The sequence below is a fragment of the Mytilus trossulus genome, chromosome 10 (genome assembly GCF_036588685.1).
Source record: "Mytilus trossulus isolate FHL-02 chromosome 10, PNRI_Mtr1.1.1.hap1, whole genome shotgun sequence".
Lineage (NCBI taxonomy): Eukaryota > Metazoa > Mollusca > Bivalvia > Mytilida > Mytilidae > Mytilus > Mytilus trossulus.
This window is the reverse complement of record NC_086382.1, coordinates 3579189-3651277: the sequence shown is the minus strand read 5'-3', so window position 1 is coordinate 3651277 and position 72089 is coordinate 3579189. Positions and strand designations below refer to the sequence as shown.

The 72089-nt window shown below is 33.9% G+C and overlaps 3 protein-coding genes across 8 annotated transcripts in view; 2 read left to right on the top strand and 1 right to left on the bottom strand.

Annotated features, from left to right (window-relative positions):
- Positions 1 to 1447, bottom strand: part of LOC134686602 (uncharacterized) — a 3205-nt gene extending 1758 nt beyond the window's left edge. The window contains exon 1 of the mRNA XM_063546275.1: positions 835 to 1447. Coding sequence (XP_063402345.1) covers positions 835 to 1447 — 613 coding nt within the window. The remainder of the gene's footprint in view (positions 1 to 834) is intronic.
- A 4120-nt stretch (positions 1448 to 5567) lies between these two features.
- On the top strand, positions 5568 to 6962 carry LOC134686599 (uncharacterized). Its single transcript, XM_063546271.1, has one exon. The coding sequence runs from the start codon at positions 5568 to 5570 to the stop codon at positions 6960 to 6962; it is 1395 nt and encodes a 464-aa protein (XP_063402341.1).
- A 5516-nt stretch (positions 6963 to 12478) lies between these two features.
- On the top strand, positions 12479 to 42043 carry LOC134686740 (uncharacterized). 6 transcript variants are annotated; one of them, XM_063546457.1, is made up of 4 exons: positions 12479 to 12645; positions 34963 to 35292; positions 39887 to 39991; positions 41257 to 42043. In XM_063546457.1, exons 2-4 carry the CDS (start codon positions 35178 to 35180, stop codon positions 41874 to 41876), a joined length of 840 nt encoding a protein of 279 aa, XP_063402527.1. In that variant the 5' UTR covers positions 12479 to 12645; positions 34963 to 35177; the 3' UTR covers positions 41877 to 42043. The 6 variants fall into 6 exon arrangements, with proteins under 6 accessions (XP_063402527.1, XP_063402522.1, XP_063402526.1 ...); XM_063546452.1 differs by having other exon boundaries at positions 34921 to 35292; XM_063546456.1 differs by lacking the exon at positions 12479 to 12645 and adding an exon at positions 32312 to 32418.
- The last annotated feature ends 30046 nt before the right edge of the window (positions 42044 to 72089 follow it).

Here is a 72089-nt window from a genome sequence, read left to right as displayed (position 1 = left end):
ACCCTCGTTAATACCACTACAAAGATAATTAACAAAATTTATATCTGGATGCGTTTGCAATAAATCACGTAACAAGTTAACATTGATAGGTGAATTTTGATAACAGGAATTGTTACTAGTCATTTTGTATTTTCGTTGATTGTAGTCGACCCTCTAGAAGATTTGTTCCTTTTAGTATCTTTGTTGCAGTTAAAGGCGGAATGAAAAGCAAAACAAGAACTGCAAATATGAGTTAAAGAACAACCCGGTCTGGCACACCCCCTTGCCGTGTTATAGTTATTGCAGACCTCTTTCCCATCGTGCAAAACTCGTGTTCTGCCCCTCCTATCGACGCGATCGGAAGATGGTCTATTCCTCGGATAAGTACTACGTTCTACTGATTGAGAAGAAAGAGGGCAAAAATTTCTTCCGTGATCAATAGCGTAACAAAGTCTACAAACTTCTGGCCTTGCATGAGGTGCTAAAAGCGTAAGAATGTCATTGTCTTTAACTCCCCAGTCAAATTTAACTTTGAAATCGCGAAGTGCAGTTGCAGCTTTGGCAGCAAAAAGCTTATGATATTCGTAAAATTTTTCACCGTAGCTAGATTCAATTTGTAAAATGTTAGCTAAGTAACAATCTAATTCTTCATTGCGTTGATGAAAAACCCTACACATGACGCGTTTATATTTGCCAAAAGCGCAAACGAACTCTTTAATAGTGAGTGTTCTATGTAGCCGGATATCCTTTTACCTGGCAAATTAATTTCAAGACCACTGCTAGTAAGTAAAGTACTAGCTGCCTGAACGGATTCGTAATCTTTCATAAGTAATCCGGCTAAATTAACGTCCCTACCTTCAATAATTTGCTTTTTAAGCGCTGGTGAAATTATATCCAAAAAAGGAACAGATGATGACGGCACTCCGTTAATAGTAGCTGTAGATGTGTTAAGGGTGGGATTTATCCCGCAATCGCTTTCACTAGGAGAAACACCGTACCATTTGTATAATGAAAACACATGCTCATCTGCTGTGTGCACTTGTTGAAATCTATTTCGTCTTGTATCTTGTATATTCCCGGAAAAATCCGCTGATAAAGAAGTATTAGAATTATTCCTATTGGTGTTAGAATTCATTGAATCCCTTAATCCTATAACAACTTCTGTTAAATTTCCGATCAAAAGTGGAAGCTCATTAGACGAATTACTGGTCACATTAGGTAAAGTTGGCGAGACTTCCTGGTCTTCATTTGACAATTGTTCAGGTTCGGAAACTGATTTGAGATTATCAAAATAAATTTGTTGTAACACTGTTTTACTTAATTTTGAAGTAATGTTTATTCCAATATGTGTCAGTTCTTCCTTGAACTTCTTAACTGTCCAAGACGAACAGTCACTTTCTTGTCTGCTGATTTCAATTGAATCCGGAGAAAACCGACTTGTAGATTTCCTTTTTCTCCGAGAAGCCATAATGTTAAGTGATCCGTAAAAACATTCAAGAGTTAAAAACTAAACTTTGCATATATTTTTGGTAAGACAAGAACTGCTAACGAAACTGATCAAAAGAAGAAGACAGCGTTATCTATCAAAATAATTTCAATAATGATTATTTTAACGCCTATGGTCTGACCGCTATCTGACTGCTAGGCTATAAAATCTCGACGAGACACAGAAACAAAAACAATCACCCGAAAGTCGTTATGGATCATTAAGAGAAGAACTTCTCAAACAAGCAATAAAATGCAGCTGTCGAAACAATTATAAACCAAATTATATGCTATATATTCAAATAATTTAACAATTAATTTCATAAAAAAAGAGCTATTTGCCAAAGTAATAAAAAGAATAACTAATCAAAGAATTCAAATATCGAAAAATATTCAACTCGTGACCGAAGAACACTGATAAATAACTCATGCGCTACGCGCATTCGTGAATTAATGTGTTGTTCGGTCGCTCGTTGAATATTTTTCTCTATTCAAATTCTTCGATTAGTTATTCTATAACTAATACCAATGCCACCAAGTTCAAATCTGTATTTCATTTGATTTGGGTAAAAATCTGATGAAGTTTAGGTGCGTTTTTTTTATGTGTCTTATAAAAGAAAACACACATTCAAGTCGTACGATAACTAAAAACCAACCAAAACTTAAATAGGACACTTACATGACTTAATTTCAGATATCAATATGAAAACAATTTAGAATAGTGGACAATGGCATTAAGATAATACATTACCACAAAACAACACATAAAATATTTGTAGAAATTAAGGCATTCAGAGAATACGAAAAAAAAAAGTTCTAGAATATTTATTGTTTCCATGGAAACGACTTCTTTTACATATAAATATTCATCAAAACACTAGTTTTTTTGTCATCAATTTAGATATTCAGTTCCGGAAGAACAAAATAGAATACAATATTGTGGTGGAACACATTTACAACATTCCTATTGCCAATGAAAACAATTAGAATGTTGGTTGATTTTCCATATTTTTCTGATTTTGCATAATTTACGATAATACATGCCGAATTTAAACATGCTGTATTTTGGAAACCAGTTGAGATATCATCATAAAATTTTGTATTCATGGTTAGCACATTAGTAGCATTGCAAAAATGCAAAAAACTGAAAATGTATATAAATCTCATCTGGACCCATTTTCTCAGTCACCAATGGTCACGGTCACATTTTTGTATGATTAGAATTTTTGAACTTACCAAACACAAGTTGTTTCCTTTTTCCTTTTTCAATATTCAAATTTTTAAATTTCCACAGATTTTTTTTTCCCCTTAAATTTTTGTTTCCCAAATTTTTTTTCCCCTCAAAATCTTTTTCCTCAAAATTTTTTTTCTCAAATTTTTTTTTTCACAAATTTTTTTTTCCTCAAAATTTTTTTCCTAATTTTTTTTTTTTTCGTTTTCTTTTTCTTTTTCTATTTCCTTATTTGATTTTCATTTCCTTATTTGGTTTCTTTTTCCTTATTCGATTTTCATTTCCTTATTCGGTTTCTTTTTCCTTATTAGGTTTCTTTTTCCGTATTCGATTTATTTTTCCTTATTCGGTTTCTTTTTCCTTATTCGATTTTCATTTCCATATTCAGTTTCTTTTTCCTTATTCGATTTATTTTTTCGTATTCGATTTCTTTTTCCCTATTTGGTTTCTTTTTCCTTTTACAATTTTCATTTCCCTATTCGATTTTCATTTCCGTATTCGATTTTCATTTCCTTATTAGGTTTCTTTTTCCTTATTCGATTTTCATTTTCATTTCCATATTCAGGTTCTTTTTCCTTTTTCGGTTTCTTTTTCCTTATTCTGTTTCTATTTCCTTATTCGATTTTCATTTCCCTAATCGATTTTCATTTCCTTATTCGATTTTCATTACCTTATTCGATTTTCATTTCCTTATTCTGTTTCTTTTTCCTGATTCTGTTTCTTTTTCCATTTCGATTTTCATTCCTTATTCGATTTTCATTTTCTTATTCAGTTTTTCCTGATTCGGTTTCTATTTTTTATTCGATTTTCATTTCCTTATTCGGCTTCCTTTTCCTTATTCAGTTTCTATTTTCTTATTCGGCTTCTATTTCCTCATTCGATTTTCATTTCCTTGTCCGGTTTCTATTTCCTTATTCAGTTTCTATTTCCTTATAAAATTTTCATTTCCTTATTCGGTTCCTTTTTCAATATTCGTTTTCTTTTTCCTTCTTCAGTTTCTATTTCCTAAATCGAAAAAGGAAATGAAAATCGAATAAGGAAATAGAAATTGGATAAGGGAAAAGAAACCGAATAAGGAATGAAAATCGAAATAAGGAAAAAGACACTGAATAAGGAAATGAAAATCGAATAAGAAAATGGAAACGGAATAAGGAAATGAAAATCAAATAACTAAAAAGAAAACGAATAAGGAAATGAAAATCAAATAAGGAAATGAAAATCGAATAAGGAATTCGAAATAGAAACCGAATGAGGAAAAAGAAACTGAAAAAGGAAATGAAATCGAATTTGGAAGAGGAAACCGAATTAGGAAATGAAAATCGAATAAGGAAATAGAAAACGAATAAAGAAAAAGAAACTGAATGAGGAAATGAAAATTGAATAAGGAAAAAGAAACCGGATAAGGAAACAAAAATCGAATAAGGAAATAGAAACCGAATAAAGAAAAAGAAACCAAATAAGGAAACGAAAAAAATTATTTGAGGAAAAAAATATGAGGAAAAAATTTTGAGGAAAAACTTTTTGTGACAAAACTTTAAGAATTGTGAAAAAAAAATTGGAGGGGAAAAAAATCAGTTTGGACTAAGGAAACCGAATAAGGAAATGAAAATCAAATAAGGAAATAGAAACCGAAAAAGGAAAAGAAAATCGAAAAAGGAAATGAAAATATAATAAGGAAACGAAAATCAAATAAGAGAACAGAAACCGAATAAGGAAACAAAAAAAGGAATAAGGAAATGAAAATCGAATATTGAAAAAGGAATCGAATAAGGAAAAAGAAACCGAATAAGGAAATGCAAATCGAATAAGGAAATGCAAATCGAATAAGGAAATAGAAACCAAATAAGGAAAAAGAAACTGAATAAGGAAATGAAAATCGAATAAGGAAAAAGAAACCGAATAAGGAAATGAAAATCGAATAAGGAAATAGAAAATAAATAAGAAACGAAAAAAAATTAGGAAAAAAATTTTGAGAAAAAAAAATTGTGAAAAAAAATTTTGAGGGGAAAAAAATATTCAGTTTGGACGTAATATTTTTCAAAATTCGAATATCGAAAAAGAAAAAAGGAAAAAGGAAACAACTTGTGTCTGGTGTACAATTTACTGAATCTTGTATCAGTTTAAACACTATCAAAATAATCTAATTTGGGGAAACTACCTGTTTTTTGGGGTTTAGGAATTTTCGAGAACACCCTCTGTAGTACATTTAATGGCACCGTTTCGAAACTTTCGTATGTTTTAAATGCAATGAGTAAAACATAGACACATTACAAACATTATGCTGATCACATGTTTCAATAGTTATTAAAGGTACCAGAACTATAATTTAATATGCAAGACGCGCGTCTCGTCTACATAAGACTCATCAGTTACATTCAGATCAAAATAGTTATAAAGCCAAACAAGTACAGAGTTGACGAGCATTGAAGGCTCAAAATTCCAAAAGTTTTGACAAATACGGCTAAGGTAATCTATTCCTTGGATAAAAAATCTTGTGTTTTTTTTTCATTAAATTCAAAGTTTTGTATCAATATCTGTTTTGACATATTCATTACTTTTTCAGATGGCTGTTTCAAATGTTATACTATGTGGGATTTGTGATGCTCAACATGTTTCAAACGTTGCCAATTACTGGTGTCCTGAATGTGACGAAGGACTGTGCACGACTTGCAAAACTTATCACAGTTTGTCGAAAGCTTCCAGACAACATGGGATCATTTCCATGGACGACTATAAGAAACTTCCAGCTGAAATTTGTAAAATTGAACAGAATTGCAGAGCGCATGACCGGAAATTCCAAATGTTTTGTCCACGTCATGATCAACTTTGTTGTCTAATTTGCATATCCGAAAACCACAAAGAGTGCACCGGAATGTTTCCTATTGACGAATCCATCAAGTCTTCGAGAACTTCCACTTTGTTTGACAGCTTGGAGATGTCTCTTAAAGATATTCAGGACAACATTGAAAGAGTAGTTAAGGACCGGGAAGACAATCTTGTTGAATTAAAGCAACAGCATTTAAAAAGCTTAAATGATATAAAAGACACAAGACAAAAAATAAACTCCCGCTTAGATGAATTAGAGAAACACATGATAGACAACTTGAAAACAACTGAAACACAACTTAAACTCAAAATTGAAACCCTCCTAAAAAAGCTATCCGAAAAAAAGAACGAGATCGAGATTTTGAAGACAAATCTAATGTCCGTAAAACAACATGGATCCGATCTTCAGGCTTTCATTGGTAGTAGAATGTTAGAAAGGGACGTCGCTGAGGAGATAAAATACGTAAAAAACATATCAATAGATGATGGATTTAGCCAATTAGGTCTGAAATGCCAGATAGACGATAAGATTATAGACATACTATCAAAAATTACTGGCTTTGGATCAATAAAAATTGAAAAAAGTAAATCGCCAATCGTCATTGGCGACGTTCATCAAAAGCAGGCTCAGATTTTCAAGGCAGTTCAACCACGTAGTAAATCTATTGATGACATTACTGCATCATTAATAGGAGATGTCAAGGTTCCAGCAGGACATAAGTTAACATGTATAACAGGATTGTCAGTCTTTCCTGATGGAAGGATAATATTTGCGGACTGTCAGTACAATAAGAGATTAATTATTGTACAAAGTGATGGAAATTTAGATACTGAAATACCTCTCCATCCTCTAAAACCGTTTGATGTTACATGCATTGATGACAAAACGGTAGCTGTTACAATTTTTAACTTCAATAAAATACAAATCATAGACACAATGACCAAACAAGTTACCAAAACATTCAACACAGGCTCTGGTCGAGGTATTACATACAGACAGGGACAGATTATATACTGTGAAAAAGGGAAAGGGATCGTATGGATCCAACTGTCAAACTATAAAATACGTAAACTTGCATTTGTCAAGGATTGCACCATACAAAACGAGTGTAGTTACATAGCAACCTCAAGTGAGATTCTTTACTATACGGAAAATGATTCTACGGTAAAATGCTACAGTGTAAGTGGAGACAAACTTTGGGAATACAAGAACGAATCAATTATGAGTGGTCCTACTGGAATAGCTGTTGATCAACACGGCATCGTTTACGTGATTTCGAATAACAAACGTGTCGTGGTGATATCAGCAGATGGTGAAAACAGCAGAACATTACTCACTGCAAAAGATGGAATTCAGGAATCATTCGGAATTTATTTTCATACTAACAAACTGTATGTCGTGTCCAGCAATGGGGTCCTCCTCAAATTTGACATGGCATAATAAATATCCAAGTTCATCTTAAAAAGTGAAAATTGTCTTCTTTATGGGGAAAAAATAGAATTGTTTATATGGTATACAGAAAATGAATGGTAAATACCTATATTATTAATTGATATACGAGATTAACGTTTATATTCCCTCTATTTGAACTATCGAACATGGACCCCAAAATAGTTGTGATTAAATTAATATATTTTGCCTTCCAAAGTGTTTTTTTAAGTCAATTGACAATGTTCAAAGCTTTTTTTTTATTAATAAAATTTGATTGTACTTACAATATTAGTTGGAAATATCCTTCCGGAAAATACTCCTGAAGTAGATGGTACTGATCTATTGAAATGTTTAAGGTTGTCTGAAGGATGTTTGCTGCTCAGTTTCAAAATAAATAACTTTCCATAAAACTAGTATATATTGATAGGGATGCATTGAGGATTAAAAAAATCCAAAATAATATACGGGTCAATGTGCTTGTTTTCGAGATATTAGCCATTGAAATTTTGGCGGGAAAATATTCTCTCGTGATTTTTCATAGCTTTATCATTGACCAGTTAAAGTTCTCAAAAACTATAGAGAAATAAATAAAATTTTATAAAACTTTTACAAACAGCTTATAATCATACATGTAAAAGATTTTGAAAAGAAAAATGGGGGTTCATGGGCAAATTTTTTTAAGGCATTCCTATGGATAAAACCAGGGGATTTCGAAAATCTGACAAAAATTCCAAAACATGACAAGCAAACATCCTTAACAACCAACTGAAGCATAAACATATCAAACAGAGGGATTATTAAAAATATCATTCGTTGAAAATAAGGGATTCCTCTTGTGTTTAATATGGTTATACTGGTTAGAGCAGTTTAAAAACAACAAACATAAAATATTTCCTGTCTGCATGATTTTTCAGCTGTGAAACAAACTTTGTCTTAATAAAGGAAATAGAAAATTCAAAGGGCCTCAATTTACTCGTATAGCATTTATCATGGATGGTTTTAAATAAAAAATATATAATAAGTCAAACATTTCACCCTTTCATTGTTAATTTCTTCTTACATTGAAGGGATACTAGCTTTCAAATTCATGTTCACCGACTCACTCATCCCCTGACCTTGGACAGTGATGTAACAGTACACCATTTTTAACAAGAGTGCACACGCTGAAATGTCTCGCATTCTTTTTTAACCATTGTTATTAGGTTGATAGTCCTAAATATAAAGCTTTACTACAACTATCACATAAACTTTTCAATAAAATGAGGTCAAGATCATAAAAACAGACAAGAAATAGATGTACACCTTATATTCATTCAACACACTAAATATTGTTGACCTATAGCTTATAGACTTAATCAAGAAAGCTAAACATTCATTTGACTAATGAACCATGCAAATGAGGTCAAGGTCAAAATTTAAGGAACCTTGCTAGATAGACATGTAAAGCTTATAATCCTTCCATACAACAAATTTAGTTGACCTATTGCTTATAGTTTAAGAAAAACAGTCCAAAACACAAAATTTTTAAACTGAACAGTGAAAATGATGTCACGGTAAAAAAACAACCTGCGAGACTGAAATGTACATCATAAAATATTATGATACACCAAATTTAGTTGACCTTTTGCATATCGTATTAAAAAAAAAACCAAAACTCAAAAACTTAACTTTGACCACTGAGTCATGAAAATGAGATCAAGGTAAGATGACACCTGCCAGTTGGACATGTACACCATACAATCATCCCATACACCAAATATATAACTATTGCATACAGTATAAGAAAAACAGACCAAAACACAAAAACCTAACTATAACCACTAAACCTTGAAAATGAGGTCAAGGTCAGATGACACCTGCCAGTTGGACATGTACATCTTGCAATCCTTCCATACACCAAATAGACTATGTCTATTGTTTATAGTATCCAAGATATGGATTTGACCACCAAAACTTAACCATGTTCACTGATCCGTGAAATGTGGTCGAGGTCAAGTGAAAACTGTCTGGCGGGGATAAAGACCTAATTGCAAGGTACACATATACCAACTATACTTATCCTGTTACTCATAATAAGAAAGAAATTAACATTACAAAAATTCTTAACATTTTTTTCAAGTCGTCACTGAACCATGAAAATGAGGTCAAGGACAATGGATATGTGACAGACGGAAACTTCGTAATATAAGGCATCTATATACAATGTATGAAGCATCCAGGTCTTCCTCATTCAAAAATATAAAGCTTTTAAGAAGTTAGTTAACGCTGCCGCCGCTGGATCACTATCCCTATGTCGAGCTTTCTGCAACTAAAGTCACGGGCAGACAAAAACTGTACTAGTGATTTCGAATCCAGCACGTCTGCAACGATATAAACTGACAGTGCTGAAAGTTGCAGTATACAGCAACAACCACCCAATTAAACGATTCTGTCGTTTGCATTTTAAATAGCCGGTATTTTATTTCAGTAAAAATGAGTTTTGGAATTTTTGAAAATACTGCGCGATATTTTTTTCATCTTCCAATATACGACTTGCATATTCACAGAATAGCATTAAGTTTTGTGTTTTCTACTCGTATGGCGAAAAATACATTGCGTTTATATCTATTGTCCATAAGGCTAGAGGCTTATGACATGAATCACTTATTTTTCGTAATGCTTTTGGTCGATACCAATTGTGACTCCAAGGGAAGTTCTTAGAAAGCAATGAAGTCATAAAATCGCCAATAGCTATGTGCTATCATATTGCCATTTTGTGCTTGGGTGATAGACACTCAATCTTGAATATTTTGTTTGTATTGATTTAAACATGTACTAATAGTTATAAAAGGTACCAAGCTTATAATTTGATACACCAGACGCGTGTTTCGTCTAAATAAGACGCTCAGATCAAAATAGTTTGAAATCCAATCAAGTCAATATGACATTTGTTGTCCATTCGTTTGATATGTATGAGCTTTTGATTTTGCCATTTGATTAGGGACTTTCTGCTTTGAATTTTCCTTAGCTCAGTATTTTTGTGATTTTTTTTTATAGAAAACATACATGTCTTTACTGAATGATATCAATATGTCGACATTTAGTAAGCTAGTCAGTGGATTCAGCTACATATGTCATTGGTATCCCCCTTTCACTTCAAATGCTTGACATATCTTGTAATATAAACGTTAAAACACAGTTTAATGTGGAATCATTTATTTTCGTGGATTAAGGAAAACTTGCATTTTCATGGACATATAATTTCGTGGTTTTGGCAAAGTCTGCGTAATACTATATTCCTTAAGGAAATTTGTAATTCGTTGAACATTTAAATTCGTGATTCCCCTGTACCCACAAAGTCCACAAAAATTGGTATACAACGACTCAATAATGAATTCACAGTATATCGTAGTGATAGATATATTTCCTTTTTTACAGATCGTTGTTTCATTATTTCCCATATACCACATTATAATTCTTTGACAAGTTGATTCTTGTAAAAAAGAAAGCGACGGGTAGGTTTCGCAAAATAAGAACTCACATTTGTATACAACCTTTCCTGAGATTGCTATAATACATCTGCGCAAAATTTTCTCAATTTGTAGAAATTGAAAAATTATTTAAATGGAGATTATCAGTAAAATATTTCTGGTCGACAAATATTGATATATCTATACATCAACTATGGTATCCTTCTGATACCATTTGGTAATACAACCTATCACTATTTGTCCGCCATTACAGGACATCACAAAAGTTCCCGGAAAAGTTTGACGTCATAATAGAAAATATCTGACGCCACAATGGAAAAATGATTGTTGTATGACATCAAAAATTCAAGCGGGACAGATGATTGGGCCAAACGGGACAGATTCCCTAATAGCGATAAGGTGTATACCGAATAACTTTTCAAACTGAAATGTAGCATTCATGATGACACGAGCTTCCGCGATAAAGTTCACATGTAGATAAATAAAAACTTTCATGATCCTAACAAAAACAAAACAAACACAAAAACATACAAAATGTACTTCGGTCAACGCCTTTACCACCCTATAAATTTACCAAACGAAACATTCAATCTTGATTATAAAAAATAGTACAATTCAAACATAAAGATGTGCAAAAAGACAACCACCGATGAGGTTGCTGCTCACAAGCAAGATATTAAACCAAGAGTTCCAAATGGTCAAGTTGAAATCATCCCTTCGTAAATCTTATGGACGCAATCACGAGTTGGTTGATCGTTATAGAATATCCGTTTCACTGATGATATCGGATATGTTCACGAATGTGACCCACCGAATTAGACTTTTTAACTGGTTTGTAATAGCATGAGCAACACAACGGATGTTACATGTGGAGCAGGCATACCCAACTATATCAGTCCTATTCAGGACCGATAACTCTGTCGATAGATATTATCGGGTATACAATATTGTTAAAAACAGATCAATCGTATTATACGTCTCTGATGGAATGTATACAATAACTCTTTCTTTTTTTTACACAAGTTAAACTTTATATCGATTTATTGCCTGGATTTAGCTTTGACCGAATCTAATCAAAAATTAAACTGTTAGGACCAACATTGTTTGATAGAAATATGTTTGAATATCAAGGATTGATTTGCAAAAGTAAGAAAACGGATCAGGTTTATGAGAAAATTAAACTTTATTGAAGCATATATGCATTTTATATGGGGAAATATAATACAAAATGGCGGCTATTATACGTCACAAAAGTCACGTGATGTCTAACTTAGTTGGATATGATCTTGTTAACTCTTCTGGAGCACCTGAGATCATGCACCCCCACCTTATACAGGGGTTCGTGTTGCATATTTTTCTATGTTGCGTCTTGTGTACTAATATTTGTCTGTTTATTTTTTTCTCTTTTAGCCATGGCGTTGTCAGTTTATTTTCGATCTATGGGTTTGAACGTTCCTCTTGTATTTTTCGCCCCTCTTTTATGACTGTCAGATTAAACTATCAGCATAACACTGTGTTGCATGGTTCAGTTTGATACATGTATCATGAATTTCATTATCTAATTATAATTTAATTTTATTCAATTTGTCTACGGTGACTCAGAAATTAACCAATTAAAATCATGGAATGGCGTTTCGATCACATAAGTAGTGTTTGGACATAAAATTGAAATGTGGAAATGAGGAATGCATAGAAGAGACAATATCCATATCAAAGAGCAGAAAACAAGCCAAGGACAACAATGGGTCTCCAACACAGCAAGAAAATCCCGCACCCAAACTTCAAATAGTTTAAATACCATTGTATAATGATAAAACTGTGTTTAATGTCGAATAGTTCATACGAATTGATCGCAAGTTACAAGTTAACTGAACAATTTATCCTCTATTCACTAAATTTATAAAGCCCAATTTCATTTACAACACGCGTGTGATGTGACGTTAGTTCACACATAAACATTTTACCGGTCGACATAAATTTCAAGTCACCCCGGACTGGACCTGACTTTTGACGTGTTATTCTTTTGATGTCATTGTGTGTATTGGATTATCAGGTATTCCGTTACACAATACATTTATATTTACGAAACGAATTGACGTGCAGTTAGATTGGTTTTGTATGAATGCCAGTCAAATCAACAGAGATTAAATGAAAAAGTTGATAAAAATCAAAAATACAGGTGTGACTGAAGGCATTTCAGGTGAAAAAGTCTTCGAATAAAGGTAGGCAAATTGACATTTTGTATTTTATGCGAAAAAACCTGTTTTCAATACTAATAATATAAATTGAATGCAAAAAAAAGTTTGTTTTTTTACATCCATTCATTAGAACGTGCGATAATTCTTATTATTAGAATACTTAATTAAATATCTGCTTTCTCGGCAACTGTAATTAAGTATATTTTCACATATAATACTCTGTACCAGTAACACTTAATTTTTCACAAAATAATCATAAACGGTACTAGAACACACCCGTGATATCGCGGGTCCGTGATTGAATTAAAGTATATAACTATGCGCAAGCCTTATTTTAGTATTAGTTGTGTCATCTGATAAAGTCATGCCGATTATAAGATACACAGTTTTCTCTGCTTTCAAATCTTTCTGTTTGAACCCGTCGAACTGGAACTTATCAATTATTGGTAATATTAATTATTTGGAAAACAAAAGGTCCTGGAATGGAGTATTTTTTAATCAACAGCATTGTCCTATATAAGTTATAAATAAAGTTGAATTCTTTGATTTGCTGTTTTACGTCATGCCCGCTAACAAATTGAAAACTGTACCTATGCGCCTTATTTTCAGTACAGATTTTTAGTATTCATGTTGTTATCTTAGAAAGTCTTACTGATTAAAACACTACAATAGGTAACAATTTGACAATTTAGTAGGGTCAACGTTACCATGTGATTATGACCCGTGTATATAGCATATATTCATATTGTTATCTTAGAAAGTCTTACTGATTAAAACACTACAATAGGTAACAATTTGACAATTTAGTAGGGTCAACGTTACCATGTGATTATGACCCGTGTATATAGCATATTAATCCTGAATACACCGTTTGGTGGTGCGCCTGTCAGATGCGGAACGTACAGATAAGGTAATAGGTAACAGGCCCAAGACCACAATTAATGACCCCACTTTTCGTTGTTCACGAATATAGTTCCCTTTAATTTAAGTGTATTTCTTCTTAAATTTTTTTCTTTCCTTTTCTCAAACATTTCTTAGCTTTTATAAGGTGGAAATGAAAGAAGAGAGGTGAAATAAATTTTTAGATGTTTTATTTTAACTGATTTTGATATGGAAAGAGTGATTAGGCCAGGTGCAAAAAGGTGATATTTACAGTTTTCGGAACATCTCTTGACTTGTCCATAGGGGTATGGATGTGTATTGGCTAAATTTGTAAGTTGTAAACATGCAATTTTTCTGAAACTTGGACATATTTTTGGACTTGTACTGTACATTACACAAACAAAAGATCTGCCAAAAAGAATAGTTCAAATTTTTTTAATGAGACAAAACGTTATAAAGAACTAATAGAGGAATTAATTGTGGTCTCGGGCCTAAGAGGCTGATTCCCAAAATCTTGAAAATAAAGAATGGACCAACTTTATTGGTAGAAAGTCACTTCAAATGATAAATACTAGTTGTTTAATGTATTTTTAACTTTTATATATCATGATTCTGGGATATTGGGCACTTTAGGGGTATTTTTGGCCATTTTGATGCACTGAAAGACCTTTGACCCCTGTTTCAGCCCTTTCTGTCAATTCTGTTGGACCCCTTTTTATTTTTTGAATATATTACTACTCTTATGTCTTTCTAAAACAATATCTTCAAAATGGATGCATTTTTTCAAAAATATAGACAAAAACTGAATGATAGCTCTGCACCTGGCTATAATGGGCAGTGTCAAATTTGGACAGGTTTATGTACACCTAATGGCAAATATGGGGTTTTAAATTGTAAATTTCCAGATGCCAGAGGGTGGAGACAAATGCATGTGCACAGGCTTGCCTACATGGTGCATCATCAGAATATTTTTATTGATAAATCTTATGATGTTTCGCACCTGTGCCACAATTCCAAATGTATTACTGTCGGGCATCTGTCGTTGGAACCTCATGGTTTCAACAACAGCCGACAGTCATGCGTTTCAACCTGTTCCTGCTTGGGCCACCCAGAACCCCTCCCTCCCTGTAGAGTGGAGTTGAAAATGGATAATAATAATTTGGGTAAAATATTAATTGGGTACATTTATTTTAATATTCCAAGGGAAGGGCTGGCAAAAAATTGAAATGAGGGAGAAAAAGAAAAGAAATTTCAAGACTGATGTACAACAAATTCAGATTCTTTTTTTAATATTTGTGTGGCCCTTAAAAGGACCTTTTATGATTCTGTTTGCTGTTGGTCTTTAGGTGGATCAGCTGGTATCTCTGTCAGCAGCAGGTCTTGCATTGAGCTTTGGTTTGCAGTAGCTGTCATGGTCCTGGAACTGTAAGGCAGGCTGTGGATCTAATTGGTCTTTACAGTAATAATCATGCTTTTTATTCATTTCCCTCCATGTTTTGTGCTCGGCTAACTTTTCTGCATTCTGCTTTAATCTCCTTTCTTGAACTGCTGGTCTCAGTTCATAATCCTGACTGTATTTGAAGTTAGTGTCCATTTTCTTCAGGTAAAGTTGACTTCTAGTTGAAAGGTCTACTCCTAGATTCTTACATTTCAGTTGGGTTGAAGTTCCTGGCATGTTGTTATTTCGATGTACACCTGAGGCAAGTCGTCCTTCCATGTTTTTGGAGTAAATTACATTTTTTGGCAAATTTACACTCATTGCTCTGTGAACTCCTTCATTTTTGTTTGTATTGTCATACAGTCTCATACTTTCAACAGCTGCTTTTGTTAGTTTCATTTTTAGGATTTCTTGTAGTAAAAATTTGTCTGTTTTATCCATTTGCAGGGCAGTGATTTGGTATGTGGACAAGTAATGGGAACGACTCCACCAGTTAAGTGCAGCATCACCTTTGCAGACAATGGAATGTTCCTGACACAGGGTGCAGTCACCATCATAGCAGCGAAGAGTTGCATCTAGAACTTTTGGTAAGTCTTTACTCATATCATCAATGTTTTTGTCGTACTTTTCCATCAGTTTATTAATTATCATGGAGCATCTGCACTTAATATCTTTGCTAAACACTGTCTTTAGTTGTCTATTTTCTTCTTTTGTTTTACCATGGAACATTCCCGCACTGTATTGAGCACGATTAGAGGCCCTGAATTGAGACTGCCCCAAATGTACTGGATCTGCGAGTCTTTCTACCTCCCACATTGGTTCCAGAGCTTTAATAGCATCTTCAATACCTCTAGCTGAACGTCCATCTCCATCTGTAGTCACATACCGTACAAGAAATTTCTGTAGTCCTAGCTGGTTTCCCATCTCTTTTCCCAGCTCATACTCTGACAGGGCAGCAGCTCTGTATAAATTTGAAGTACATTCTTCATGGCCAGGACATTCTATTGGAAAGCCTTTCCCTCTAAGCCAAGCCCCTTTCCAGCACATCTTATTCTGCACAACTGCAGCTACAATAAACTTTCTGTCTGTCATTGTTTCAATACCAAGTGCGAATGCTTGAGTGGCATTCTGACCGGGCTTCTTTTTACTAACAATTGTATTGCTGTTGTATCTAGCATCCACAGTTATATTGATTTCATTTTCTGGTACACCTCTCTTTCTGTTCACTTCTTTTACTTGTTCAAGTTTCTGTGCCATGTCTGTTTTGTTAAGTTTGACCATTTCAGCTGCTACTCTGTTAGATGTGCGTTGCATACTGCTTCGGCATGGTGGTGGTGTGTCAACTCCTGCAAGTAGTTGCTGCACCGTGGTATTTCCAATTGGGCAATCCTGCAAAGCAGATGCAAGGGCTACATTTGGTTGTCCTGGGTTGGGTCCTGGTTTACCATTAGCTATTTCTTTATACATCTTCGTTCTGTCTCCAATAAAACCACAGGTTAGGCATTTTAGGGTATACTGCCAGCAAGTTCCCCACTTTTTCTGTTCATGATAGTCCACATTCAACCTAGGACAGGATGGTGACTCCATTTTATGTTTATCATAAGTAGTGTTGATCAAGCTGGTTGTCAGTTGACTGTCTATCCATCTCATACCACAATGTAATGCGTTGTTTTCTTCTATTTTCAGGTTAGCATTCGCTTGCGGTCGAAGAGTACAGATGTGACCAGTAGCATTTTCACAGTCAGGAGATTGTAAAGTTTGCCGCACATAGGAAGTACTTGCACTAGCTGAATCAGGGATCTGTATTGGCGTCCGGCGTCTGCTTCTACCACTTGTGCCTACAGGGAACCATCCAGGATTTCTTGGAGAGTTGTCTTTCTTTGACCTCTTCTTGCCTTTGCTATATGGGGTATAACCTTTAGTGAACATTTTAAAAATTTTAACTGGATCCGTAATATCACAACTTGGACTGATAGCATAAACTTTGGACATCCTTATATTTATAATCAAGCACTGTATGATATCTGCTTTGATGTACATTTTTTCTTTTGATGCAGTCTGTGACATGGATTTCAAGAGACCACCTTCAGAGGCAACTCTGAATTAACAGAGTTTTCTTAGCAGTATCCAACTAAGCCAATTAATGTACTATTAGGGGTTCAGATAAAGATTGTTTTATCCAAATCTATTGAAATAGGTTACTTAATCATTTATTAAGAGATTAATTGAACAAAGAAGCATATTTTTTTTTTTATTAATTTTTTAGATAATTTATTTTTCAAAATGCAGTATAATTTTTAATAACTGTTTTTTTTACAAAAATCTGTTCAAAAATTTAATTCTATTTATCTATAAGGATAAACTAAACAGAAAACTTCACTAAAAAGTTTATTTTAGAGGAATATTTCAAGAAATAAAGAAATTACACTAGTTTGAAATTTTCTATACATGTAATCTGACCTGATGATACACTTGAATATTGGTACCTCAGGTAAACAGGCCAAGTACCTGTGAAATTTGACTAATTAGTGTTTATGTTATATTTTACTTATTACAGATAAGATAAGCAATTTTTTAAGATAAGTTTTGGAAGTAAATTTTCTTTTTAAATATTTTAAATGGATTTTTTTTATATCTAGTGTTGGTATATTAACCAAATTAAAAAATAATTAAAGAAAAAATTTAATTTCAATTAGAAAAACATATTTTTTTATAAATTTTCTTTCAGATTCTAGAAATGTAACCATTTAGCTACTATAGACATTTTACTTTTATAAGATATCATGTTTAACAAGAAAGTTATTAAACTTTTACTTTTCCTAGTAGTTTTATGTTTTTATAATTTCATGCCAGAAAATACCTAGAATTATCAACCTGAGGGTAGTGTTATTAAAACTATCAGAACTGCCATAAAACTTGTCGGATTGATTTGATATTTGGTATGCTAGTTGGATATAGAATAAGCTTAATGCGTGCCATTTTTTGGGGCATTATATTGAAGAAAAAGGGTCTAAGAGGCTGATTCCCAAAATCTTGAAAATAAAGAATGGACCAACTTTATTGGTAGAAAGTCACTTCAAATGATAAATACTAGTTGTTTAATGTATTTTTAACTTTTATATATCATGATTCTGGGATATTGGGCACTTTAGGGGTATTTTTGGCCATTTTGATGCACTGAAAGACCTTTGACCCCTGTTTCAGCCCTTTCTGTCAATTCTGTTGGACCCCTTTTTATTTTTTGAATATATTACTACTCTTATGTCTTTCTAAAACAATATCTTCAAAATGGATGCATTTTTTCAAAAATATAGACAAAAACTGAATGATAGCTCTGCACCTGGCTATAATGGGCAGTGTCAAATTTGGACAGGTTTATGTACACCTAATGGCAAATATGGGGTTTTAAATTGTAAATTTCCAGATGCCAGAGGGTGGAGACAAATGCATGTGCACAGGCTTGCCTACATGGTGCATCATCAGAATATTTTTATTGATAAATCTTATGATGTTTCGCACCTGTGCCACAATTCCAAATGTATTACTGTCGGGCATCTGTCGTTGGAACCTCATGGTTTCAACAACAGCCGACAGTCATGCGTTTCAACCTGTTCCTGCTTGGGCCACCCAGAACCCCTCCCTCCCTGTAGAGTGGAGTTGAAAATGGATAATAATAATTTGGGTAAAATATTAATTGGGTACATTTATTTTAATATTCCAAGGGAAGGGCTGGCAAAAAATTGAAATGAGGGAGAAAAAGAAAAGAAATTTCAAGACTGATGTACAACAAATTCAGATTCTTTTTTTAATATTTGTGTGGCCCTTAAAAGGACCTTTTATGATTCTGTTTGCTGTTGGTCTTTAGGTGGATCAGCTGGTATCTCTGTCAGCAGCAGGTCTTGCATTGAGCTTTGGTTTGCAGTAGCTGTCATGGTCCTGGAACTGTAAGGCAGGCTGTGGATCTAATTGGTCTTTACAGTAATAATCATGCTTTTTATTCATTTCCCTCCATGTTTTGTGCTCGGCTAACTTTTCTGCATTCTGCTTTAATCTCCTTTCTTGAACTGCTGGTCTCAGTTCATAATCCTGACTGTATTTGAAGTTAGTGTCCATTTTCTTCAGGTAAAGTTGACTTCTAGTTGAAAGGTCTACTCCTAGATTCTTACATTTCAGTTGGGTTGAAGTTCCTGGCATGTTGTTATTTCGATGTACACCTGAGGCAAGTCGTCCTTCCATGTTTTTGGAGTAAATTACATTTTTTGGCAAATTTACACTCATTGCTCTGTGAACTCCTTCATTTTTGTTTGTATTGTCATACAGTCTCATACTTTCAACAGCTGCTTTTGTTAGTTTCATTTTTAGGATTTCTTGTAGTAAAAATTTGTCTGTTTTATCCATTTGCAGGGCAGTGATTTGGTATGTGGACAAGTAATGGGAACGACTCCACCAGTTAAGTGCAGCATCACCTTTGCAGACAATGGAATGTTCCTGACACAGGGTGCAGTCACCATCATAGCAGCGAAGAGTTGCATCTAGAACTTTTGGTAAGTCTTTACTCATATCATCAATGTTTTTGTCGTACTTTTCCATCAGTTTATTAATTATCATGGAGCATCTGCACTTAATATCTTTGCTAAACACTGTCTTTAGTTGTCTATTTTCTTCTTTTGTTTTACCATGGAACATTCCCGCACTGTATTGAGCACGATTAGAGGCCCTGAATTGAGACTGCCCCAAATGTACTGGATCTGCGAGTCTTTCTACCTCCCACATTGGTTCCAGAGCTTTAATAGCATCTTCAATACCTCTAGCTGAACGTCCATCTCCATCTGTAGTCACATACCGTACAAGAAATTTCTGTAGTCCTAGCTGGTTTCCCATCTCTTTTCCCAGCTCATACTCTGACAGGGCAGCAGCTCTGTATAAATTTGAAGTACATTCTTCATGGCCAGGACATTCTATTGGAAAGCCTTTCCCTCTAAGCCAAGCCCCTTTCCAGCACATCTTATTCTGCACAACTGCAGCTACAATAAACTTTCTGTCTGTCATTGTTTCAATACCAAGTGCGAATGCTTGAGTGGCATTCTGACCGGGCTTCTTTTTACTAACAATTGTATTGCTGTTGTATCTAGCATCCACAGTTATATTGATTTCATTTTCTGGTACACCTCTCTTTCTGTTCACTTCTTTTACTTGTTCAAGTTTCTGTGCCATGTCTGTTTTGTTAAGTTTGACCATTTCAGCTGCTACTCTGTTAGATGTGCGTTGCATACTGCTTCGGCATGGTGGTGGTGTGTCAACTCCTGCAAGTAGTTGCTGCACCGTGGTATTTCCAATTGGGCAATCCTGCAAAGCAGATGCAAGGGCTACATTTGGTTGTCCTGGGTTGGGTCCTGGTTTACCATTAGCTATTTCTTTATACATCTTCGTTCTGTCTCCAATAAAACCACAGGTTAGGCATTTTAGGGTATACTGCCAGCAAGTTCCCCACTTTTTCTGTTCATGATAGTCCACATTCAACCTAGGACAGGATGGTGACTCCATTTTATGTTTATCATAAGTAGTGTTGATCAAGCTGGTTGTCAGTTGACTGTCTATCCATCTCATACCACAATGTAATGCGTTGTTTTCTTCTATTTTCAGGTTAGCATTCGCTTGCGGTCGAAGAGTACAGATGTGACCAGTAGCATTTTCACAGTCAGGAGATTGTAAAGTTTGCCGCACATAGGAAGTACTTGCACTAGCTGAATCAGGGATCTGTATTGGCGTCCGGCGTCTGCTTCTACCACTTGTGCCTACAGGGAACCATCCAGGATTTCTTGGAGAGTTGTCTTTCTTTGACCTCTTCTTGCCTTTGCTATATGGGGTATAACCTTTAGTGAACATTTTAAAAATTTTAACTGGATCCGTAATATCACAACTTGGACTGATAGCATAAACTTTGGACATCCTTATATTTATAATCAAGCACTGTATGATATCTGCTTTGATGTACATTTTTTCTTTTGATGCAGTCTGTGACATGGATTTCAAGAGACCACCTTCAGAGGCAACTCTGAATTAACAGAGTTTTCTTAGCAGTATCCAACTAAGCCAATTAATGTACTATTAGGGGTTCAGATAAAGATTGTTTTATCCAAATCTATTGAAATAGGTTACTTAATCATTTATTAAGAGATTAATTGAACAAAGAAGCATATTTTTTTTTTTATTAATTTTTTAGATAATTTATTTTTCAAAATGCAGTATAATTTTTAATAACTGTTTTTTTTACAAAAATCTGTTCAAAAATTTAATTCTATTTATCTATAAGGATAAACTAAACAGAAAACTTCACTAAAAAGTTTATTTTAGAGGAATATTTCAAGAAATAAAGAAATTACACTAGTTTGAAATTTTCTATACATGTAATCTGACCTGATGATACACTTGAATATTGGTACCTCAGGTAAACAGGCCAAGTACCTGTGAAATTTGACTAATTAGTGTTTATGTTATATTTTACTTATTACAGATAAGATAAGCAATTTTTTAAGATAAGTTTTGGAAGTAAATTTTCTTTTTAAATATTTTAAATGGATTTTTTTTATATCTAGTGTTGGTATATTAACCAAATTAAAAAATAATTAAAGAAAAAATTTAATTTCAATTAGAAAAACATATTTTTTTATAAATTTTCTTTCAGATTCTAGAAATGTAACCATTTAGCTACTATAGACATTTTACTTTTATAAGATATCATGTTTAACAAGAAAGTTATTAAACTTTTACTTTTCCTAGTAGTTTTATGTTTTTATAATTTCATGCCAGAAAATACCTAGAATTATCAACCTGAGGGTAGTGTTATTAAAACTATCAGAACTGCCATAAAACTTGTCGGATTGATTTGATATTTGGTATGCTAGTTGGATATAGAATAAGCTTAATGCGTGCCATTTTTTGGGGCATTATATTGAAGAAAAAGGGTCTAATAGGCCCAAGACCACAATTAATGACCCCACTTTTCGTTGTTCACGAATATAGTTCCCTTTAATTTAAGTGTATTTCTTCTTAAATTTTTTTCTTTCCTTTTCTCAAACATTTCTTAGCTTTTATAAGGTGGAAATGAAAGAAGAGAGGTGAAATAAATTTTTAGATGTTTTATTTTAACTGATTTTGATATGGAAAGAGTGATTAGGCCAGGTGCAAAAAGGTGATATTTACAGTTTTCGGAACATCTCTTGACTTGTCCATAGGGGTATGGATGTGTATTGGCTAAATTTGTAAGTTGTAAACATGCAATTTTTCTGAAACTTGGACATATTTTTGGACTTGTACTGTACATTACACAAACAAAAGATCTGCCAAAAAGAATAGTTCAAATTTTTTTAATGAGACAAAACGTTATAAAGAACTAATAGAGGAATTAATTGTGGTCTCGGGCCTAAGAGGCTGATTCCCAAAATCTTGAAAATAAAGAATGGACCAACTTTATTGGTAGAAAGTCACTTCAAATGATAAATACTAGTTGTTTAATGTATTTTTAACTTTTATATATCATGATTCTGGGATATTGGGCACTTTAGGGGTATTTTTGGCCATTTTGATGCACTGAAAGACCTTTGACCCCTGTTTCAGCCCTTTCTGTCAATTCTGTTGGACCCCTTTTTATTTTTTGAATATATTACTACTCTTATGTCTTTCTAAAACAATATCTTCAAAATGGATGCATTTTTTCAAAAATATAGACAAAAACTGAATGATAGCTCTGCACCTGGCTATAATGGGCAGTGTCAAATTTGGACAGGTTTATGTACACCTAATGGCAAATATGGGGTTTTAAATTGTAAATTTCCAGATGCCAGAGGGTGGAGACAAATGCATGTGCACAGGCTTGCCTACATGGTGCATCATCAGAATATTTTTATTGATAAATCTTATGATGTTTCGCACCTGTGCCACAATTCCAAATGTATTACTGTCGGGCATCTGTCGTTGGAACCTCATGGTTTCAACAACAGCCGACAGTCATGCGTTTCAACCTGTTCCTGCTTGGGCCACCCAGAACCCCTCCCTCCCTGTAGAGTGGAGTTGAAAATGGATAATAATAATTTGGGTAAAATATTAATTGGGTACATTTATTTTAATATTCCAAGGGAAGGGCTGGCAAAAAATTGAAATGAGGGAGAAAAAGAAAAGAAATTTCAAGACTGATGTACAACAAATTCAGATTCTTTTTTTAATATTTGTGTGGCCCTTAAAAGGACCTTTTATGATTCTGTTTGCTGTTGGTCTTTAGGTGGATCAGCTGGTATCTCTGTCAGCAGCAGGTCTTGCATTGAGCTTTGGTTTGCAGTAGCTGTCATGGTCCTGGAACTGTAAGGCAGGCTGTGGATCTAATTGGTCTTTACAGTAATAATCATGCTTTTTATTCATTTCCCTCCATGTTTTGTGCTCGGCTAACTTTTCTGCATTCTGCTTTAATCTCCTTTCTTGAACTGCTGGTCTCAGTTCATAATCCTGACTGTATTTGAAGTTAGTGTCCATTTTCTTCAGGTAAAGTTGACTTCTAGTTGAAAGGTCTACTCCTAGATTCTTACATTTCAGTTGGGTTGAAGTTCCTGGCATGTTGTTATTTCGATGTACACCTGAGGCAAGTCGTCCTTCCATGTTTTTGGAGTAAATTACATTTTTTGGCAAATTTACACTCATTGCTCTGTGAACTCCTTCATTTTTGTTTGTATTGTCATACAGTCTCATACTTTCAACAGCTGCTTTTGTTAGTTTCATTTTTAGGATTTCTTGTAGTAAAAATTTGTCTGTTTTATCCATTTGCAGGGCAGTGATTTGGTATGTGGACAAGTAATGGGAACGACTCCACCAGTTAAGTGCAGCATCACCTTTGCAGACAATGGAATGTTCCTGACACAGGGTGCAGTCACCATCATAGCAGCGAAGAGTTGCATCTAGAACTTTTGGTAAGTCTTTACTCATATCATCAATGTTTTTGTCGTACTTTTCCATCAGTTTATTAATTATCATGGAGCATCTGCACTTAATATCTTTGCTAAACACTGTCTTTAGTTGTCTATTTTCTTCTTTTGTTTTACCATGGAACATTCCCGCACTGTATTGAGCACGATTAGAGGCCCTGAATTGAGACTGCCCCAAATGTACTGGATCTGCGAGTCTTTCTACCTCCCACATTGGTTCCAGAGCTTTAATAGCATCTTCAATACCTCTAGCTGAACGTCCATCTCCATCTGTAGTCACATACCGTACAAGAAATTTCTGTAGTCCTAGCTGGTTTCCCATCTCTTTTCCCAGCTCATACTCTGACAGGGCAGCAGCTCTGTATAAATTTGAAGTACATTCTTCATGGCCAGGACATTCTATTGGAAAGCCTTTCCCTCTAAGCCAAGCCCCTTTCCAGCACATCTTATTCTGCACAACTGCAGCTACAATAAACTTTCTGTCTGTCATTGTTTCAATACCAAGTGCGAATGCTTGAGTGGCATTCTGACCGGGCTTCTTTTTACTAACAATTGTATTGCTGTTGTATCTAGCATCCACAGTTATATTGATTTCATTTTCTGGTACACCTCTCTTTCTGTTCACTTCTTTTACTTGTTCAAGTTTCTGTGCCATGTCTGTTTTGTTAAGTTTGACCATTTCAGCTGCTACTCTGTTAGATGTGCGTTGCATACTGCTTCGGCATGGTGGTGGTGTGTCAACTCCTGCAAGTAGTTGCTGCACCGTGGTATTTCCAATTGGGCAATCCTGCAAAGCAGATGCAAGGGCTACATTTGGTTGTCCTGGGTTGGGTCCTGGTTTACCATTAGCTATTTCTTTATACATCTTCGTTCTGTCTCCAATAAAACCACAGGTTAGGCATTTTAGGGTATACTGCCAGCAAGTTCCCCACTTTTTCTGTTCATGATAGTCCACATTCAACCTAGGACAGGATGGTGACTCCATTTTATGTTTATCATAAGTAGTGTTGATCAAGCTGGTTGTCAGTTGACTGTCTATCCATCTCATACCACAATGTAATGCGTTGTTTTCTTCTATTTTCAGGTTAGCATTCGCTTGCGGTCGAAGAGTACAGATGTGACCAGTAGCATTTTCACAGTCAGGAGATTGTAAAGTTTGCCGCACATAGGAAGTACTTGCACTAGCTGAATCAGGGATCTGTATTGGCGTCCGGCGTCTGCTTCTACCACTTGTGCCTACAGGGAACCATCCAGGATTTCTTGGAGAGTTGTCTTTCTTTGACCTCTTCTTGCCTTTGCTATATGGGGTATAACCTTTAGTGAACATTTTAAAAATTTTAACTGGATCCGTAATATCACAACTTGGACTGATAGCATAAACTTTGGACATCCTTATATTTATAATCAAGCACTGTATGATATCTGCTTTGATGTACATTTTTTCTTTTGATGCAGTCTGTGACATGGATTTCAAGAGACCACCTTCAGAGGCAACTCTGAATTAACAGAGTTTTCTTAGCAGTATCCAACTAAGCCAATTAATGTACTATTAGGGGTTCAGATAAAGATTGTTTTATCCAAATCTATTGAAATAGGTTACTTAATCATTTATTAAGAGATTAATTGAACAAAGAAGCATATTTTTTTTTTTATTAATTTTTTAGATAATTTATTTTTCAAAATGCAGTATAATTTTTAATAACTGTTTTTTTTACAAAAATCTGTTCAAAAATTTAATTCTATTTATCTATAAGGATAAACTAAACAGAAAACTTCACTAAAAAGTTTATTTTAGAGGAATATTTCAAGAAATAAAGAAATTACACTAGTTTGAAATTTTCTATACATGTAATCTGACCTGATGATACACTTGAATATTGGTACCTCAGGTAAACAGGCCAAGTACCTGTGAAATTTGACTAATTAGTGTTTATGTTATATTTTACTTATTACAGATAAGATAAGCAATTTTTTAAGATAAGTTTTGGAAGTAAATTTTCTTTTTAAATATTTTAAATGGATTTTTTTTATATCTAGTGTTGGTATATTAACCAAATTAAAAAATAATTAAAGAAAAAATTTAATTTCAATTAGAAAAACATATTTTTTTATAAATTTTCTTTCAGATTCTAGAAATGTAACCATTTAGCTACTATAGACATTTTACTTTTATAAGATATCATGTTTAACAAGAAAGTTATTAAACTTTTACTTTTCCTAGTAGTTTTATGTTTTTATAATTTCATGCCAGAAAATACCTAGAATTATCAACCTGAGGGTAGTGTTATTAAAACTATCAGAACTGCCATAAAACTTGTCGGATTGATTTGATATTTGGTATGCTAGTTGGATATAGAATAAGCTTAATGCGTGCCATTTTTTGGGGCATTATATTGAAGAAAAAGGGTCTAAGAGGCTGATTCCCAAAATCTTGAAAATAAAGAATGGACCAACTTTATTGGTAGAAAGTCACTTCAAATGATAAATACTAGTTGTTTAATGTATTTTTAACTTTTATATATCATGATTCTGGGATATTGGGCACTTTAGGGGTATTTTTGGCCATTTTGATGCACTGAAAGACCTTTGACCCCTGTTTCAGCCCTTTCTGTCAATTCTGTTGGACCCCTTTTTATTTTTTGAATATATTACTACTCTTATGTCTTTCTAAAACAATATCTTCAAAATGGATGCATTTTTTCAAAAATATAGACAAAAACTGAATGATAGCTCTGCACCTGGCTATAATGGGCAGTGTCAAATTTGGACAGGTTTATGTACACCTAATGGCAAATATGGGGTTTTAAATTGTAAATTTCCAGATGCCAGAGGGTGGAGACAAATGCATGTGCACAGGCTTGCCTACATGGTGCATCATCAGAATATTTTTATTGATAAATCTTATGATGTTTCGCACCTGTGCCACAATTCCAAATGTATTACTGTCGGGCATCTGTCGTTGGAACCTCATGGTTTCAACAACAGCCGACAGTCATGCGTTTCAACCTGTTCCTGCTTGGGCCACCCAGAACCCCTCCCTCCCTGTAGAGTGGAGTTGAAAATGGATAATAATAATTTGGGTAAAATATTAATTGGGTACATTTATTTTAATATTCCAAGGGAAGGGCTGGCAAAAAATTGAAATGAGGGAGAAAAAGAAAAGAAATTTCAAGACTGATGTACAACAAATTCAGATTCTTTTTTTAATATTTGTGTGGCCCTTAAAAGGACCTTTTATGATTCTGTTTGCTGTTGGTCTTTAGGTGGATCAGCTGGTATCTCTGTCAGCAGCAGGTCTTGCATTGAGCTTTGGTTTGCAGTAGCTGTCATGGTCCTGGAACTGTAAGGCAGGCTGTGGATCTAATTGGTCTTTACAGTAATAATCATGCTTTTTATTCATTTCCCTCCATGTTTTGTGCTCGGCTAACTTTTCTGCATTCTGCTTTAATCTCCTTTCTTGAACTGCTGGTCTCAGTTCATAATCCTGACTGTATTTGAAGTTAGTGTCCATTTTCTTCAGGTAAAGTTGACTTCTAGTTGAAAGGTCTACTCCTAGATTCTTACATTTCAGTTGGGTTGAAGTTCCTGGCATGTTGTTATTTCGATGTACACCTGAGGCAAGTCGTCCTTCCATGTTTTTGGAGTAAATTACATTTTTTGGCAAATTTACACTCATTGCTCTGTGAACTCCTTCATTTTTGTTTGTATTGTCATACAGTCTCATACTTTCAACAGCTGCTTTTGTTAGTTTCATTTTTAGGATTTCTTGTAGTAAAAATTTGTCTGTTTTATCCATTTGCAGGGCAGTGATTTGGTATGTGGACAAGTAATGGGAACGACTCCACCAGTTAAGTGCAGCATCACCTTTGCAGACAATGGAATGTTCCTGACACAGGGTGCAGTCACCATCATAGCAGCGAAGAGTTGCATCTAGAACTTTTGGTAAGTCTTTACTCATATCATCAATGTTTTTGTCGTACTTTTCCATCAGTTTATTAATTATCATGGAGCATCTGCACTTAATATCTTTGCTAAACACTGTCTTTAGTTGTCTATTTTCTTCTTTTGTTTTACCATGGAACATTCCCGCACTGTATTGAGCACGATTAGAGGCCCTGAATTGAGACTGCCCCAAATGTACTGGATCTGCGAGTCTTTCTACCTCCCACATTGGTTCCAGAGCTTTAATAGCATCTTCAATACCTCTAGCTGAACGTCCATCTCCATCTGTAGTCACATACCGTACAAGAAATTTCTGTAGTCCTAGCTGGTTTCCCATCTCTTTTCCCAGCTCATACTCTGACAGGGCAGCAGCTCTGTATAAATTTGAAGTACATTCTTCATGGCCAGGACATTCTATTGGAAAGCCTTTCCCTCTAAGCCAAGCCCCTTTCCAGCACATCTTATTCTGCACAACTGCAGCTACAATAAACTTTCTGTCTGTCATTGTTTCAATACCAAGTGCGAATGCTTGAGTGGCATTCTGACCGGGCTTCTTTTTACTAACAATTGTATTGCTGTTGTATCTAGCATCCACAGTTATATTGATTTCATTTTCTGGTACACCTCTCTTTCTGTTCACTTCTTTTACTTGTTCAAGTTTCTGTGCCATGTCTGTTTTGTTAAGTTTGACCATTTCAGCTGCTACTCTGTTAGATGTGCGTTGCATACTGCTTCGGCATGGTGGTGGTGTGTCAACTCCTGCAAGTAGTTGCTGCACCGTGGTATTTCCAATTGGGCAATCCTGCAAAGCAGATGCAAGGGCTACATTTGGTTGTCCTGGGTTGGGTCCTGGTTTACCATTAGCTATTTCTTTATACATCTTCGTTCTGTCTCCAATAAAACCACAGGTTAGGCATTTTAGGGTATACTGCCAGCAAGTTCCCCACTTTTTCTGTTCATGATAGTCCACATTCAACCTAGGACAGGATGGTGACTCCATTTTATGTTTATCATAAGTAGTGTTGATCAAGCTGGTTGTCAGTTGACTGTCTATCCATCTCATACCACAATGTAATGCGTTGTTTTCTTCTATTTTCAGGTTAGCATTCGCTTGCGGTCGAAGAGTACAGATGTGACCAGTAGCATTTTCACAGTCAGGAGATTGTAAAGTTTGCCGCACATAGGAAGTACTTGCACTAGCTGAATCAGGGATCTGTATTGGCGTCCGGCGTCTGCTTCTACCACTTGTGCCTACAGGGAACCATCCAGGATTTCTTGGAGAGTTGTCTTTCTTTGACCTCTTCTTGCCTTTGCTATATGGGGTATAACCTTTAGTGAACATTTTAAAAATTTTAACTGGATCCGTAATATCACAACTTGGACTGATAGCATAAACTTTGGACATCCTTATATTTATAATCAAGCACTGTATGATATCTGCTTTGATGTACATTTTTTCTTTTGATGCAGTCTGTGACATGGATTTCAAGAGACCACCTTCAGAGGCAACTCTGAATTAACAGAGTTTTCTTAGCAGTATCCAACTAAGCCAATTAATGTACTATTAGGGGTTCAGATAAAGATTGTTTTATCCAAATCTATTGAAATAGGTTACTTAATCATTTATTAAGAGATTAATTGAACAAAGAAGCATATTTTTTTTTTTATTAATTTTTTAGATAATTTATTTTTCAAAATGCAGTATAATTTTTAATAACTGTTTTTTTTACAAAAATCTGTTCAAAAATTTAATTCTATTTATCTATAAGGATAAACTAAACAGAAAACTTCACTAAAAAGTTTATTTTAGAGGAATATTTCAAGAAATAAAGAAATTACACTAGTTTGAAATTTTCTATACATGTAATCTGACCTGATGATACACTTGAATATTGGTACCTCAGGTAAACAGGCCAAGTACCTGTGAAATTTGACTAATTAGTGTTTATGTTATATTTTACTTATTACAGATAAGATAAGCAATTTTTTAAGATAAGTTTTGGAAGTAAATTTTCTTTTTAAATATTTTAAATGGATTTTTTTTATATCTAGTGTTGGTATATTAACCAAATTAAAAAATAATTAAAGAAAAAATTTAATTTCAATTAGAAAAACATATTTTTTTATAAATTTTCTTTCAGATTCTAGAAATGTAACCATTTAGCTACTATAGACATTTTACTTTTATAAGATATCATGTTTAACAAGAAAGTTATTAAACTTTTACTTTTCCTAGTAGTTTTATGTTTTTATAATTTCATGCCAGAAAATACCTAGAATTATCAACCTGAGGGTAGTGTTATTAAAACTATCAGAACTGCCATAAAACTTGTCGGATTGATTTGATATTTGGTATGCTAGTTGGATATAGAATAAGCTTAATGCGTGCCATTTTTTGGGGCATTATATTGAAGAAAAAGGGTCTAATAGGCCCAAGACCACAATTAATGACCCCACTTTTCGTTGTTCACGAATATAGTTCCCTTTAATTTAAGTGTATTTCTTCTTAAATTTTTTTCTTTCCTTTTCTCAAACATTTCTTAGCTTTTATAAGGTGGAAATGAAAGAAGAGAGGTGAAATAAATTTTTAGATGTTTTATTTTAACTGATTTTGATATGGAAAGAGTGATTAGGCCAGGTGCAAAAAGGTGATATTTACAGTTTTCGGAACATCTCTTGACTTGTCCATAGGGGTATGGATGTGTATTGGCTAAATTTGTAAGTTGTAAACATGCAATTTTTCTGAAACTTGGACATATTTTTGGACTTGTACTGTACATTACACAAACAAAAGATCTGCCAAAAAGAATAGTTCAAATTTTTTTAATGAGACAAAACGTTATAAAGAACTAATAGAGGAATTAATTGTGGTCTCGGGCCAACAGGTAAATATACGATTGGTATCGGTATCGGACTCGACCCGGAACTTCTTAATTATTGGCAATATTAATTACGTGGAAAACAAAAGGGCCTGGAGTGGTGTAATTTTTAATCTATACCTTCGTACTATATTAGTTATATATAAAGTTGAATTCTTTGATTCGTCGTTTTAACGTGATGACGGCTGACAAATTGGACCTCGTAATTTTAGTATTATAGATACTTATCTTGTTATTACTAAGAGAGTATGACAACAGATGCATACCTCATTAATTACGTTGAAACATGTAAATTTACTGATAGTCGTTTGCCTAACGTTCAGTGGCATATATTTCATGCACATTAACGACGACAATAATTCAGCAGTTGGATCAATGGGGAAAATGGACTGTCACTGCATCGAAAACATTATGAGGTGGATGGGGATAGACTTTTCCCCTAGAAACAGGCCTCCGAGGACCCCTGAAATAGTTGTGGCAAGGGTGCTTTAACTTGCATAGAGCGTGGTACTATTCAAAGTCCAATTCAAAACTTTTATCTAAAGCCAATGTGCATAATTTACAAATAACATCAGCTAAGATCTGAAGAGCATTTGACAACACGAAGCAGTAGATTAAACGTCAGCCTTCTAACCGGACGTAGCCGCGTTTTTAAAAATCCCGCACAACCAAATGAACGTACCATATACCACTTGGTAATGGTTTAAAATGTACTCTCACTCGAAACTCGACATCCCTATACACCAGTCAGGATTCATGGATACATGGCACAATAATAAAAAAACCGATTAAAGTTAAAAATAGAAAACTACATGTTTAATTAGCCGAACTATTTCATAAAAAAATCTCAGAACAAAGAAAATGGGAGGAAACGCAGTCATGTTTATGAATTCATTTAGTACATACTACAAATGTAGTATACAAATATCTGCGAAACACTAACAACACATTTGAAAGTTATGAGCTATTTAGTTCAAACCCCATATTGTATTATGGGTGCTTTAGATGGTCCAATAAGAATATCAAATTGTCAAAAGTATTGGAATCATATTTGGCATTCGATTTATCTGTTAGTACAAATATAAAAAAAGAAGGTGAGATATCATTGCCAATGAGACAACTACCCACAAGGGACCAAATGACACAAAAAGTATCTACTATATATGATAGTATAGCAAGTCGATTTCTACACGATAGTTTCGAACCACAGACGATTCTTAAAAATAACCATGAGAAGTAAACTAGACAATTCAATATGTCTGTCTTTAACTGCTCGTTACATTAAGCTATTATCAGCATCATCGTCTTCAGAATTACTATAAATAAATTTTACAGATTTTCTTATTAGATGTGTAAGTCATTACCACCATTGTAAAACCTGACACTTTCAATAGTTCTAATTAGAATTAAATCTTTGTTCCTCCACTTTAAACTGAATGATTGTGATTATACTTTGTCATCTACAAAGGACTTTAAAGAAGTGTGAGATTATTGCACTTATCATAAGAATAATCAAGGGATAATAAGATAAATATACCAAACAAGCTAATCTTCTGGTATCTCAAGGTTTAATATATTATACATGAAATTGTAAAGAATTTGATTACCAAATAAGCGGAGAAATACACAAGGGAAGATAACTGTTGTTTTAGAAGTGTAACTTACGGTAACTGTTAGGAATCGAGTAAGTGACTATTTATGTTTTTTTCGCTTTTTTAGTTCTGTTATTTATACACTTTCAATTTATGGCAGTCTGTATGAAACTTGTTGTTTTGAAACGGAGTAGCGAACAAAAAATACTGTCATCCTCGAAACAATTTGACGATGCCGGTTATTTCTATGGATTGTTTACATCAGACGCGGATCCAGAGGGGGGGGGGGTCCGAGGGTTGAAACCCCCTTTTTTGGACGATCAATGCATTTGAATGGGGACATGTAATTTGAACCCTCCCTTTGTCCTGGGTTAGGACCCCCCCCTTTTTTTTCAAATGGCTGGATCTGCCCCTGTACATAATGAATTATACCGTATACCGTATACCGGTATATGTTTTGAAAAATTAATAAATTCCTCAAATGGCGCAATCTACGTGATCTAATTGTTACAGTTAATTTGCACGAAATTAATAAACAGTACAAGTGAACTCCATTTGTTTTTGAAATCACACCGCTGTAATGGCCTAGTGACATAAACCCATTTATTTTGTAAACAAGAAGTAGAAAGTAAACACAATCTGCATAATGAGGTTTGACGTACGGGGTTAACTATAGCACACAAAAAGAAATTTGATACATATATTGTTTGTAACAAAGTTAAGTATTGATCGATTCTGATTACATAGTACGCGCGGATTCAATAAAAATCAATAAAATAGTTATACAATGTCATTTAGTATTCAATTGAACCCCCCTTTTTTAAACTACTAGTATGTCGATATAAGTATGTAATTATATAAATCTAAAATGAATACTTCATTTCAATCGACTGTTATACAGATTTTTATTTTTAATTACCATTTAACTTCTCCTTTCTGTCATTTTGAATTGCCTATTGTTAATAATCATACTTTTTCTAAAATTATATAAATGTAAACATTCAATTATAATGATAGCCGAAATTGATGATGGGAACTGACTATCCTTGTTTTACATGAATGTACAATCTTGCTTTTTTGGGGGAGGATTTTTTTTTTAATTTGTGTTTTTTTTCTTCATTTTTTTATACTTTTATTTGGGTTTTATATTATTTTTAAATGACACAAATGGCTTCCTTATCCCCGGGGAATCGGCTCGTGCTGATTTTTTTTAGCAATAATCGTCACGAGTTATATTTTCAAGATACTTTCTCAAACTGATAAGTTGTTAAATTTGAAGGACTAAATGTTGAATTATTTACTTAAAATGTTTTGCCATGCATGGGTTTCAAAGTTATGGAAAAAACAACGGAATCTATAAACGGGACATTTTAAAAATGCTTTTATTTGAAGAAGTGTATTTTTGTCACAAAATATCAAGGGCAAAGTAAACGCATTTACTCTAAACTAAGTTTCTCATGTTCCTGAACATGAAGGAAAAAAAATCTATTTTTTTGGAAAATTTCGGTATTTGACCATATTATTTATGCTATCACCTAATAAATGAAATTGAATTCAAATTGCAAGCTACAAACAATAATCCAATATATTGTTTGTTTATAAAGGCCAACATTTAGTTAGTTATCTTTATTTTATAATAAAAACTACACGATATAGAAATTAGAGATGGTAAAATTGCCATTGAGACAAATCTCTACTAGAGACCCAATACTCAATACCTTCAACAATGAGCAACACCCATATCGCATAGTCTGTATTTATTAAATTTACAAGACACACAATATATTTTACAATTCCTGAAATTTTAAGTTCCTAAAATAATTATTGTCGGTGCTTGTCACCCCTCTAATTGTTGGTTCCCCTTTTAATCCGGAATAAAGACAATGGTATAGAACAGGATTTTCCTTTTAACGAATTTCGTAAAATATTGTCTAACCTTATTCAAAGAATCTTACGCTGCATACATTTCAATTATAATCATTGTCACATGACATAATATATTAAATTAAACATTATCTGAAATATTGTCAAACCCTTTGGTGAATCTTTAGCGTAACTTATTTTCATTATTATTCAATAAAGAAAATGCATTGAGTTGAAGATTCTACGAACACTGTAGGTTTTGCCATTATACTAAAATAAATTTAGGACGAATAAGCAATAAACAGAATTTGAAATATATACCAGTAAACAGGACTCTCCTAACGCGTGGTTTGACGCAAAAGACAATGTTTTTCGACGTGTATTGTTACAATACAATATGTGCAAGTCCTTGTCCGTTTGACTACGCTTTAAAAAAGAGAATGCAAGCGAGAATAATGGTCTCATACAAAGCACTCTCTCATGTGTATAATCAAAAACATAGGTACACGAGTATATAAGCAGATAGAAATATTAAAAAGTTCATTTGTATGTATATGTACATAAGTAATAGAAAAACTTGTTATTACACCTGTAAAGCGTCGACCGATGAAATTGCAAATCTCTCAATTATTGGTTCGAGATAACGTCTTATTTTCATTTATAATTATCAACGTTTCGGAACTGAATTATTATCCGCAGAATTAAATTAGATTGGTTTTGTGTGTTTGTAGGTTATGGAACTTTACTAAGTTGGACGATTTGTATCATTTAAGATAACTTGAAAGAATATATATGTATGAAGATTAGAGGGGTTGAAGCTTTCAGAAATAAATAGACGAAAGAAGAAAAAAATAACAAAACACGTGTTATAAAACAAGTTGACATTAAGGAAAGAGAAACACTTGTGTGTACGAAGAAAAGGGGCAAAACTTGTGTGAACGAAGGAAGAAAAAAGCAATCAAACATCCACTTGGAAGTTTGCTGCAAAATGGCGGCTCCAGACTTGCTAGATGTGAAAACCGACGCAGACTACATCGCACTCCGACGTCGGATGAGTCGACTTAGAGTATCAACACATAAACCTGTCGATGACGAAGACGACGGTAAGTTATTCATAGAATTAACCTTTTGTGTATGGCCCACCTATGATAGTAAGGGTGCATTATGTTTTCCGGTATTGCGTCCGTCTGGCTGTCTGTGCGGTAGCTCTGGTAAAATAGTTTTTTTTTAAATTTTATTTATAATGGTTATTAACCATGCATATATGTTATATGTAGTACCCTAGTTTATTAAAGAAGAAGACGAAAGACACCAAAGGAATAGTCGACACACAAGTCGAAAACAAATTGACAGTTCCATGACAAAACAAAATAAAATCAGGAAAGGACTAACAACATGTTACCGTATACAAAACCCAACACAAAACTTTATTGTGATAGCGTTTTCACCCAGATTTTCACCGATCACTAAACATGGAAATGTGATTGTTCGAGAGAACGCACATTATTCTTTTTAAATTAAACTAGATGCGTTCTTCAAGACTCCTATGCCACTCTGTTGCTGTTGTTGCTTCTTTTCATACCTTCCTATACAATATGGAAACATGACGTATTCATTTAAAACAAATATTGAACGATATAATTTGGGCATAATATTGCGCTTTTACAATAAACTATATTAACGTTTTGACACGGGGAGATCTAAAGTATTACCCTAATACACTTTGCTTTTTCGACTTGTGAAATTGACTATACAGTAAGTATTTTGTCGTATCTTTGTACTAGCATACACAAGAAATCAAGCTTGACAAAGAAATACGGAAGTATTGTTATCAGCTGATCAATGAAGTTATAACTACAAAATTATAATCAATGCAAAATTGCATGTTCAGTAGTGGCAGTGTTTGCGTTACTTTGCATATGATGGTCTTATCTTTTAATTTTACTTTGAAATGACACGAACTGATTGGTTGTTCTTTGTTTAACTTTCTGGTGTGGTTTTTTCCATGCAAATGCTTTATGCAATTCATCGAAAAGAACATATCATGAAAATCAATAAAATTGGCTCTGGGATGGCTGAAGAATGAGAAACGTTCACTGAAAAATGGGCATGTTAAGTGTAGATTGAAAATTCTTTATTTGATAGTCATAAAAACCTTGCCATCTCTTAAGGTGGTATGGGAGTCTAAAATAAAAATGATAGAATTTGTTCATACTTTGTCAAAATGTAGTATCTATTGATACATGTTCAAAAATGTTATAAAAATGATAGGTCACCGCGCATTTTCTCAAGCTACAGGTTGTGACAAAATGACAAATTTTGTATGGATTATATAGGAAAAAGCACCATTTTGTGAATAGAAACTAAACAAAATGATAGAATGGTATAATAAATTAGGAAAAGAAAGCTTTCAGACAATGCTTTTAGAATATCAAAAGAAAAGATAGGGTCACCGTACGTTTTTTCCGGCTAAAAGACAAAATAGGAAAATTTCATGTAGAGTCCTTTAGAAAATGCACTGTTTAAGAGTTACCTCCCCTTAAAATGCCAATTTGAAAATAGTAAAAAAACAACCAAAAATAATCTACACTTGTAAAAATTTAATATTTCTAAGTTATATTCTTATAAATTGGTTCTTTTAAATGAAAATTCACATTAAATATTGCATTCCTGCATCAAATTTTGCTAACTAGATAGAAAATATGGACCTTAGATTCTCTGTTTTTTACAATCCAAGATGGCGAAAGACACCCATACCACCTTAACCTTTTAAAGATAAATATTCAGGTTCGTGTACGCGCACAGAGAATGATACACTCCCAATGTATGACGGAGTTTGTATTTGAACATGAAGTAAGACGTCCATACTCAAAATTAAAATAAGGTGCAAAAAAACAACTCAAAATAGTGTTTGTGTCTATTTCTTTAAAAGAAAGAACGATAAAACAAAAGACTTTTTTTCTTATTCAGTCTTTACAAGTTAAAAATCTAAACATTATATTATTAATTTACTTCATACATAAAAAATGTCATCTTTGTGTGAGTGAAATTTTTAAATGTTTATCAAATATATAATTCAAATGTAAAAAGCTGACAAAGAAAAACATGATCAGCTTACGATGTACATTGTTATTTCTTTTACTTTGTATACTGCTCAACCCTTGGAAAAGATTTGTATCGTTTATCTTGATCAAATCCATTTATTAACGAAAGTAACATATTAAAAAACAAAATAAAAGAAATTTAATCGAAGATTTTTAACATTGAATTTTATACAAAGCCGTCAAAATGTTTTGTCATGTAACAAGTAGGTGATACTCGACAACACAAATAGTCTTTTTGTCTTTTATACCTACTGGTATATGTTTTATATAATGCATATAGTCGTTTAATGCACCCTTTGCGATTTTTCAAATGGAATATAATGAAAAACAAATGCATTGGGAGTGTATTTTTCACTTTTTAAGTTAATTTCATATTTGAACTTGTGCACTTATTTTAAAAATTACTTGAGAAAAAAATCAGTTATTATTTATGAAAATAATAACCTTGAAATAAACAAAGTTACATATTAAAAATACTTTAAATGTATAAATAATAATTTTGTGTGTGTCATTTTTTTTCTCCTCAATTTTTGAATAATATTTTAATATTTTATCTAATGTACTTTTTTTAAATCACTTCAGATAAAAACAGTATTATATAGAGAGAAATGAACGCTGTTATGAATAACATTATGAAACATTATTTTGTAAATATTTTTAATATTAAACCTAAATTATGATGTACTTTTCAAACACCACGAAGAAAAAATAAACCAGCTTTTGTCTCGACAAAAATAAAATCGACAATAAACATCGATCATTATAGATATAAAAAAAAAATACTTTAAAAAATACTTTAATTTGAAAGTTTATAGACCTCAAACGAACTATTACACATCTTCAATTTGATCATTCCCTTTCATAACATTATATATGTTGTGTACAAGTTATCATTTTGTACAAATTATAATCTGTACAAAATATTTGTACAAATTATAATTTGTATAATATTTTGACTTTGTTAAAATTGTAATTTGAACAAAAAGAGCTTGCACAAATTACAATTCGTATACAATTTTGCTAAAATTCACTTGTAACTTATACAATAATTTACAATATGGATTTTGTTATAAAAAATCATTGATAAACTTTTTGGAATTTGTTTTCAATGAACCCATAATATACCTTATTAACAAAACAGAACAATTATAGTCCTGTATCATTTTTGTAAGCATGTGAGTGAATTATGAAGATGAAGCTCTCGTCTGGGGGTAGCATATATTGTGTTAAGCTTTGAACTTATGATGGGTTGTTGGTATTATATGCATGTAAATTGTAACTGTAAATACTGAACATATTTCTAATAGTTGTGTTGTACAGCGAATTGTTTGTTTCTAGTCCAATACCCGATATATAATCTGAAATTAGGAATAAGTTTGGCGTCCTTAAGTGAGATTTAACTTTTTTAATAAGTATTATTTACAGTCAATTTAAATGACACATGTATACAAAATAATCTTTTCTATATCTACAATATTGATACAATTTTCAATAATTGATACGAAACATAATACTACTTCAATAAAGTTGAAATCACAATATTGTAATGTCCATTCTAATCTGTCTAACCTTAAATGAACTATGGTACCAACTAACATGTTTAACCCTGCCCAATTACACATTATGTATGTATGCCTGTCCCAAGTCCGGATCTTGTGATTCAATGGTTGTCTTTTTTTTATGTTTTGTTACATATTTGTTTTTAGTCCATTATTTTTTACATAAATAAGGCCGTTTGTTTTCTCTCGATTAAATTGTTTTACAGTTGTCATTTCGGGGTCTTTTCTAGCTGACTATATATGCGATATGGGACTGGTTCCTTGTTGAAGGCCGTACGGTGACCTATTTTAGTTGTCAATTTCTGTGTCATTTGGTGTCTTGTGGATAGTTTTCTCATTGGCAATCATACCACATCTTCTTTTTACTTTATTTGGATGTTCAGTTTGATAAGCAAAACAAAAAATGAAAATGTGTTTACAAGAATAAAAAACTTCAAAAACCTTTCACATAACAAAAAATGTTCGGTAAGGAGGACATATCGGGTTCATGGATATCAAATAACATGCAGCAAATTTACCTGGCCTGTACAGTTGTAAAAAGCGACAAAGCTCCTTAACGGAAGGAATCCTTATCTATAATAGATACAATGTACCAAAAATGAACCGAAACATAATTGCCCTTTTGTCTACCCAAGTTTTTCTCGTGTTCTCTATGTCTTTCGCGGTTAAAGTGGATACTTTTAAAATTGTAAGTTATGGTTACAAAAAAGCAGCGATATTTATAGATTATTGTAGGTCATCTCAACAAAATTTTCTCTCTCGATACGGCTAGAAAAGCAATCAAGTTGAGATGACCTATGATAATCTGTTTATAACTATTTTACTTCTGCCGACGTTTGTAATTTTATGGACAGTAGCACGTGCGCCCTTAGTTTCTAGCGATAGTTATTCATATCACTCTACTTTGCTGCGAAAGAAAATTATCCATGAGTAAGACCAAAAGAAAATTTCGTAGAATAGCGATAATAAATAAATTCGTGATATACACGTTTAGAATATTTGTTGTCTTATATTTTTTATCACATCGTTTTCAGATGACGAGCTGTCCGATGAGATGTTAAAAGACTTAATAGTATTCTGGAAGAAGAACAATACAGATATTGCTAAACGATTTGTGCAACAGAGAAAAGAAAGAAGAGGTAAGCAATGCTATGTTTGGTCTGATACAAGATACTTATTACAGGGAAAGTTGATGAGTGCCACATTTGGAGCTCTGTTCACCCATCGGGAGCAATTGAGATCACCTCTTATGAAGTCATAAAACTTTGCTGAGTGCTTGAAGCACAAAAATCATGCTCGGAGCATGAAATTTAGCATTTTGATTGGTTGATCTTGGAGTATGAGTACAAAAATCAATCTCGAAAGGTTTTATGACTTCAAGAAAAGTTGTTGCTCAATCTTTAGTTTTCTATGTGGTGTTTCGTAACGTGTTCTTTGTCTTTTTGTCTTTTTTTGTTTGTTTACAAAGGCGTTGTCAGTTTGTTTTCGACTTGTAAGTTTGAATATCCCTTTTGGTAACTTTCTCCTCTCTTTGGTAAGAGTCATTTTTATAGTATGATAGATGAACTTAAATACAGGTTAGACCAAGCGTTTTATAGAGATAGAAAAAAAATGGCAAAGTAGTTCTGATCGGAAAAATAGTGTTAAACTTTGAAAAAAATAATAGTATTAATGGCGTCGTAAAACGAAAAAAAAGAAGGTTTGTGTCTGCTTTAAAAATAGGTCTATGAATGTTTCAGTAGCTCCACCTTGGTTAGACAAAACAAATTCAATGATCTGTTTATCATATTATAAAAGAAAACTAAATCGGTTCTTTTGAGTTTTTTTCACCACAGGAATGTTTTTAAAGGTGAGCTAAATTAAAATTCGGAACTTATTTATCAAATGATCAGCTACATAAAAAAATATAAAAATGATAGTAAAAAGGCGGTCAAAAGAATAAAATGTTTACTTTAAATTAAATGACATTGGAAAAGTTTTTATAAAAATAAGATGAGACAACCTTCCACAAAACACAAGAGACCAAAATGACACAGAAACTAACAGTAATAGGCCACCCTACACCCTACAGCCTTCAACAATGAGCAAAGCCCATACAACATAGTCAGCTATCACAGGCCCCGAATTGACAATGTATAACAATTCAAACGAGAAAACTAACGGTCTTACTTATATAGATTAAAAAGAAAATAAAATACGTTACACATAAACAAACGGCAACCACTGAATTACAGGCTCCAGAACCATATCATCAGAAAATTATTTGCTGGTTGTCTTCCTTGCAAATATCAACCTTGTTTTGAAGCTATCTGGGCCAAACAAATAAAGGACATGGTAACAGTGTACCCAAATTACTGCTTTGTTGTAATAATACTAATGGTCTAATATGTATCATTTATTTCAGCAAAAAAGAAAGCCACTTCCTTGGTACCAGGATCTATAGGAGAAAGGAGGAAGTCGATTGAATTCGAGGATTTAGATATGACTAGACATGGACTACGACTAAAAACACATGAACCATTACACAAGAATAAAAGAAAGATAATGAACATACCGGAAGTAGATTGCACAGGAAGTGACGAAACTCTTTCAGTTCGGAGGCCGCTTAAGTCGGCAAACCAACAGAGAATGGATATGATAATCCACAGAACTAGTTCAAAAACTAATATGTGTAAGGCTGAAGAAAAGATCATTAAATCAAAACTTGCAACATCGTTGTCAGTTCCAAAAGCGGATTCTCCAACTGGATTCAGACCTCGTGTAGGATCAAGTTCAGACAAATTTAGGAATCGAACCGACTCAGGATCGAGAAAAGACTTTAAAAAAAGCCTCGTAGTGGAGTCGGATAGACCAAGAGCAGCTTCAGCAAAATCCGTTCGAAAACAAACTGTCTCAGAATCCGAAAGTTTCCGTCAAAGGTCAGATTCAGGCTCGTCGAAGTCACCACCTGAAGCTAAAAAGCGGTACAGGAATCCAGTCACAAAACAAGTATCAATGCCAAAAACAGCAACATCAGCTCATTGACAGAACGATGACAAACTGTATAAATCATAACGAGCATTGATGTGATTGTTGTGCTGAAACACATTTGATTTGTTATGAAAATCGTGCATTTTGGGCTCCTTGCTATATTTTATTCTTTAAATGTAAATAAATGTATATATTGTTCTTCTAATACCTAGACAAGACACTTTTCATTTCTTTTCCTTGCTATCTGTTTGTCTATTTGGTTTTAATCTATAACAGTTAAGGTATATATGTACAAAATTGACTGCATTTTTGCTGTCAATTTCTAGACTAGTATCCTTAGAATTTAAAAAAATCAGGTTTTTGTAAAAAGATTAATTTATAGTTATGACCATAACAATAATTATAATCCATGGCAACACAAAAGACTAGTGCTGGTTTTACTTGGCTGATGAGTCATCGATCATGTGGTTGTAAATAAATCCACCATAGATCCCGGAATAAAATACTTCGTCTACAAAAGGCTAATGAGTAGAGGGACATTCAAACTCATAAATCGAAAATAAACTAACAAGGCCATGATGGCTTAAAATAATAGTACACAATACACAACATAGAAAACTTAAGACTCAGCAACATAAACCCAGCCAAAAACGGGGGGTGTTGTGATCTGGAAGGGTAAGCAGATCCTGCTCCGTAAGCGGCACCCTTCGTTTAGCTCATGTTATTACAAACTCGGTTAATTATAGTCTAATTCGGTAGGTCACATTAGCGAAAAAAGAGCATATAAGACTTTGAATCTAAAAGTAAAATCATACATGTCTTCCTGAAGATTAAAGCCAGCCCGTTAAAATAAGAAACATGATTTCGGGTAAGTGCATACATGTATACAACTACATGTTCATTCATATACGACTAATTGCAATATTTGGGGCTGGACGTTAACACAATCACCAACCGATCAATGTAGATAGTCAATTTTCTGTGTCTGCCAAAGTGATCTCAGATGTACGAATTATATAAACACGTAAAGCTTTGAAAATATTGCATGATTATCATCAATTAAAAAGTTATTTCTTTGATGTCTTTGTAAGTTGTCTAATTAAATGTTAAATCGACTTGCTTTGCCCAGATTTAGATTATTTTTATTGTTTATTCAGTTTTTTCAATAAAGAGAAAAAGTAAAATAGGATGTGCTGCTTCAGTAGCTTCTTTTATTACGATACAACTATAATGTATCTACCAGAAGCTGCAAGTAGTACAAATTAAAAAGGAAAAAATATCTCTTGTGAAGAATTGTCTCATTGGCAATCATACCACAACTCAGTCTTTTTTATATTAAGGTATATAATTGAGACTGAAAATGTGGAATGAATCAAAGAGACAACAACCCGACAAATGAGCAGAAACCAACCGAAGTCCCAAAATGAGGGTTCAACTGGCCCCTGAACACAAATGAGCAGAATCCAACCGAAGTCCTAAAATGAGGGTTCAACTGGGCCCTGAACACAAATGAGCAGAAATAACCGAAGTCCTAAAATGAGGGTTCAACTGGCCCCTGAACACAAATGAGCAGAAACCAACCGAAGTCCTAAAATGAGGGTTCAACTGGCCCCTGAACACAAATGAGCAGAAACCAACCTGTCCTAAAATGAGGGTTCAACTGGCCCCTGAACACAAATGAGCAGAAACCAACCGAAGTCCTAAAATGAGGTTTCAACTGGCTCATATAAACACAAATATGTACAAGTTTAGTGAAAAACGCATATTAAGAACTGACGAGAGTCTTGACCAGACATACATATGACTTTTTTTAGATCTCAACCCTACCTATGACAATTTCGATTACTGTGCTTACCATGCATGTATATGTAGATAAAATAACATACAATAAAAAAAAATCTGTACTCTAGCTGCAATAACGTTGTAATCGAGAACACAGAAAAACAAACAAACTTATACTGTTTTGAGATATAAAGTCAAAGTACTGAAGTGCTGTCTTCCTACGCTCTAATATGAGTTGCAATGTCTAAAAAATCACCGTATGAAATTTCAATGCAGATAGATAGCGAATCTTTCATGCACTTACCTATAAAGATAACCGAATGGTTCTTAAATCTGAGGTGATACGTACACGTAATGGAACATAAAATTAAGAATGGAAATGGGAAATATGTCAAAATGACGACAACCCTACCAAAGAGCAGATAACAACCGAACGACACGAATGGGTCTTCAACACATTGAGAAAATACCGCACCCGAAGGTGTGTACTCGTACAGTGAAAATGGAAGTCATACTAAACTCCAAAACATATAAATGAACTAAAATAATAAAAAAAAAACAAACATGCAAGACAAATAAAGCCAGAGGTTCCAGATCTTGGACACTATCCGGCGCAAAAATGTGGCGGGGTTAACATGTTTAGTGAGATCTCAAATCTTCCCTATACCTCTAGCCAATATAGAATACATAAACACATGATGTAGCAATACGCACAGTATAACTCGGTTCAAAAGAAGTCCGATACCGATAAATAACAACATTAATCTCTTTCAATAAGCGATTTTTCCCGATTTGTCACTCCACTAAATATAAAATAGGCGTGTATAGTTCAAAGAGAGGTAACTGTAGTCTTATATATGCTACCTTCGAACACAAAAAAAATATTTCAGATCAGAATCGAGTTTATTCTTTCATGACATGCTGTGGCCTCCTTGGTTTGACTCTTCTGACATTGTGAGTTGTAACGTATCACGTGGTAGATACACTTAACATGCTTAACAAATATCTTAATTAACTAGGATTGCCAGCTTTTTTTTTGCCGAAGGTAAGTATTTCTATCCGGGCAAAGCCAGTGGCGCAGCAGTGACCTAAGGGCAGATGAACTCCGGATAGGAGACCCTTTCAAGATTCTTTCAACTCATGTGCTATAACTAAAAAAAACTCAATATTTCTGATAAAAAAAAATCATGAATAGCAACCTTCTTGGTTTGTTGAGAACAACACTTTACTTCATTAGAGATTATTTAAGCTTCCCAGTTGTGACGTTTCCATTTCTATGTAGCAACACTTCAGTATAGCATGCATATGGAGTATATAGCTCCCAGTTGATACGATATTTCAGAACTTGTATTTCCTTGAATGAGGTTGCTTCTTACGAGGCTGTAATAGAGTTTCAAGTGGTGTGGTTGAAAGCATTCATTTGAAAATTTTAAGATTTCTATTACGAGTTGGTTGATTGTTTCACAGTTTGTTTTCAACTGATGAGTTTGAATATGCAATTTGGTCTTTTGCGCCTCTCTTTTAAAGGATGATTTTGGGTGTTATTATGTTGTTTTCATTGTGTTACTTTGGAATCAAATGGTCTTTTGTTTAAGAAAAAACTATATATATACAAACGAATTACTTTTGAATACGTTTAAAAGGAGATTTGAAACCATTCCCGTTTAAATAGTTTTACACTAGTCATTTTTTGTGCCCTTTATAGCTTGCTGTTCGGTGTGAGCCAATTAAAGCTCCGTGTTGAAGACTGTACTTTGACTATAATAGTTTACTTCTACAAATTGTGACTTGGATGGAAAGTTGTCTCGTTGGCACGTTTTGACGTACACGTATCTACGCGCCTTAAAGCTTGCATACATTGAAGTAAAATATTAACAGTCACTCTATGGTATCATGCTCTATGCTCAATTTCAGTTATTACGTGTAGGCATTACATTTGTCCATTTTATATGTATATATAATGACATGAAATAATTATATTTCTTAAAAATACATTTTGTGTGTAAAAAAGGAGATGTGGTATGATTGCCATTGAGACAACTCCCCACAACAGACTAACTGAACCAAAAATTGAAAGCTAATTGCCCCCGTACGGCCTACAACAATGACCATAGCCCATACCACATAGCAATAAAAGGCCCCGAAATAAACAATGTTAAAACAATTCAAACGGAATCTTAAACTACCAACCTAACACCTTTTTAGATGCCCTGATATCACATTACTAGAACCCACAATTTATCATTGTTACATAACATTTATTGGAGTTCAACTGGATTCGAATAAATTCATAAATGATTTCAAAACAGAATGCGTTGATAATGGCCAATATAAAGAAAGGATAGTATTCAAAGAACGTGTCATTCATTTAATAAGTACAAAATCAATAATGTATATTAGTAAACTCTTGAAGTAATATTATCAATGGTACTTCACTTACAATGCATTACATGCTGAGTGTGTTGTTATTGTATAAACATACTATTTTGACAGTTTTATGAATTACAATTTCTTTAATAAAGATTTCAATCTTTTAAGGTTAATGTACTTTGTAATTTGTCGTTAAATTGTCAATATATATAATACATAAATTATTATCCTACAAGTGTTATAGCACCGGGAAACATTAAAATAATTTAATCTATATTTTTACTTCTATCTCTACCACCGATCTGTAATTCTTTCAATATTTGTGGGTTTTATTAATAGCTCAATCATATAGTTCTCTAAGCTTTGCAGAAAACTATCACTACATTGGGCAGTCAGAAAATACGCTATTTATTATCGAGCATTATAATATTTAGAAATCTTTCTTATTCCGTATTATCCCCAAAATTTAAGAATGAATACATGATTTTTGTTTAGACAAAAATACCAAACGAGTTGAGTCAGTTATGACATGCTTCGAGATCAATTGTTGGTTTTTTAACAACTTTGGATATATATATTATAGCCTTTTTGATTTTTTGCACAGTCGTATACTAAAGAAAATACATCTGAACATCCGACTCTGCTTTTGAGCCATTAACGTGCATTGGACTAAATATGAATCTAAATTGGCAAAATTATAATTTTTATGTTCATATATCATACTTGAAAATAAGACTGAAATTTCTATTTAATTCTAGCGGTCACTTTTTTTTTATGTTCGCATATATCTCGTAATCATTTCTGTAACAATTAATACCATCACACTTTTGAAGATTGTCATGATAATCTTTTTACCATCCGTTTGATAGTTATATATATGCACCAATTCTTTATTGTGTAATAGTCAGCAGATTTCTAAATCACTGAGATGGAGAATGCTTTGATAGTCGATTGTATTCTGTTATGAGTTCCTGTTCTTCGACTGTCTTCCGGTTCCTGCGTATTGATTTTGTAGCTTCCAGTTGTTCTCCTACCCAATGAATATTGTCCATGGAAGAAACACTGTGAGATGGAGAAGAACTATCACTGTTTTGACTGTGTTTACGGGATAAGCCTCGTTTTCGTGGAGTACTTGGTGAGGTAGGAGGTAATGAGGTCAAACTGCGAGTCATACCACCAGAGAGTTTATCTTTCATAACCTTTTTAGCCATATTCATTGGTCTGTTATTTAACTGACCAGTTTTTGTATTTATATGTAAGTCTTCAAATTCTCTCGATACTCTTCTTCCTCTGTTTCTGGCATATCTCATTCCTGTAGAATCAAAAAAAATATACTTAATGTTGAAACGCTACATTTACTGCGTCTAATGGGATTTTATTTTCTTGGTGACTAAGAGTGACGTTTTTTTAAATCTCTTTACAATAAAATCTATTTTTGTTGTACCATAGCCGAAGCGCATTTTTTACAGTGCTGTCGATGTTTTGTACTGTTTGTCTGTTAGTCGTTTTTTTATATATGAGTTTTAATATGCCTTTGGTGTCTTCCACATACTCTTTGGCACTCTGTTTTTCATTTATTCGACTGATCCGGAATCTTCGAAACCTATATCTTAAATTTTCGTTCTAAATGGTTATAGAAGATTTCATGAATTAAGGAATAACAAGATAATTCTAAATGATCGTTCAAAAATTCAATGTGCATTTCAATGTAAATTGCAAGTAATGTGATGCATATATGCTTAATTGTTATTTGGATGGAGAGTTGTCTCATTGGCACTCACACCACACCTGCCTACATGTATATCTATTAAAACAAAATTTCTACTGCTTTGCAAGATTTTGACTATTCTTTTTTTTTATGTCGTACTTTGATTAAAGTTGTGGATGGTCAGATCATACAATACACTTGATTCCACTATAATCATCCTCAAAATATGATGCTCGATAAAAAAAAAGACGGATTACCTTCTTCCTCAAAGCTTCTGCCATTCTTCCTAGGAGTCTTTGGGCTACCTAAAGGCCTTATTGTGATTGGATATGGCTCTGTAGGTATCCTGATTTCATGAACATGTGGTTCTTCTGGTACACTGTGACTGTGTTCTCTGTCTGACAAAATAAATGTGTGATGATAAATATCGGTACAACAATAATATTAATATTCGTAAAAGGGAAATTTCTGAATTGAAGGATGATTCTTTCGAGGAATCGTTTGATCAGTTCTTAATGAACACCATTCAACTATAATCTTCTATTCCATACCGTCCGACATAATTTTTTATTCTGAATGCAGAAACTCAAAGCAGCAGCCACTCAATCTGTTTAGAAATTGTCATACATTATGATGTTCGATGTAATTGTTAAATTGGTAAATTTAAACATTTTGTACTTCGAAAATAGTTAATTTTTGGAGACGGTACACCAGGCAATGTTTCCACGAAATTTCTAGAGATGTTGCATATATGTACATGTGTACATGTATATTAAAACATCGCGATTCATATTTTATTTAACGAACAAAACATTACACTTTGTAGAATTATGAACTAACACAAATGTATATTACTATAATAATTCTGACATGCAAATCTTATATGTATTTAGTAGAATGACTTTTTGTATATTTGCTTTAGTTACTTATAAGCTTTTAAAACGTGTTAATGTTTAAACTTACAAAACTAATATTTACACTTAATATTTAATGAGGCAGTCATAGTTTGCTAAAATGCTTCCAAAATCAGAAACCATTCGACTTGTTGACTTTTTATCATTTGAATAAGCTTCTTTGTTTGTTTTCTTGTATGAGAAACTTAAAGTTTGAATTCTTTGTTAAGAAACAATCTTTGAAGTGACCTATAGTTGTTAATGATTGTGTCATTTTGGTCTTTTGTAGAAAGTTGTCTCATTGGCAATCATACCACATCTTCTTTTTTATATTTGAGTATCCTTTTCAAAAACAATATACACATATACAATATAGGTTAACCATTATGTGTTTTCTATTTTATTTTATTGTTCTTTTGTCTCTTTTCTTTTCATTGAAAGTAAGTGCATTTATTTTTCATTTTCTTGATTTCCTTGTGTATAAAATATAAAATAAACTAGAACACACCCGCGGGTATTTAGAGCTTGGTTGAAAGTATGTGACTGTTGTAGGATGTTTTTTTTTATATTTTATGTCTGAAGAATGTTAGATAATGTATCAAACTGAGTCATTATAGGCACTTGGAGACAGGACAATTATTTTAAGCCCTCTCCTTTTTTTCCAAAGTCCGTTATTTTATTGCTTTCTGTTAAATTTCATTGTTTTCTAGTTTCTGTATACATTTGTACTATGAACATACATAATATACATAAAGTGTATTTGCTATTAACTATCAATTCCAAGTTTCTTCTCCACGGCGATCACTGCTATATTATATAGAGAGTTTCTATATATTATAGGATTATAATCATAGTATACATGCAGAATAACGAGCGAAAATAATTGGCCTGTACCCGAACGAGTATATATTATGTTTAAGAGGGGAACTGTAAAGGGGGACGAAAGAACGCGAAACAAAATTGCCATTTCACAATTGAAGATTTCTTGTACGTTGATCTTTTTATCGAATTTACGAAACACGGTGAATAACAAAAATTTTTCATTGCTGCACTTGAAATAAAAATTAATGTGTTTTGCACGAAAATAACCCTCACCCCCTATTCTCTAAATTTTAAAATCGGAAGCCTTGGCCGGGTATGACTTAAAAGTCATTCTGATGACAGAAACAATATCCGGACACTTTTTTCTTCATTTTTCTCCCAAAATAACCCAAACTGAATAATCATAAAGATGGATGACAAATGCGACTATGCATGGTACACATAGATCACAGAGGCATGATGATTGATTTATTGTGGAAGGAAGAGAAGCGACACACAAAATGAGGTCTTCTCGTTTAATAGTGTAGATACATAGATACAAACCTCCAATAAACAGAACAATAAAACACCATACAAATAGGAATAACTAAATCAGGCGTTTTATAAAAAAAACCATTTGATTCAGTAAAACCGAAACACCAACATGTGACTAAAAATCCAAAAATTAAAACAAAACAAGGGATTAGAAGAAGTCATCCAATAGTACTATACAAGTGTACCGGTGAATGTATAGAAAGGGGAAGTCCAAGTTACATCTTGTGATGTTAACTATTATATATACAGTCCAGTCAAAACTGTAAACAATCAATATGAATTAACTAATAACATTTATTTTCCTCTTTAAATAAGGAAGAAATACTTCAACCTGAATAGACAATAATCACGAAACATTTAAGTTGATAAAAACTAATCATTATCAGCTTTAGTAAATCCATGTTCAATGAATATTACCCTGTAAATCTTTGTGTTACTAAATTAGGAAACGTTTAAATTGATTTAGGAAACTTAATAGTTTATAGTATTTACAAATGAAAATGTCATTGTCCTGTTTTATTGATTAGGGAAGTTCACATTCTTTTGTGACAATGCAGCAATTGTAAATTGACTTAAAGTATACATATTTGTTTTTATCAGATTTGAGAATTATTTGTTACGGCGATGGATCCAGAACTTTCAAAAAGGGGCGGATTGGTCAATCCATTTGTTAAGTCACAAATCAGGAAAATGTTCTACAACACAAATTGTCCACTTTAACTGTAAAGAGAGTCAAAAATTGCATCTTTTCTCGACAAACCACGGTTCGACGTCAATAACAATAACAGTTTACGTAACGACGTCCTAACCTCCCCTGTAATTGCATCATGTGTTTTTAAATTGTTTCTTTCATGTTCTGCCTAAAGTCAGGAATATTATGTAGGGTTTTCATAAATCATATCTACATGTAAATGTGATTTAATTTCAGGAGAAAACTTAAAACAGCTCACACGAACATATGACTTTTTGTCAGCAGTCTAAGCACAAGTTGCAGTAAATAGACACAGATAATCAATCGATCAATCTATCTATTTATCGTTAAAATGTTTTAAAAAAAATAAAAATTTACAGACGTAGTAACGTTTTTCTCCATGTGTTTTGATTAATTATATCGGAAATTCTCAGAAAGATACATTCATAATCTTTCAGTCAGTTTAATTGAAGTCTGGAGCTGGCATTTCAGTTAACTACTAGTAGTCTGTTGTTATTTATGTATTATTGTCATTTTGTTTATTTTCTTTGGTTACATCTTCTGACATCAGACTCGGACTTCTCTTGAACTGAATTTTAATGTGCGTATTGTTATGCGTTTACTTTTCTACATTGGTTAGAGGTATAGGGGGAGGGTTGAGATCTCACAAACATGTTTAACCCCGCCGCATTTTTGCGCCTGTCCCAAGTCAGGAGCCTCTGGCCTTTGATAGTCTTTTATTATTTTAATTTTAGTTTCTTGTGTACAATTTGGATATTAGTATGGCGTTCATTATCACTGGACTAGTATATATTTGTTTAGGGGCCAGCTGAAGGACGCCTCCGGGTGCGGGAATTTCTCGCTACATTGAAGAACTGTTGGTAACCTTCTGCTGTTGTTTTTTATTTGGTCGGGTTGTTGTCTCTTTGACACATTCCCCATTTCCATTCTCAATTTTATTCTAATTACTTTGGTTTGGTCCGCCCTGAATCTAAAACATTCCAGCTGATGTAATGAAACAGCGCTAGCACAGCCTTATTTAATTCAAAGTTCTTAATAAGCATAAGTAACGGTTTAGGGCTATTTTCGTGCATAATCTTTGCAATTCCGTTTTTCGTGCAAAGTAAAAAAGCAACGTGTACATTTATCTTTTGTTATGATTTTTCAAACTGCGCGGAAAATTCTTTACAGTATCTTCACTCCTTGCATATGTCCCCCTTTTTCACAAATCTCTTCTGACAAGTATTTTTTAAAGGAAATTCATCTCTTGTTTTACACTTGTACCTTAAAATATGTATACTAAGGATCGAAGAATCAATTATACATGTACTTGTAAAAGATTAGGATAACATGAACGTTTGTGTCTTTAAAAGAAGATTGTAATCGTCTTGAAATTGATACTTCACTGTATGAATATATCACGTGTCATTTGTTAAGTACGGGTCACATTAAAAGATAAATAAAAGATAAAATATAGTCGAAAAGGCAAAGAGGGTCAGAAACAATGGTTAATCAATTCGTTTTTCCAAAATATATATACTACGGAAGCGTATATTACCCTCGTTTTAATACTTATAATCCATGAAGGCGATATAACTTTTAGCGGGAAACTGCTTTATTTCTCATTACTGCGATTTATTTTTTTCGACAAAATGCCTAACAAGGCATTAAGCCGATTTGTTTTTTATCGCCTTAAAAATAAATCGTTTTAAATAACGCGACATATTATCAAAACGAGAAAAAAAATTACGATTAATTTATAAGTCAATAAAAATATCATGCAATAATAATAAATTGCCTTTTTTTCTTTTTACTGCGATTTATTTTTTTCGACAAAATGCCTAACAAGGCATTTAGCCGATTTGTTTTTTATCGCCATAAAAATAAATCGTTTTAGATAACGCGACAAATTATCAAAACGAGAAACAATTTTACGATTAATTTATAAGTCAATAAAAATATCATGCAATAATAATAAATTGCCTTTTTTTCTTCGATATATTGTTTTATAAAGCAACACATTGTTTTAAATTAAGGCGAGCAACGGGAAAGTTTACAGCTAAATCGAGATAAATGTGGCACGATTTTAACCTGTTCATTTTCATTTTGACTTTGGAAGGATCAGGTCGCCATCACATTTGAGCATTTTATTTCAAGCAAATGGAGGTAAGATAAGAAACAATTTATTAAATGATATCTCGCCGCGATATAGCCTTGTTGTCCTCATGTGGCGTTAAACAAACAACAATCAATCAATCAATCATTAAGTTATTGTTGTAAAAAAACTTCTATAAAAAGGCTTTTTCACGTGTCTGCCGTAGTATACACACGTTAGGGGAATTTTGTTTTTGATGCAAAAAAAAACACAACCCTTTTTCTCCAGCTGTGAAAGTAAAATGGTCGCCTCATAAAATAATCAGGTTTAACTATAAATTAACATAGGGTGTCACGAAATTTACGTTGGAGAGAGCCAGTCGAGTTCTGATTTTTTTAATTCACAGTTGCGGCAAAATAAGATCCTTTGATGTTTTAATACTGAGTCACTACGAGTTCATTTGAACTATATAGACCCCCTCCCCCTATATAAAGTTCAAATGACTGTTCTTGTGACTCTTGTTACTTCGAAGTGTTCAGCGAGAAAAAAAATCTCGTGCAGTACTGAAAAAATGACGGGGCAGATTAATTATAATTGTTCGGTTAATATAAAAAAGAAGATGTGGTGTAATTGCCAATGAGACAACTCTTCACAAGAGACCAAATGACACAGAAATTAACAACTATTATAGGTCACCGTACGGCCTTTAACAATGGGCAAAGCCCCTACCGCAATGTTTTTGTGTGTGCAATAAACAGTACAAAGACGACAAATTTTGTCAACTGTTTTCTGTTCTTTAGTCAGGTTGTTGTCTCTTTAGCACATTCCCAATTTCCATTCTCAAATTTAGTAAACAAAAATTTCCCTCTATGATCTATCCTTATTTTCCATATTTTTTTTACAATAAATACTGACATGACGTATTGTTAACTTCGTATTAAAAATAAGCTGTTTTAGTCCGCCATACCAGGATTAAATAAATGACTGTCTAATCATGTTGAACATTACAGCCACCGGATTTGACTATGTACGTTCAATCAAAAACTTTGATTACCTTTCTTGCTAGCTGAAGCGTAACATCGTTCTTAGGTTTACCTTTACTACCCTAATTTGAGAGTGGACTAATCAATTTATCGTGTTTTGGACTAAACTACTTCAAAATAAGGGTAATAAAGGTAAACCTTATAAGCTAATAACGACTTTACGCTTCAGCTAGCAAGGTTGCTAACAAAAGATTTTGTTTGAACCTGTACATACTCAAGTCCGATTGCTGTAATGTCTGTATTATAAGCTAGTTTAAAAAATGAGGGAAATTTGATGTCACACGCCAAGCTGACAAACTATGGCACTTTATAATGTGATTAAATCTTTTGATCTGTTCTTGTATTTTACAGGTCAGCTTAGAGATCCCTTGCAATTACTGTAAGTATAATATGTGTATGAACAGAGATGTGGTAACGTTATATCATCGTATATGGCAAGCAGTTCTCGTCAAAACTATGTTTAAAACATTTTTCGAAAAATTAACACACTGAGAATTAAAAAAAACCACAGATTAAAAAACCTGAAAACACACACTAAGAATAAAAACATACACATTGAGATATCAAAAAGACGCACTGAGATTACAAAAATATAAATAACACACAGTGAGCTTTGAAAATTACACACTGAGACTTCAAAAATTACACAATGAGATTTATGTACATGTTGTGTGCAAGTTGTAAAAAGTAAAATAACAAAAAATCCGAATTCCAAGGACAATTCTAAAGAGAAAGTCCTTATTATCACATGGCAAAAACAAGGGGATGGCTCAAACACATCAAACGAATGGAGAGCAACTGTCATATTCCTGACTTGGTACAGGCATTTTATAATGTAAAAAATTGTGGATTAAACCTGTTTTTAAAGTTTTAAATACATACAGATGCATTAGAACTCTCGAGTTTCCTAATAATGTCAATTAAAGATACAGGAGATTTAGGGAAATTCTTCACATCTTTACTAATCGTAACTTAAACAGACCTTGGACTGCTGATGACATAAACTTAATCGAAATAACAATTTGAGCCATGAACTCAGGCTACAAATTAAAAGCGAGTTCTGTCTCCTAGTTGTTTAAGATTGTAATAGATACAGATTAGATATGCAAATTAGATCTGTGCGCAGAAAAAGTGCGCACAAATCTCATTGTGTAATTTTCAATTCTCAGGATGTGTTTTTCAGTTTATTTCATCTCAGTGTTTTTCTTTCTAATTCTCAGTGTGTAAATTTTTCGAAAAATGGTTTAAACATACTGAGTTTTGACGTGAACGGCTTGCAATAAACGTGGCAATTATGGGTATCCCATACCTTGTTTCCATATCAAACGTGGAATATTAGTAAAATTAATTAACATGAAAAATATACATAATTAATTTATCAATATCTAAAATTGGTGAATGTTGCATACTCATTTCTGAGTAATTTACCTTTGAACCATGGTCTCCAATCATTGGAGTTTTTTAACATAAAGTGTCTTGAAACTTTATGTGAGTCACTGAGTGGCTTGATATATATTTCAGTGCAGATATCTAGCTTCTACTTCTTTTAAAAACAGCGACAAAAAGACTCAAGTCAACATCATTGGAGGTTTTATTATGTTATATTTTCCATTTGTAAACTCAGTTAAAATGTCAAAATATATCTATAACTTTTGAAGCTATTGATACATTTTAATTTTGTTTTAATTTATAAAATGGCAAATATAACAAAACAACGCTCTTCGGTCTTCACCTGAGCACTCGTACATATAGAATAAAAGTATATTAGATTCTTGAAAAAATAAGTATGACATTTATAAAATAAAGGTGTTTGCAATAATTCACTTGTTTAATATTTTCAGCTAGTCTATGAGACCTTCCTGAAGAATTAGTGATAATGGTACTTAGTTATATTCCTGTGTCGGAGTTACTTTATACAGTCTGTAAAATATGCAGAGGTCTAAAGGATGTTGTGCGAAAAATGCAAAGCTTGTGGACTATTGTAGAATTTGACGATTCCTATACTATAGACATTGCAATGATGGAAATGATCGTGAAAAATAATCAGCTTGTATGTCTCAATCTAAGTAACCAAAATATTACTTTTGGGTCACACAGATTTACCAAATTGATGCTAAAGCTTACTCCTACTATTCAAGAATTGTATGTAGCAGAAACACCGCTAAACAATCTTGCATTTGTAATGTCCTTGCGAAATTTAACCACCCTTGATATAAGTGGGACATCAATAAATGATAACCAAGTAGTAATATTGTCACATGCTTCACAACTGAGACACCTTTATATTTCATTCACTAAGGTTACTGCTGCAACCATTGCAGATTTGTCTCGAAATTTCAAATTTCTTGTCATTTTTGATGCATGCCAAATTTATTTTATGTTTACTGATATTTGTTTGATTGTATCATCATGTGAGCAACTTAGATTTTTACATGTTTCATTCTTTTCACAGTTTGACATAGATCAAGCTGTTCAGTATGTAAATCAACAGCTTTCAATTGAAAGACAATTGAAGCTGACTGTATTTTAAGTTATATATTGTCGCATATATAGGGTATGAACTTTAAGTTTATATATGTACAGTGTATAGACATATTTTGACAACAAATAAGTAAAACTACGCCACTACTCGGTTCAAGTAGAAAAATATGTTTTTTATGACGTTTTTAGACACATATCTTCTTGCACCAGTTGATACAAGTTTATCTTTTAAAACGTATCAACCCTATGTTCTTACTTCAAATCCTAGCATTTAGTGCTGGTCGTTTTGTCCTAAAACTGCAAATACAGATACTTGAATGGTTCAAACAATATTTTTATGTTTACCAAAATACTAAAATCATATGATATGAATCAAATATCATTTTTTGCATTTATATTTTTTTTTAATTGTCGAAGTTCAAATTATTTGAAAATATTTTTATATGGGTATTTATCTGTGGTCACTACGATAAAGATATATATGTGTATAGTGCATATATCTTAAATGTGTTGCATCAAATTTGGAGAGAGGAAATCTCTTATTTTTTAATTTTATTAACAAAAATGCATTGTTTGAAAGAATTCACGGCAATTTTTGAAAGCGTGAAATAAATTATGAAAGTGCTGCTCAGACTAGGATTGGGAATGATAATCTAAAATTCAGATTTTCAAGATATTGTTTCTCCTTTATTAGTTACAACTGCATTTACTGGTAGTATTAAACTTCAGGGATTTTTTCTATATGTTTGTAAGATGTATGTAGATATGTTTGCTGAATTTGTAAATAAACCAAAAAGGTAACTTCCATGTTCGTTGGCTCATATTTTGTTTTCTGCAAAAAAAGTTGTGAATTTGCGAGATCTGCAACATATTCAGAAAATAGTAATGTAGAAGGAACTGATAAATTAACAAGGTCATAACGAAAGTATTTAAGTACGTGCAGTTGCGTCAACAAAAAGTCATCATGAAATGTACAATACAATATGAACCCCTAATTTAAATAGAATGAAAAGTTGAACTTAAAACTGGCTTTATTCTCAATCTGTGACCTCCAACATGCTTGCCTCATTATAAGCATGTTTTAGTTACGATTTTGCTTTTGAAGTATATAACCGTTTACTTTTTTTTTCAGAACATATTATAAAATGACTGACACTGTAAATCCTTTGCGTTACCCAGGTGACACTGCTTCAACGGATGAGTTAGTTGCTTATTATTTTACTTCTTCATATACGGCTAAAGAAATAGCTGGATTTTTACTTTTCGTTCATAATAAATTTGTTAGTGTTAAGACAGTCTACAGAATGATGAAAAGACTTCGACTGAGAAGATATGGTGCAGAGAGTCCATTGATTAATATCGTTCAAAAGATAATTCAACTGCACAAACAAGGATACTCTAATATTGGATATAGAGCAATGTGGAAAATACTTAATTCTTGCTGTGGCATCAATGCTACTCAGGAAACGGTGAGAATTGCACTGAAAGCTATACATTATGATGGTGTAGTTGCAAGATCTCGACGTCGACTTGTGCGAAGAAGATATTGTAATCTAGGACCAAATTTTTGTATTCACATAGATGGATATGATAAACTCAAACCCTTTGGAATATCAGTGCATGGAGCAATCGATGGCTTTTCTCGAAAAATCATTTGACTAACTGCAAGTCATACGAATAAAAACCCACGTAATGTTGCGCTTAATTTTGTAGAATTCCTTAGACAATCCAAGCGTGTTCCACGATTGGTTCGGTCAGATGCTGGTACGGAGAACGTTATTATAAGGTCGATACAAATAGCGTTACGTGCAGTTCACAATGATAACATGTCAGGGTACAGAAGTTTTTCTGAGGGGCGATCAACTGGGAATCAAAGGATTGAGATGCTGTGGAGTTTTCTGTGTCCTTACTTCACCACATTCTGGAGAAATATGTTTAAAGACATGATAGATAACGGAGAGCTCAATAACACAAATCCAGTTCATCTAGAGTGTGTACGTTTTTGTTTCCTGCCAGTTATACAACAACATTTAGATATTTTCAAAAATATGTGGAATAGTCATAGAATTCGGTCACAACGTCAAGTTGATCAAAACTATGGCGTCCCGGATGTTATGTACAACCAGCCACTACTTTATGACGCTGTCGACTATTCCTATGACATACCATGTGACGAAAGTATCTTTGATGACATTACTAGGCTCTACTCCAAACCAATGCTGCCCAGAGGCTGTTCAGAAGAGTTCTGTCAATTCATCCAGCAAATTACAAATGTGAATCTGGATGATTTCAACGTCGTGGACACACCACAGGAGGCAAAAACACTATTTTGTATGCTTACTTCTGTTCTCCCTTGAGATACGAATCATAAACCTTTACTATTTTGAAAAAAAAGTGTTTATGAAAGCTGTGTTTTGCTAGGTTTTTGATTATTGATTTTAGTTTATTTCTCATCAACGTGTGAAAATGTTCGAGATATATATGAATTCATGGGTATCGACTTTTATTATTCTATCAGAAATCAGTTTATTTTGGAAAATTGTTAACCAACCCACATTTCTGTTTTCAATAGTGAAGAATTAAGTAAACTTATATTATCGTTATGAAAATTATTTGTTATTTGCCGCTGTAAGTAAAACAGCAATCAATTTAATAAAGACATATAAATATATAACAAAACAGTTATCGTTATGCCACAGACCGTGATGACGACAGCCTAATACATTCCATAATGTACAAATTGTTATATAATTAAACAATATACTAGGTGTCTAAATCGCTCATTCGATGAATCTCTGTTATTGGGCTGTGAAATTGAGGCCAAGATAAGGTCACACTTTAACGATTTCCGGTAATCTAACTTTACTCATAGGAGCCTGAATCGCTAACCTGGTTTTAATAGCTATATTACATCTTCATGCCTTATATATCATGTACTGTAGTACGCCGCTAGATTAAAACTGACGTGGAAAGGTAACATATGGCCACCGAAAGCTCTTTTTTTGAGAGCCCAGGTGGTCGTGTGGTCTAGCGGGACGGCTGCAGTGCAGGCGATTTGGTGTCACGATATCACAGTAGCATGGGTTCGAATCCCGGCGAGGGAAGAACCAAAAATTTGCGAAAGCAAATTTACAGATCTAACATTGTTGGGTTGATGTTTAGACGAGTTGTATATATATATATATATATATATATATAAGTACGTCTGAGTCAGTGACAACCCTACAACAGATGTATCCATCGGATCGCCATCAATGATGGTGATACATGGCTGTGTACATAATGTATATACAACTCGTCTAAACATCAACCCAACAATGTTAGATCTGTAAATTTGCTTTCGCAAATTTTTGGTTCTTCCCTCGCCGGGATTCGAACCCATGCTACTGTGATATCGTGACACCAAATCGCCTGCACTGCAGCCGTCCCGCTAGACCACACGACCACCTGGGCTCTCAAAAAAAGAGCTTTCGGTGGCCATATGTTACCTTTCCACGTCAGTTTTAATCTAGCGGCGTACTACAGTACATGATATATAAGGCATGAAGATGTTATTGTTACAGATCAGCTAAATTATCTATAGTAAAGGATCCTACAAATTAATGTAAGATACAGTCACAGAAAATAATTATATTCATAAGTACGTCTGAGTCAGTGACAACCCTACAACAGATGTATCCATCGGATCGCCATCAATGATGGTGATACATGGCTGTGTACATAATGTATATACAACTCGTCTAAACATCAACCCAACAATGTTAGATCTGTAAATTTGCTTTCGCAAATTTTTGGTTCTTCCCTCGCCGGGATTCGAACCCATGCTACTGTGATATCGTGACACCAAATCGCCTGCACTGCAGCCGTCCCGCTAGACCACACGACCACCTGGGCTCTCAAAAAAAGAGCTTTCGGTGGCCATATGTTACCTTTCCACGTCAGTTTTAATCTAGCGGCGTACTACAGTACATGATATATAAGGCATGAAGATGTTATTGTTACAGATCAGCTAAATTATCTATAGTAAAGGATCCTACAAATTAATGTAAGATACAGTCACAGAAAATAATTATATTCATAAGTACGTCTGAGTCAGTGACAACCCTACAACAGACGTATCCATCGGATCGCCATCAATGATGGTGATACATGGCTGTGTACATAATGTATATACAACTCGTCTAAACATCAACCCAACAATGTTAGATCTGTAAATTTGCTTTCGCAAATTTTTGGTTCTTCCCTCGCCGGGATTCGAACCCATGCTACTGTGATATCGTGACACCAAATCGCCTGCACTGCAGCCGTCCCGCTAGACCACACGACCACCTGGGCTCTCAAAAAAAGAGCTTTCGGTGGCCATATGTTACCTTTCAACGTCAGTTTTAATCTAGCGGCGTACTACAGTACATGATATATAAGGCATGAAGATGTTATTGTTACAGATCAGATAAATTATCTATAGTAAAGGATCCTACAAATTAATGTAAGATACAGTCACAGAAAATAATTATATTCATAAGTACGTCTGAGTCAGTGACAACCCTACAACAGATGTATCCATCGGATCGCCATCAATGATGGTGATACATGGCTGTGTACATAATGTATATACAACTCGTCTAAACATCAACCCAACAATGTTAGATCTGTAAATTTGCTTTCGCAAATTTTTGGTTCTTCCCTCGCCGGGATTCGAACCCATGCTACTGTGATATCGTGACACCAAATCGCCTGCACTGCAGCCGTCCCGCTAGACCACACGACCACCTGGGCTCTCAAAAAAAGAGCTTTCGGTGGCCATATGTTACCTTTCCACGTCAGTTTTAATCTAGCGGCGTACTACAGTACATGATATATAAGGCATGAAGATGTTATTTTTACAGATCAGCTAAATTATCTATAGTAAAGGATCCTACAAATTAATGTAAGATACAGTCACAGAAAATAATTATATTCATAAGTACGTCTGAGTCAGTGACAACCCTACAACAGATGTATCCATCGGATCGCCATCAATGATGGTGATACATGGCTGTGTACATAATGTATATACAACTCGTCTAAACATCAACCCAACAATGTTAGATCTGTAAATTTGCTTTCGCAAATTTTTGGTTCTTCCCTCGCCGGGATTCGAACCCATGCTACTGTGATATCGTGACACCAAATCGCCTGCACTGCAGCCGTCCCGCTAGACCACACGACCACCTGGGCTCTCAAAAAAAGAGTTTTCGGTGGCCATATGTTACCTTTCCACGTCAGTTTTAATCTAGCGGCGTACTACAGTACATGATATATAAGGCATGAAGATGTTATTGTTACAGATCAGCTAAATTATCTATAGTAAAGGATCCTACAAATTAATGTAAGATACAGTCACAGAAAATAATTATATTCATAAGTACGTCTGAGTCAGTGACAACCCTACAACAGATGTATCCATCGGATCGCCATCAATGATGGTGATACATGGCTGTGTACATAATGTATATACAACTCGTCTAAACATCAACCCAACAATGTTAGATCTGTAAATTTGCTTTCGCAAATTTTTGGTTCTTCCCTCGCCGGGATTCGAACCCATGCTACTGTGATATCGTGACACCAAATCGCCTGCACTGCAGCCGTCCCGCTAGACCACACGACCACCTGGGCTCTCAAAAAAAGAGCTTTCGGTGGCCATATGTTACCTTTCCACGTCAGTTTTAATCTAGCGGCGTACTACAGTACATGATATATAAGGCATGAAGATGTTATTGTTACAGATCAGCTAAATTATCTATAGTAAAGGATCCTACAAATTAATGTAAGATACAGTCACAGAAAATAATTATATTCATAAGTACGTCTGAGTCAGTGACAACCCTACAACAGACGTATCCATCGGATCGCCATCAATGATGGTGATACATGGCTGTGTACATAATGTATATACAACTCGTCTAAACATCAACCCAACAATGTTAGATCTGTAAATTTGCTTTCGCAAATTTTTGGTTCTTCCCTCGCCGGGATTCGAACCCATGCTACTGTGATATCGTGACACCAAATCGCCTGCACTGCAGCCGTCCCGCTAGACCACACGACCACCTGGGCTCTCAAAAAAAGAGCTTTCGGTGGCCATATGTTACCTTTCAACGTCAGTTTTAATCTAGCGGCGTACTACAGTACATGATATATAAGGCATGAAGATGTTATTGTTACAGATCAGATAAATTATCTATAGTAAAGGATCCTACAAATTAATGTAAGATACAGTCACAGAAAATAATTATATTCATAAGTACGTCTGAGTCAGTGACAACCCTACAACAGATGTATCCATCGGATCGCCATCAATGATGGTGATACATGGCTGTGTACATAATGTATATACAACTCGTCTAAACATCAACCCAACAATGTTAGATCTGTAAATTTGCTTTCGCAAATTTTTGGTTCTTCCCTCGCCGGGATTCGAACCCATGCTACTGTGATATCGTGACACCAAATCGCCTGCACTGCAGCCGTCCCGCTAGACCACACGACCACCTGGGCTCTCAAAAAAAGAGCTTTCGGTGGCCATATGTTACCTTTCAACGTCAGTTTTAATCTAGCGGCGTACTACAGTACATGATATATAAGGCATGAAGATGTTATTGTTACAGATCAGATAAATTATCTATAGTAAAGGATCCTACAAATTAATGTAAGATACAGTCACAGAAAATAATTATATTCATAAGTACGTCTGAGTCAGTGACAACCCTACAACAGATGTATCCATCGGATCGCCATCAATGATGGTGATACATGGCTGTGTACATAATGTATATACAACTCGTCTAAACATCAACCCAACAATGTTAGATCTGTAAATTTGCTTTCGCAAATTTTTGGTTCTTCCCTCGCCGGGATTCGAACCCATGCTACTGTGATATCGTGACACCAAATCGCCTGCACTGCAGCCGTCCCGCTAGACCACACGACCACCTGGGCTCTCAAAAAAAGAGCTTTCGGTGGCCATATGTTACCTTTCAACGTCAGTTTTAATCTAGCGGCGTACTACAGTACATGATATATAAGGCATGAAGATGTTATTGTTACAGATCAGATAAATTATCTATAGTAAAGGATCCTACAAATTAATGTAAGATACAGTCACAGAAAATAATTATATTCATAAGTACGTCTGAGTCAGTGACAACCCTACAACAGATGTATCCATCGGATCGCCATCAATGATGGTGATACATGGCTGTGTACATAATGTATATACAACTCGTCTAAACATCAACCCAACAATGTTAGATCTGTAAATTTGCTTTCGCAAATTTTTGGTTCTTCCCTCGCCGGGATTCGAACCCATGCTACTGTGATATCGTGACACCAAATCGCCTGCACTGCAGCCGTCCCGCTAGACCACACGACCACCTGGGCTCTCAAAAAAAGAGCTTTCGGTGGCCATATGTTACCTTTCCACGTCAGTTTTAATCTAGCGGCGTACTACAGTACATGATATATAAGGCATGAAGATGTTATTTTTACAGATCAGCTAAATTATCTATAGTAAAGGATCCTACAAATTAATGTAAGATACAGTCACAGAAAATAATTATATTCATAAGTACGTCTGAGTCAGTGACAACACTACAACAGATGTATCCATCGGATCGCCATCAATGATGGTGATACATGGCTGTGTACATAATGTATATACAACTCGTCTAAACATCAACCCAACAATGTTAGATCTGTAAATTTGCTTTCGCAAATTTTTGGTTCTTCCCTCGCCGGGATTCGAACCCATGCTACTGTGATATCGTGACACCAAATCGCCTGCACTGCAGCCGTCCCGCTAGACCACACGACCACCTGGGCTCTCAAAAAAAGAGTTTTCGCTAGATTAAAACTGACGTGGAAAGGTAACATATGGCCACCGAAAGCTCTTTTTTTGAGAACCCAGGTGGTCGTGTGGTCTAGCGGGACGGCTGCAGTGCAGGCGATTTGGTGTCACGATATCACAGTAGCATGGGTTCGAATCCCGGCGAGGGAAGAACCAAAAATTTGCGAAAGCAAATTTACAGATCTAACATTGTTGGGTTGATGTTTAGACGAGTTGTACACAGCCATGTATCACCATCATTGATGGCGATCCGATGGATACATCTGTTGTAGGGTTGTCACTGACTCAGACGTACTTATATATATATATATATATATATATATCAATTTGCAGGAATTGACCGAAAAGCAACAAGAGTGGACACACTTATATTTCTTGCCTGTTCTAATATTCTCATTTTAATTTATGTTGATTATACAAAAAAGATTTTTTTCTTCAAGCATTACTTTAAATTAACATGTAAGTGATAAATGTAATGCATTAAAGTCGAACTAAACCCTTTCACACAGACATGTAGGCTTTACAATCATTCCTAACATCGAATTCCGTTAGCATATTGCTAAAATTTTCTCAGAAACAAACCTCATAGAAAAAAATGAACCATGAAATGATGTCAAGGTAAAATGACACATGCCGGACAGATTGGTACACCCTACAATTATTAAATACGCCATACATAGTTTGACTATCCTAAAGTATCTGAAAAACAGACCAATTCAAAGAAATCCAACATTGGCATATGAACCATGAACGTAAGGTAAAAGTTCGACGAAACAAAAATATTAATTTTAAATTACCCATTTAGGTTGCAAAATCCCGGCAATTTTCCCAGGAGTAACGAGAGTTATTGCCTGTTTTATATATACTAACAGCATTACATTTTTATCCTATTAAGTATGCAAAAACAGCGTTAAAAATACACAATTCCAATACTTGAAATTCAGCTGATTGGTTGATCTGTCGTGATCCCAAAGATTCACAAAGATACATATAAATACATTTCCTCCGCTGAAATGTAACTCCTCAGTGAAGCTATTGTAAAGGTAATATATTAATGTTGACGTAATCTTCAATATCAAATGACGCTGAAACTGTATACCAAGAGAAGAGAAGACAATGAAATGGTTAAAAAAAACATGAATGAGACTTCGTAGACTTGAACCATTGTGCACCTCTTATTGGATCTGCTTATCCTTCCGGAGCACCTGAGATCACCCCCAGTTTTTGGTGGGGTTCGTGTGTCTCAATCTTTATTTTTCTATGTTGTGTTAAGTGTTGTTTGTCTGTTTGTCTGTGTCTGCTTCTTTTTTAACCATGGCTTTGTCAGTTTTTTTTTTTTTTAATTAATTATGAGATTCAACGTCCCTTTGGTATCTTTTGCCACTCTTTTTCTTATTTCGTTTTAGTTCAATATAATTTTTGGGATTTCTATTTAAAAAACATGGACTTTGCCATTGCCCAAAAATGAGGGTACCAATGTTGTATCCGCAACTTCTCCTGAACCACTTAATATTATTTGATAAAACTTTCTCAGATTCTTCATGATGTAATGCTATTGAGCACCTCCTATTTTGTTTTTGCTCAAAATAATTTTTGGGTTTTCCCCTGCAAAACCATAGACTTTTCAATTGTCCAAAAAACAATCAATACCCAGGGATTCTTACATAAGGTGTAATTAAGAGTAAAATTCAAATCGGAAAGTCCCTAATCAAATAGCAAAATAATAAGCTAAAACACATTAAATGAATGGATACCACCTGTCATATTCCTGAATTGGTACAGGCATTTTCTTATGTAGAAAATGGTGTGAACTAAACCTGGTTTTATAGCTTGCTTAACCTCCCACTTGTATGACAGTCGCATGAAATTACATTATATTGATAACGATGTGTGATCAAAACAAACAGAGATAAAAGAAAAAAATGTCCAAAATAGGGGTACAGCAGTCATTATTGTGTTATAATCTTAATCACTATAAAAACAAACAACTATGTCATCAAAGAAGCGGGAAAAGACATACAGACACAGCACACCAGCGAAAAAGACAAGCATACAAATTTCACCAAAGCACAACAACACTATATGACGGGATGTATAAGTACCGAGCCACGTCAAATGGCCATTATCAAAAATTAACTAAACAGTGAAGGTAACAATACACAGTTAGAAGATTAGTTTCGCATTTTGGCCATGTGTAAGCATAAAAGATTTTGTACAATAAAATTGAATTTAGATAGTTGAAGAATAATATAGCCTTCCAATATAAAAAAGAATATATGGTGTAATTGCCAATGAGACAACTCTTCACAAGAGACCAAATGACACAGAAATTAACAACTATTTGTCACCGTACGGCCTTCAACAATGAGCAAATCCCATACATCATAGTCAGCTATAAACGGTCCTGGAATGACAAATGTAAAAAATTCAAACGAGAAAACTAACGACCTACAAATAAATGTACAAGAAACATATATGTAACACAGCAACCAACGACAACCACTGAATTACAGGCTCCTGACTTAAGACAGGAACATACATACATAATGTGGCGGCGTTAAATATGTTAGCGGGATCCAAACCCTCTCCCGAACCTGGGACAGTGGTGTAACAGTACAAATAAAAATCAGTTGACAAAGGCTTAACTCGTCAGATGGATACTGTTATGATATTGTAATTATTATGTTTATTTATGTTGGCCTAATTTGTGTTGTATGGCCTGATAGTTGTTTATCAAATAATCTTATAACTGTGCAGTTTAGAATGATTGGAACTTTCTAGAATGATCTTTATAAAAGATGCGTAATTTAAACTTCTACGTTATTCCAGAAACTTCCGTTGTAACTTTCCAGGATTTTCCACAATGTTCCATTATAGAGTGTTCTAGAATTTTCCATGACAACACTATATATACAGACACTAAAGTTAAACTCTCATAATTAAACTTGGACATAGACTTTGATAGACATTAGTATTCACAGCATTTGGATTGACACTTTTATTCTACAAACAACATCATACTGGATTGTGACATTAGTAGTGAACGTAATATTTAAATTGGATTCCGAAAGATTTCCGGATACAGATAAAGATAACAGATTGGACTCATATTTTGACAGTTAAGTTAACAGTAATATTTGTGTAATACCTTTTGTAAACTTTTGTATATTAAATATTGTTAAATTTTACTATTGATTTGTGTCTTTTGTTGGCTACAATTTAAAGGCGATTTCTGGCCGTAACAGAAATTGGGGGCTCGTCCGGGATACCTTAAAAATATTTTAATCAAAATTTGTTTAGTATTTTTATTATAACTAGCCAACAAAATTCTACAAAATGGCATTTGATGCTGGTAAATTTTTGAAAACGCCAGACCTGGAGAGTTTTGATAATTTAAAGAAAGAGGAATTAGTGTTGCTTGCTAAACAACTGAAATTAGTTTTTAAAGTATCTATGAGAAAACAAATTATAAAAAATTTGGTTATAGACAAATTAGTTGACGAAGAAATTTTAGGTGAAGATGCTCTTGATCTTAAGGTTGAACATGTTGATGCCTTTAAATTAAAACAGCTTGAATTAGACCATGAATTTAAATTAAAACAATTGCAAGCAGAATTGGAAATGAAGGAAAGGTTAGAAATGGAGAAAAAAGAAAAAGAGGATGAATTTAAATTAAAAGAACTTGAAATGAGAGAAAGGCTAGAGATGGAAAAACTGAAAATTGAAATGGTCAAAGAAGAAAGCAACACTAAAGTCCAGTCAAAATCAGATTATTTTGATGCAGCAAAAAACATACGTTTGGTTCCGAAATTTTGTGAAAAAACAGTTGATAAATATTTTCCACAGTTTGAGAAAATTGCTAATAATTTGAAATGGCCAAAGCCATATTGGACTACGATGCTGCAAAGTGTTTTTGAGGGCAAGGCCGCTGAAATATACTCTGCACTTCCATCAGAAAAAAGTTCTGATTATGACACGGTGAAACAGGAAGTTTTGAAAGCATATGAGCTAGTACCAGAAGCATATAGACAGAAATTTAGATCTTATAAAAAGTTTGATTCGCAAACCTATGTGGAATTTGCTCGGGAAAAAGAAGATCTATTTGATAAATGGCTTACTTCAAAGAAAACAGATAACAATTTTGATAACCTAAGACAATTGATGTTATTAGAAGAGTTCAAACAATGTGTTCATTTAGACTTAAAAACACATTTAGACGACAAAACTGTTGAGTTAATACATGATGCAGCTGTTATTTCAGATAATTATACTCTTTCACATAAAAGAAGTTTCAAGGGTCAAAATGTTAATACTTCCAGTGGAAATTACAAAAATCAAAGCACTGATCATACTGATAGTAAGCCTGTTCCACAGAATAAGAGTCAGTCCAGTTATAATATGTCTAGTCCAAAATTTGATACTTTTGAGAAGAAGTCACTGACTTGTGCTTATTGTAAGAAGATTGGTCACCTGATGGCTGATTGTTTTAGACTCAAGAGGAAGAATGAACGAGATAATAAGCCGAAGACCAGTGCTTGTACGACACCTTATATAACCAATACATTGGAATGTCCTGCGCGTCAGGCTTTTAAGTCCAGTTTTTGTGATTATATGGAGGAATATAAACCCTCTGATGGGTTTGTTGCTATTGTTGATGATACCACTCTTCAGCCTATTAAGATTTTACGGGACACTGGAGCTTCTCAGTCTTTATTGTTAGAAGGTGTGTTGCCTTTGTCCGAGAAGACTTCTGTTGGTGCCTCCATTTTGTTACAAGGTGTAGAGTTGGGTTGTATAGATGTTCCTCTCCATCGTATTTATCTGAAGTCAGATTTGATAACTGGACCAGTTGTTGTAGGTGTTCGTCCTAATCTCCCTGTGTAGGGTGTTACATTATTGCTAGGAAATGATCTAGCTAGGAACAAAGTGGTTGCTGAACCAATTGTTACCAGTGAACCGGTGGTGGATGTCAAATCACCTGAAGATGATGCTGAATTGTATCCAGCTTGTGTTGTTACTAGGGCGATGGCTAGAAAACAACAAGATGATAATTTGAAAGAAGACAAATTTGATTACATGGACCTTTCTGACACTTTTATAGCTGATATTGCAGATCCTAGTAAATCAGAAAAGGCCATTATAAAACCACCTAGTGTTAACAAGAATGTTATTATGCCATGGCCAGACGTTAACAGCCATTCATTAGACCGAAAGAATTTATCTGAAGAACAACATAAAGACCCTGAGGTTCTCCAGCTCAGCCTGAGAGCTCAACCACAGGACGAAGCAGACAAAGTGGCCGAATGCTATTACCATCAGGACGGCATTTTAATGAGGAAGTGGAGGCCTCCTGATGCTACCCCAGAGGAGGAATGGAGAGTGGTGTACCAAGTGGTGGTGCCTAAAGTTTATAGGCAAGAAATTATTGGTCTTGCCCATGACACCCCCTTGGCTGGACACTTAGGTATCAGGAAGACTAGCCTTAAGATCTTGCAGCATTTCTACTGGCCTAAACTTAGAAATGATGTTGCAGAATACTGCAAATCATGTCATATATGCCAGGTTGTTGGTAAACCTAACCAGAAAATACCACCAGCACCACTTCTGCCTATTCCAGCCTTTGACGAACCTTTCAGCAGAGTTCTAATAGACTGTGTTGGACCTTTACCAAAGACCAAGACTGGAAATGCATATTTATTGACAATCATGTGTACATCTACCCGCTTTCCTGAAGCTATTCCGCTCAGAAATATCAAGACACCTACTATCGTCAAAGCTTTGATCAAATTTTTCACATTAGTAGGACTTCCTAAGTCTATACAGTCCGACCAGGGATCAAATTTCATGTCAGGTTTATTTCAGCAAGTCGTGTACCAGTTAGGGATTGCTCAGTACAGATCAAGTGCTTACCATCCAGAATCTCAAGGTGCCTTAGAACGTTTTCATCAAACATTGAAGAACATGATTAGAACTTTTTGTCTTCAATTTGACAGAGACTGGGATGATGGAGTTCATTTTCTACTTTTTGCGGTCCGAGAGGCTGTTCAAGAATCCCTTGGATTTAGTCCCTTTGAATTGGTATTTGGTCATACTGTAAGAGGACCGTTAAAATTGATTAAGGAAAAGTGGCTTACTGAACATACTGACTTGAATCTTTTAGACTATGTATCTAGATTTAAAGAAAAATTGTTTACTGCTTGTCAAATTGCTCAGAAAAACTTAAAAAATGTACAGAACAAGATGAAAATATGGTATGATAAAGATGCCAGGGACAGAGTTTTTGAGCCTGGTGATAAGGTACTTGTATTTTTGCCAGTCCCTGGACATCCTTTACAGGCTAAATATTGTGGTCCTTATACAATAGATAGTAAAATTAATGATTTGAATTATATTGTAAAAACTCCAGGTCGGCGCAAACAAAATAGAGTGTGTCATATTAATATGTTAAAACCATATTTTGAGCGTACTAATGTACTATGTGATAGTAAACCAGTTGCCACTTTAGGCATGGTTAAATTTGAGAACAATCATGACAAACCAGATGTAATTGAACCAACTTTTAGTTGTAAAACTATGGAAGAGACAGTTATATTGAAAAATTCAGAAATTTTGTCAAATTTAGATTCAAAACTTGCACATCTGTCTTTTGATCATAGAGAAGAAATAAAAACTTTGGTATTTTCTTTTAAAAATCTTTTTCCAGATGTGCCAAACAAAACCACTGCTGTTTGTCATGATGTTGATGTCGGAGATGCTTCTCCAATTAAGCAACATCCTTACAGGCTCAATCCACTCAAACTTGAAGTTATGAGAAAAGAAATTAAATATATGCTTGACAATGATATTATTGAGCCGAGTAACAGTGAATGGAGCTCTCCTTGTCTCCTTGTGCCAAAACCAGATAAAACTTTTCGTTTCGTGACTGATTTCAGAAAAGTAAATTCAGTCTCAAAATCTGATTCCTATCCAATTCCAAGGATAGACGATTGTATTGACAATATTGGTCAAGCAAAATTTGTGAGCAAATTTGATTTATTGAAAGGTTATTGGCAAGTTCCATTGACACAGAGAGCTCGTGAAATATCAGCTTTTGTTACACCAGATGGCTTATTTCAATATACTGTAATGCCATTTGGCATGAAAAGTGCTCCAGCTACATTTCAAAGAATGATCAATAATGTTATAAAAGATTTAGACTGTTGTTATGCTTATATTGATGATCTTATTGTATGTAGTGATAGCTGGGGACAGCATTTAACACATTTGTATGATACTTTTGATAGATTGTCAAAATCAAATTTGACTGTTAATCTTGGTAAAAGTGAATTTTGTCAGGCCACTGTTGATTATTTAGGGCATACAGTTGGCCAAGGTCAAGTAAAACCTATTATGGCTAAAGTGGAAGCTATTTCCAAATTTCCACCTCCTACAAATAGAAAACAACTTATGAGATATTTAGGCATTATTGGATTTTACAGAAAATTTTGTTCAAATTTTGCTACTGTTGTTCAACCATTGACTCATCTTTTACGGAAAGATTCTAAATTTATCTGGAGCGAAAATTGTCAAAAAGCTTTTGAAAATAGCAAATCACTTTTAATTAATAGTCCAGTTCTGATTACTCCAGACTTTGAAAAACAATTTAAACTTGCCGTTGATGCAAGCGATGTAGGAATAGGAGCTGTTTTATATCAAGAGACAGATGATAATGTTGAAAAACCTATATCATATTTTTCTAAGAAATTAGATAAACATCAGGAAAATTATTCAACTATTGAAAAAGAGTGTTTTGCAATGTTGTCAGCACTTCAACATTTTGATGTATATTTGAATCCCACTGTACATCCTATTCTTGTTTATCTGATCATAATCCTCTCACCTTCATGCATAAAATGAGAAACAAGAATCAGAGGTTGACTAGGTGGAGTTTATTGTTACAGGAATATGATGTAATTGTAAA

What these genes read in the sequence shown, in the direction of transcription:
- LOC134686740 (XM_063546457.1), top strand. Translation starts at nt 35,178, where the DNA reads ATGGCGGCTCCAGACTTGCTAGATGTGAAAACCGACGCAGACTACATC. An exon ending in TGTCGATGACGAAGACGACG is followed by an intron (nt 35,293 to 39,886) that starts GTAAGTTATTCA and finishes CATCGTTTTCAG; the next exon opens with ATGACGAGCTGTCCGATGAG. An exon ending in ACAGAGAAAAGAAAGAAGAG is followed by an intron (nt 39,992 to 41,256) that starts GTAAGCAATGCT and finishes CATTTATTTCAG; the next exon opens with CAAAAAAGAAAGCCACTTCC.
- LOC134686599 (XM_063546271.1), top strand. Translation starts at nt 5,568, where the DNA reads ATGTTTCCTATTGACGAATCCATCAAGTCTTCGAGAACTTCCACTTTG.